This window comes from Myripristis murdjan, chromosome 10 (genome assembly GCF_902150065.1).
Source record: "Myripristis murdjan chromosome 10, fMyrMur1.1, whole genome shotgun sequence".
Taxonomy (NCBI): domain Eukaryota; kingdom Metazoa; phylum Chordata; class Actinopteri; order Holocentriformes; family Holocentridae; genus Myripristis; species Myripristis murdjan.
The window spans coordinates 20,727,768-20,799,652 of NC_043989.1; the positions used below are offsets into that span (position 1 = coordinate 20,727,768).

Below are 71,885 nucleotides of genomic sequence, written 5' to 3' on the forward strand. Positions count from 1 at the left end.
AAAAATATCCACCCTGGAGAGCACTGTCCAAAAGTTGTGTTGTCACTGACCAAAAAAGGCATTTTGGCGTGGACACGAGGCCAAAATGGAAAAAAAAACAAAACACTGCATAGATATGTAAGTTCTCGATTACAGTTTTAATGGTGTAACTAGTAACTGTGCTAAAATACTTTGAAAGCAGCTTCCCCAACCCTGACAACCACACATTCACCTCTGAGAGATGTGATCTTGCCTGAAAACGTCAGTAACAGTTCGCTAAAGGGACAAAGTGAAATATTGTGTCCACATTATCAACTCACAAAGTGATGAGGACAGCTTGTGCAAAAAAAAAAAAAAAAAAATCTGATGTTGTAACTGCATCCTCGATATGGCCTGTTGAACAGTTTTGCTGTTTCTTTCGCCAAATATCATGTTTCAAACACACTGGTAAGATTAGCTTTGTTGTTTATACACCATTATTCATAGCTGCGGTTAGAGTGCAGCCATGAAAGTCTGGTCTCCTAATCAGGAACCATATTGGAGAATGTGTGTATGTGAGTGTGTGTGTGTGTGAGTGTGTGTGTTTGTTTCTGTTCTCGTACTGAGGCAACCAAACACGTGGCACACACAAACCCGGAGCAGATGTACCAAACTCACAGCAGGCACACAGACTAATAGCATCCCGATGGTTGTGTCATGTGTCACACATAAACACTTGCAAACCACTTCAGCATCTCTTCAGACGCCGTGTTTTTATTTATTTATTTGTTTATTTGTTTATTTGTGAGATACAGGAGTTTGCGCCTCACTTGAGCAGCGTGTCACAGAATTAAGATTGTGTGTCACAGGATGAGACGGGCGGATGATAATGGTTCAGCGTGCGATCCAAGGAACTCTCATTTGCAAACATACCTGTCCTTTAATTCTCTGTTCCCTCACAGGTTGCCATGGAAACCGGAGAAAGCAGGGAGGTTGTGTGTGTGTGTGTGTGTGTGTGTGTGTGTGTGTGCCTGTGCGCACAAGGGAGCGAGAGCAACAGAGGGAGAGGAAAACAGAGAGAGTTTGCAGGTAAGAAAGTGCTTGCACCTTGCAGAACTCACTTTATTTTTCATACCTGGTTGTTCTCACTGAAATGTGAGCTCACATCGATCTGAGTAAAAAAAAAACACACACACAGGTGAGATGGCTGTATCCATAATGTCTATGTCTAATCTAAGTGGCTGCTTTTGGCTGGCTGCATGGGAAGTAAATCTGAGGCTGTGTCCTTGGCACCAAAGTCAAGGATCAAGCACATAAGCACTGGGCTCATTCTGAGGCAGCCCTCATCAGCCACAGCAATTCCGATGATGTATTTACAAGCGACAGACAGAGGTCCCGGTGAATTTTTAATGAAAGCTCTGTTTGAAATTTTGAACAAGCTCAAATTGATTCATGATTTTTTAATGGGGCCTGTGGAAGCTTCCAGAATCGCTGATTGTTTCTCCCACGATGAGCAAACATCCACAGCAGGGGAGAAGGGAAGAGGGCCATGACTCAGACGCATTGCTTCCATTTTTCTTTCTTTCTTTTTTTTTTTTTTTTTTTTGTATCAGCCCCCCTCTCAGCACAGTTTTTGAAGAAGCTAATATCCTGTCCAGTAAGCCTTGACGTTATTATATGGAACTTGATGACACCAAGAGCCAAATTCCTTTTGTGTGTGTGTGTGTGTGTGTGTGACTTTCCTGGTGAACTTCTCTGCACAGTTCTATAAAAGCATCTCGCCTGTAGCTTCAACGTGCCTCGACTTGGCTTTGACCTTGGCGAATCCCTCCGAGGAGCGAGAACATCCAAAGGGAGGTCAACTCAAACATGGAAAAACACGTCTTGATCACCGTGTCCTGATGCCTCCGTGTCCGTGTGCGACGGTGATGTCATCTTAGCAGGGCTCGCTTAAACCTCTCGAAGCTCTCTGAGAGCTTGCCGACACAGGGAGTCCGTTTATGGGAGGATATTAATGATGCTGTAAAAAATGCATTTACATAAAGCACATGCTTCACTGACAGCATGCTGCATCTGCATGTGGTAAGTGTGCGCGTGTGTGTGTATGTGTATGTGAGTGTGTATGAGGCCGGCATGTAAGCATATGCAAGCTTGGAAATTTCGCAAGCCGGCCCCTCTGGTATGTATTACATTATATTGAATTCCTACGGCGCCTCAAGTTCTCTGTTGACATTGCTGAAAAATTCTGATACAATCAATCTGGAATGAAAATCAACAACGGCTACCATGAAACATTAGGAGGCCTTAGCTAAGAGCCATTATCAGCAGCACTGTAGGCCTATAGCTGATACCAACAGAGGACAGTAAAAAAAAAAAAAAAAAAAAAAAAAGCGTGCAGAGGAAAAGGAAATCTAATAAGATCCTTAAAAATCCTCTTTCAGTGACCTCATCACCTCATTAAAATTTCTTTGCTTGTGTGTAAACAGTCAGTCTCGCGCAGTGGTGTATGATTATCTCCAGCGGTCTGAATGATGATCAGATGTGCGGCGGGGGCCGTCGGGGCCGGCGTGCACAGCTGTAGACTGTTTTGGTCAGGGATGTGGGGGGGAAGGGAAGGAGGGTCATTTGTTACTCCTACTTTGCCTTGTAAACCAACAATTTGCTTATTTGAAAATGTTCAAATCGTTCAAGAGGTCACCGGAAGGTTGCCGGCGGGATTTAAAACCCGTCCGCGCTCCGTCAAGCGGCGCTAAATCATGAGCCGGGACGGTCAGGTGGCAGCTATTAACCGCTGCCTCTTGGAGGGGGTTCAGGTGTCCGCTCCTCTCCCCTCCCCTGCACCACACTCAATTTATATTACAGGTGTAAAGCAGCCTCCGCTCAGCTAAAGGTCTCCTCCCCAACCCTCAGGGCCACAGCTCGCCCCAGCATGCAATAATTTATGAACAAAGTTGCCTGGCTTTACGAGACAGGAGTACCAAGTTTGCGATTCCTTTATCTATTCTGAACACAGACTCCAACAGGCCTAAAATATAGATCAAAGATCGTGGCCTGGGTGTAGATTGAGAGGATGCCGCGAAGCACAGATCCACTCGGGCTTGTTTGCAAAAACATAATGCAATTATGTATTTCAGTGATGTGCTTGTAGAGGTAGTCTATGTCTGTTTGTGTAATTTATAAGCACCGGTTAAGAGAGAGATATGGATGCAGAGGTACGGATAATTTGACATTTAGGAGATTTAAGCTCCTTCTGTGTTTGAACTTTAGGAAGACGTCAAACCTGTGGTGCAATTATTAGAGCAGGGAAGAGCCACGGCCCATCTATCTGCACTGCAATAAGACAAGCAGCCCGACAGAGCAGAGATTTCTCTCCTCTCTGCCTTTCAATGTCACGTTAACCCTCCTCTGTCCCTGTTGCCTCTTTTCTTTTCTTTCTCATCGCCTTCTCCCTTTCCCTCTTAAGATTCCCCGTGCTTTCTGCCCACCCTCTCCTCCGCAGTATATCTAAGGGACAGCCACATGAGAGAGCACCCAGCGCGCTGCATGACGGGAGCATAGGCCACACACATCATTCAGCGCTGGCAGATATTTGTTCTCTTACCATCGAGGAGGGCAACACCATTAGACGGCTTTGAGCCATCCATCATCCGCCGCTCGGAGTCCGCGCTCGCTCGCATCTCTCTTTCAACTTTTTTTGGAGGTCAGAATAACAGAGTGAGCCGTCTCAATGTTCCCTGGCATTTCTGCTCGGCGCTGCGGCGGGGGGGGCCGCGGGGTGGAGAGACGACAGCAAGCGGAGAGCCTGCCATTTCAGAGGGAACAGACGTGAGGTCAAACTAATAGACCGGTTTTCTGACAACAAACACTCAGGTGTCACCAGGCACGGGTTAAAGAGATGGCGGGGCGGCGAGTACAGGTGCCCTCGGTGGTTGTGTAACAGCATGAGACAGTTCAAAGGCTCCCACTGCTTACACAACAGACATTTACCACCTCCTCTCCTGCCTGTCGCTGTGTTACCTGGCTTGCTTGTACATCAGCGGAGCAGGAATGTGGCCCTTCTGAAGACTCGGCTCCTCAGCCCGCACTGTACGGGCCTAATTCAGGGGTGTGCTCTCGTCTGTACCACCTTCAAAGTGGTGACACTCACCTGAATGGTATGTTCTGGCTTGAGAAGTTCTCCAGGGAGGGATGGCGGTGGAAGAACGCGACGACAAGCTGCTGATTATTGGCTGAAGCAACATCTGACATGAGAGGCTGCAGTGGGAAGTTGAGAGGATTGGCATCGGTTCCCAAGGAAGTTAATACAGCCATAAAGTGTCCATCTGTGTGACTGCAGGCTCGGGTTTCAAAGGATTTCAAACACACACACACACACACACACACACACACGTCTGTGTTGCACTCGCAGTGGAGCAGATGCAAGTCACAGTGTGCTAGAGCAACACGGATGAACCGACAAGCTGATGGATGGACCAACAGGATGAGCCATCAACACAACACTGGACGATAAACAAGGAGGGGCTGAGTTTAAATCAGAATCACTCATCAAAGCTCCCGCAGCGAAAACAGCCCCTTCACCTGATCTCACGACGACGGAGCCGCCACGTGATCCCCGCCGCCGCAGGACACACAGGCGCTTTTCCCAGAATTCTCGGGGGCTCACACACCAGCTGCATCATTATCTCGTCTCTTCTCAGCCTTTTTTTCCGGCCCTTCCGTCTCTGTCACAACAACTCCCGTTCTCGGCGAATTATTTGTCAATCCCTCCTTGACAAAGTTGGCTTAACAAAATGACAATGCCCTCCGCTTCACCCGGGCGATGTCGAACACAGAGCAACAGCAGCGTTCAGTAAATCCTCGTCGCTCACCTGCTTTTCTGCCGGGGATCAGGAGTGGAGGAAGCCCAAACGTAGCCGGCAAACAGCCAACATAGATTTCATTAGTGTTGACAATCAGGCTGAATCACTCATCTCTGTGAAGCCGTGGTCCTCAAACTGAGGTTCATTTTTGGAGGTTGCAAGATTAATCATCTCATAAGCAGAGGGGAAAAAAATTAATTGTCATTATTTCTTCCTATAGTACTCTTCTTGCGTTTGTGAAATACTGAGTAGTTTTAAAATGTGATACCTCCTTTGATAACTAAGCAAATGAATCATCTTGAACAGGTGGTCAGTCTTTATGTGGACTGTTCACCATTCTGCATACAAAAAAAAAAAAAAAAGGATATTTCAGGTTACTAAAATCTGAAAAACGCATGAAAATTAGTTCCCAGCAAACTTTTAAGTTTCGAATACACATTTAAACTGATTTCTGGTTTAAAGGAACAGTTCACTCAAAGTGTAAAAGATAGTTTCCCACTCATTCCAAGTGCGATTTCTCTATCCAGGAGCGATTTGGTGAAGTTTTCACACTGTTTTCATTCTGTTTTACCCCAGTGCAATGAGGCCGGGTGGGTTTTGTTTTGTGGAGCTGAAACCGTCAAAAACTTACATGTGGAAAAAGTCAACAGCTGAGAATTTCATCGGCAACTATTTCCAGCTGAACAACACCGGAAAAACTATATCTGTCCACCCCCAGTGAGCATGAATTTTAATGCAGATAGATACAGTTTTCTGGTGTTCATCGGCAGAAAATAGCTCCCAACAAAATCCATCATCTCCCCTCCGGGGCCTGTGGATTATTATGTTGAGTATCCATGTCATTGTTTTTCTTGGTGAGTTTTTTCACATGTAAATTTTTAATGGCTCGAGCGCCACAAAAGAACACCCGCCAGCTCCACTGAACCGAAGGATGACAAAGTGGAAACCTCACCAAATCGCACAGCTAAATCGGGGACTGGATGTGAGGACGTAAAATCTCTGTTTTTGTTTTTCGGGGTGAACTGTTCCTTTAATAGAGGAGCTGCAGAGTCAGGTTTGGTCGTGCGTGAATTTACCAACATAGCATCAGGGTGATTGGCAGCGCCCAGGGGGGATGTAAGAACCTGACTTGGCAGCATCTATTGCTAGCATATCATACATGCCTCGTCAGTCATAACACTGGCATGGACTTCCAGGTTTGATGGCCAAGGCTTGTCAACTGGCATTAAGGCAGAAGCCGATGCCTTGCCAGAGACTGAGAGGCGTGTTACTTGAACGTGCATGACGGACAGAGTAAAGAGCAAAGCGGTGATGTAATGTGTTGATGTTCTGCTCTTGTTTTTGGGCGGAACCCAACGGGAGGGGCACGTAGTAGTAGTTTTATCTGAGGCGTATCAGCGGTGTGTTTATCATGTCGAACAGGGGAGTGGAGTTGTGAAAGCGTATTCCTACACACACTTGGAAGGCAGGCATTCACATGCACACCTAGAAAAATCGCCGGAGGACACAGCGAGCCAAGTAGGATGAGGAGCAATGAATGATAAAAGCAACAGAGACTGAATAATGAAATGTAGAAATGAAAGGAGCAGCTGGCCACGAGACGCAGCTGTCAGTACCCTCAGTTCTCAGACGATGCTTGGGTCAATAGCGGTCGATATTCCAAGACAAACGCCTCCTAACTAAACACACACACACACACATGCACACACAACACACTTACAGACACAGATATACACACACAAAAACTGAAGCTCCCTATCAAACCCACCCATCTGTCTCTTTACTGCAAACTCCCTGTCAAAACTGTCATCAGATCACAGTCCCCTAGGTTGCCAGCATTGAGACACACACACACACATACACACACACACATTCACTATTTTCCGAGCAGTCGTTTAGATAAACCCCGCTAAAGGTAGAACGGAAATATTCATTGTCTATAATGGCAGCAGATTTTTGTTTTTCCACGTAGACTTTGGCGCTCTTTAGCTTCACTCTCTCATTAAACCTTATCAAACAAAAATGAACCCAAAAAATTTCCATCGGGGTCGTGAGTTTCTTGACAATCTGACAAGATGAAGTGTGTATCCTCGCTCGCACCGGGCTGTTTTTCTCCCCTCAACCCCCACTGACCCATCCAGCGCACTCTCGACGCAGCACGCAGTGTTTTGATAACGTGTCAGCTCTTAGCTCCAAACTATGCCGATAACATCCGCGCTCCACATGTGTGTCGCTGGATCTGGGCTGCATTAGTGTTCAGGCCTCATTGAACGTGCTCGCCATGTTCCAGCTTGGAAGTAGATCAGGAATTGTGTTTACATGCAACTGCAGCCGTACACTATAGCAGACTGCATACAGTCGGCGTAAGTTGTGTGTAGCTACCCGTGGCCATGTGGTGCATCAGACCAGCAGCTCACCTGTTTGGTAAACCACCAACAGGTCAACGTAAATGCCGGGAATACTAAGAGTTTTATTAGGCTGATTGTGCCAGGCCTCCGCTCTCACCCAGACACACAGAAGCACAAAAACAGCATCTGAAAGTTCAACACCATGCAACATTAAAAGAATATGCCAACATTTTGGGCAACATACACCTTTTCTGACGTACCCAGACTGAGACAAGATGTTTGATACCATTTTCATTTCTGTATGTCCAGTTGTTTGGTTGCTATGGGTAACATTTCATTTTAGCTTAGCATAAAGACTTGAAGTCTATGGGAGTCATTAGCATAGCTCCAACAAAGTGAAACTGTCTTATTTACACAGTGTATTATGAGTGTTTGAGTTATTGGAGTTACTGGAGTATTCATTTAACAGCAGTGAAGACAGACAAAAACATTTTTGTGAACTGAAATAAAAATAAAAATGAGGCTTTTAACCAAAACAACAACAACAACTAAGTGAAACTGTGCTGTGAGTTTACAAAACTAATTAAAATAAACTAAAATTTTAGAGAAAATGATGTTTTCCTCTTTGTCAGCTGATTTCATACATAAGCCTAGTACTTTGGCTGGATATGAAATCTAGCTTCCAGTTTTTTAGCTGTGCCTGTTTTGTGCCAGCAGAAGGCTAATAGCCTTCTGTCAGCAAGACCTGACAAATACCCCATATTACAAAGAAAGACTAAAACTAACACTGAAACTAGTCAAAGCTGAACTAAAAGTAGACATTTAAAAAATAATAATAATAATAAACTGAAGGAGGAAACCCACTTTAAAAACAAATTAAAACTAATCTGAAACTGAAAACCAAAACTAATGAAAAACTATAAGAACCTTGGCGGAGACAGGGACCTTGTGATGAATGGAAGTTGCAGCGGTGCGTTTTGGGTGCCTTAGTGGTTGGCGGGAGGCACTCGGGGGCCATCGCCGACTGAACCAACAGGCTCTATGAACTTGTGAACCACAAGCCTGGATTAACAACTGACCTGGGAGCAGCAGTCTCAGGGAAACTATAATTAAGGTTGATTAAAGAACATTCCTGGGGTCTGCTTCTGCATGTTAAGTGTGCTGAGGGGGCTGGAGCAGACTTGGCCCTCTATCAAATGGGCGATTTTACAGCTGAGAGCGAAATATGTCCTGGTACGGGGAAAAATGCGGCGCGTCACCCCCCGAAAGCCGCGGCCACACATGCATATTTGCAGAATGCACACATGTCGACACAGATATACACATATACACACACAAGCAAAAATCCCCAGATTGTGTCATAGAGCAGAATAAGCCGAGAGTGGAAAACAGCTCAGGATGCTTTGGAAAGCCAACCAGTCATTACTGCAATCATCATATGGCTTCCACAGTATAATTAGCTGAGACCGAGGCAGCACTGTACCTATAAATACCAGAGACTAAACAACAGTAAACAAAGAGACAACCGCAGCCAGCAACCTCTCACATTAGATTCCAATTCTTTTCCACAAGCTCTGACAATGGCAACATCAACAATAAATATGGCGTCAGCAGCAGCGACTGTGCGTAATCTGGCAATCAGATGCTCGTGGTTTAACTTTACATCTTCAAGCTGTTCGTTATAGAAGTGATACTGCAGAGGGAGAGGTCACAAAGTCAGAGTCATTGTGCTTTTCTACATCCACCATCTCCTTCCTGTCCTTTCAATCCCATTCCAATTGGTTTGGCCATGGCGTGTGAAACACCCCTGTCGTTAAACCATCCCTATACTTCTGAGACCTCTGGTATGACCTCCGGGAACCGAGCCTAAAGGGGAAACTGGGTCACGGAGGAAGCAGAGGCGAGGAGACACTTTCTTTTTCCACGGCACGGCCGCATGGGACCTGCCAAGACTGCGGCTGACTCAAAACGCTCATAACATGAAACACACTTGTTTATTGAAAATAGAGCCAATGCGATAAATCAGCTCTGTTGGCACCGCGTTTCAAGAAAGTTTTATTTTGAAGGAAACTTTAGTGACATAAATAACAGCAGCCTGGTCGGAGGCTGTGAGGCTGTAATGTGCCTCGGTGGTCTGCAGAGGTCCCTGTTAGGACTCTCAGACAGGGTGAGACAAAACTGGACAGGTGAGACAGCATCAGAATCAGAATCACTTTATTCGCCATATGTACAATGTACACACAGGAATTGGACTTGGTGATGAAGTGCAGTGAATCAAGAAAACAGCAAAATAATACTTAGATTGAAGCTTTCTAACAAAGTTTCAGGAGCAGGACCGCACCTTAATCGGACCTCTTCCAGCATTCTCTCCTACTCTTTCACAGTCGTATTCTGCACCCTTCCCTTCTGCCCTATTTCCCTTTTCCCTTCTCCTCTCCTTCTTTCCCTCCTATGAAGGGTCCCAAGTGGGGTCCATCATGTCCAGGTGCTATGGTGGATTCCCTACCAAAGCCTCCCCACACAAAGTCAGCAATACGGAAGAACTACAAGCAAGTTCAAGGTTCAAACAACCATTGTCGTCTGTGAGCCGGGTGTGATCCTAATCGGCTGCTTTCTGGCTCTGGAAGCGTGCAGAATGCTCACAGGCACCTGGTCTCGGCCTGCAAGTCGCCTGGCTGTTCGCCTTCCAGTCTGTGTTTTGTGTGGCCAGAGGCTGTGGGGTAGCACACAGTGATGGAGGAAGGGAGGGAGGACGCTCTCGATGGTGGCTCTGTAGCTCTGTGCACCAACATCCAGAGCGGTCTGTGGAACAACATCCTCGGGTGAACTTGCTTGATGGCACTGGATGAGTGTTTCACCCATTTCAGGAAACTTAACAGACTCCATCACCTTTACGGCTGCGTTACTGGTGACGAGTGGGGGATGCGAGGGTGGGTGTCTCTGGATGTCCATGACCATCTCCACTGTTGTGTTGATGCTGAGCACAATCTGTACATCACACTGCCAGCTGTGACACAGTGTTCCTGGTGTCCTTCATATGGCCAAGAACAAGGCCTTGTCCTTTTCTTTCTTTTCAATCTCTGTCTCTCTTTCTTTCCCTCTACACCACCAAATACACACAACATCGCATATATGCCCTCCTGCACCCTGGCTCCAGACATCACCGTCTCCCCTCACACTCATTAAGCTGTGGGAAGTGGAAGGCCTGTCATCCTTGTCTCTCTCTCTCTCTCTCTCTCTCTCTCTCTCTCTCTTTCTCTCTTACAGACACACACACACACACACACACACACACAGACACACACACACAGACACTGTCATACTCTCATCCAGTCTTCCCTTGAGCCTGTGACCCAGAGATGCAGTGCACAGGCCTCAAGTGACGGACGACTGTTCCCCAGGCCCAGCAACAATTAGCACAGCTAGTGCTGCAGACAGACAGAGAGAGAGAGAGAGACAGAGAGAGGGAGAGAGAGAGAGAGAGAAAGAGAGAGAGAAAGAGACGGCTAGCGACAGCTCACTAGGAAGAGATGAGGGGCTGTGACCCTGCTCCACTGCCCCATGTTCATTCGCCAGATGCGCCACGCTGCCAGACTTATTATTGGGAGGGAGGCCGACGGAAATAGAGAGAGACAAAAAGAGAGCTAAGCCCGCTTTTCACCTCTAATTTCATGATATCTGTAGAGAGGGGTTGATTCCCTCCTCACCCCTGACAACAGGTAATCCCGTCAAGCCAGAGAGGCAGGCCGCTGTCTCGGACACGAGCCTCAGCCGCAGCCCTGCTGGAGCCACACAGACATGTCGCTGATAATTACTGATCAGCAGCCTCTCAACAGCATGACAGTCACTACTGCCCCCTCTTGATTTCCTTTCTTTTTTGCACCAAAAAAAAAAGTGCATTTGCATGGTCAGAACTTTGGTTGCAAAAGCAAATGCGAGCAAGAATTTGCCCCTAAGTAGTTGCATCTTTACCACAATCTATTAAAGCGCTGTCACCAAAGCAGAACATTTTGTGTTTGACCTCTTAACTTCGGCTCCAAATAAACTCAGGAAACACAGCACATTTACTCCTGTTTTGAGAAAAACTGAGGCATGCTGTGAAATCCTGGCACCACGAACAAACAAATAGCCTTGTTTTTTGGAGTCTCTGTCTTTATTGTTGATAATACACATATGGTGGGTGGAAAGTCTCAAAAACATCGCATCTGCTTGTGTGTGTGTACTTCTGTTTATGCTATATGTTTTGTTTTGTTCTTGGTTATGTGTGCTCATGTCTGTGTTTCAGGTTGTGTTAGTGTTTTGTTCATGCTTTTGGTTTTGTTCAGCTGTCATGTTGTCATGTTCAGCTCATTACCATTCACTGTTTTCTTTCATGAATGTTTCGTGTAGAGCGGTTTTGTTTCCATGCACGAGGATGAGATGAGACAAGAGGTAGAGTTAACCCTCCTGTTACATTCAGATTTACTATTTTTTTTTACCCATGGGCTCAATTTGACCCCAGCAATTTAAATCAAATTGTTACCCAGGTTTATATGTCTTGTTTACTACCTAAACATCCTAGCAAATACACAAATACAAATCATCACTGCACTATGACAGGCTGCAGGGCTCAAAAGCATTACATGTGTCTGTATTTCACATTTTATTCATGTCAGTGTCTGTGGTTTCACTTCTGTTACTTCCACATGTTCATAAACTTCTACATGCTGAAGCATTGCATCATACGTTATTAGCCAATGGGGAAGCTGGGTCTGACTACTGTCCACTGGTTGCATGTGCATGTGCAGAAACAGAGCGTACCGTCCCTGTACACAGCAGTCTGACTAACAAACCAGTAGGTGAACTCAGCTTCCCCATTGCCTACTAATGAATGGTGCAATGATTTTTTAGTTAGTAGATGCTTGCGAACGTGTAGACGCAGACGTGTGTCAGCATGTAGACGTTTATGAACATGTGGAAGTAGAAAAACTGAAACCACAGACATGAGCGCAAATAAAATGTGAGATGCAGACACACATAACCAAGAGCAAAACATATACCGCAGACATCAGCATGCACATAAACATATACAATGTTTCTGAGCCTTTCCACCCACCATAGTACAGTGATAACAAGTGTGGTGGGCTGTTTTATGTGAGTGTAGGTGCATTTGCTAGCAGGGGTGTGTGTTGACGACAACATTCTCCATGTCCGGCAGGTCTATTAGGGCTGGAAACAAGACCGCTCCACACAAGGCATTCATGAAAGAAAAACACCGGGCGTTAATGAACTTTCTGCTCACCTCTATCAGTTTTCCCACACAGACCATACAGCCGGCTTGTCAAGTGTTACGCAATTCAAGGTTGCATCACCTTCGGCTGCTCAGATGAGCCTATTCAGCTTACATTTCCCTCAAATGCTGTCAAATTCTCAATAAAGTAGTCGCCTTGGACTCGTCAGGTCTAAGCTTCGAGCGGAAGGAGACGAGTGGTGTTTGAGTCAACGTATTTAGCAGGAACGGTATGGTTTATAGTGGAGCTGATCGCTGTAAACTTTTAATTTCAGAAGCACTGTGTATCCGAGCAAAACTGCAGCCAGGACACTAAAGTTTACAGTGTCTGTCTGACTTGCGCAGACATTTTTATGGTCCGTGACATAAACAGCACATGACATCTCTTCACATGTGAACCCAACACTGTGCTGCAAGGACACAATGGTTAGGGAAAAGCTCAAGCTCCATATTGGGTGAGCCTCAGTCTGTTCTGGTTTGGTGTGTTGACATCACCCCACCCTGACCACAGGTGACTCCCGTTAATACATTCCACATCTGGCCTGGCTCGCTCTGCCACCTGACCACCCTGCTCTTACAGCAGAACCCGGAGCGCGCACACACACACACACACACACACACACACACACACACACACACGCATGCACACTACCTCATATGAGACTAAATGGCTCCTGCTGGCCGATAAGCATAACTCCCAAGTGTCACCTTAATAATAAAGAATAAGGCTGCACACCCTATTTTTAAAGGAATACTCCAATGTTTTGGGCAAAATACCCTTTCATAGACTTACCCAGACTGAGACAAGATATTTGATGCCATTTTCCAAAGCTGAGAAGCCGTCTTATTCACACATTGTATCATGTGTATTTGAAATACACATCTTGGAACTGAAAAAAAGTCTTTTTTACGAGAAGTTGATTTGTGCCAGATCTACCTACACCTTCAGCAGTGTGTGGATCACTGCAATAGATGGAAGGATAAATGTGTTCGGTCATTATATTTGTGTAAATAAGACAGCTTTGTAGTTGCTGTAAGGTTTATTTTTTTTACTTTAATAAAGCTAGGCTAACGACTCCCACAGACTTCAAGTCTTTATGCTAAGCTAATATGAAATGCTACCCATAGGTACTGAACCAGTAACACACATGCACACGTTCCCCTTACATAGCACTTTGTAGTCTCATGGTAAAAGCCCCTGCCAAGACATTATAATTTGGTAAAAAATTCGGTCAAACCTGTTCCACACTTCCCTGTTTGTGTCCAGGAATAGTGGGAACAGTTGTGAGGTCACGCCATGCTGACATGCTGACGATTTCTACACCGTGATTATAGGAAATACTTCAGATTTCAGGTCACGGTGCAGGGCCTGTCGTGCTGGCTTGGTGTCCAGTCTGGCAGGTCCACCCTCAGCTGGACACAGAGCCGCATTTTGGGTTCACTTCTGGATCTTTACAACTTCAATCCACACACAGCCGTGGAGCCCGGAGAAGTATTCTGAGAGTGTGTTAGTAGGAGTTGGCTGAACATCACACACAGGCAGCTGGCTTACTAGTCACGCACACACGCACAGACACAGACATTAGTGGGAATTTGAGAAAAAAAAAAAAAAAAAAAGGGTGAAGAAGTACGGTTGAGTGGGGGAGGAGGATACAGAGAAGGAAGAAAACAAGCGAGAACAAGAGAGAGTGAGTCTACATCTGCAAAGCACTTTACAGGCTTTGCGATCATGCTGCCACGTCAACACAAGACTGATAGTCTGCCAACATTGGGGTGAACCAGAGAAGATCCCCCCGCTCACTCCCCACCCTTCCCTCTCTCCCTCTCTCTCTCCCTCTCTCTCTCTTTCTGCTGCTAACACATACATGCACTCACACTGACAAACTCCCTTTTCCTCTCTTTCATGAACACACATACACATTTGCTCCAGCAACAATTTCAACGAATCCGAGAAGTAGCTCATGACCTCAAGAGGGAAACTCGCCTCTTGGACTCTCTTTGATATTTTCTCCCAGCTTCTTAACTCTTGTTTCCAACAAATTAACTCCACTGAATCAAGAAAACATGTTTAAAAAGGCCCTGGTTTCCATATGAAAGCAGCTGGGTGTTTATATGGGGGGGGGGGGGGGGGGGGGGGGGGGGGGGGGGGTATTTACTTTCGCAGTCCATTTGAGTATAATAATAGGAAGCCTTGTGGCTCTTTTTACCGTACGTGAGCTCGGCTGCAAATAATACATTTTATTCAATAAACCTTGAGTTGTTTCAGTGCGATTTAACTGGGGTGAACTCTGTGTGTTTATGCGCGGTGTGCAAACAGACGATTATGTCTTTTTGTCTCATTATGCCCTCCAGATATTCACACCATTTTTTTCCTTGGGGGCATTTGTTCAATTTGGGTTACAAAGAAAGAGTTTTGCGTGCGTTTGTGCATGAGCATCAATCTCTCCGGTCTTTTCCGCGACCACCTGTTCATGAGAACTAGCAGACAGAGCTCAAGTGAGGCAGGGCTGGTTGTTTTTCCACGGTGGAGGTGGTGCAGCTCTCGTCCTTTCAGGTCTGTTCACTGGTGCACCACACTGTGGAAAGTCCACCATGTTCCATGAAACTTCCCTTCCCATTAGTTTTTGCCAACCAGCAGAGGTGGAAAGTAACCAAACTTACTCTCAGTCACTGCACTTAAGTAGGTTTGGGGTACTGGCATGTTACTTGACTTGACTTTATCCTTTTAGTCCGCTACATTTCAGAAGGAAATGCTGTACTTTTCACTGCACTAGGTTTATCTTCCAGCTGTAGTTGCTGGTTACTTGGCAGAGAAAGATCTTACATGCAAAACATAAAATAAACTCAGAAAATATGGTGCACTGTGAGTTTAAACTGCGTAGCTACAGTAGGTATGGAGCAGTTAAACCAGCAACAAAAATACTTCTTCCAGGTCAATGCATCAATAATTTAATACCTGAAAGGGTATTACAAACTCGGCTGAGAAGGAGAAAGGTTCAGATTTACATCGAACTAATGATATTGGCATTATGTGATTGTTATTGTAATATTTAAAGGTCTAATCTGTCTCATTCATACTTTTACTTTGTTGTCACTGACCTCTGGAATGTGCTGTATTGATTATGGCCATGCCAGTAAAGCCTCATCTAATTGAACTGACTGATTCATACTGCCTCTCTATGATCTATGACGTCAATCTCTTGTGATGACAGCTGATGAATACTTTTGATATTTTATGATCATGTAATTTATTTCCTACTTTTTTTTTTTTTTTTTTTTTTTTAAACTTATTATATGTTCTTGTATGTAATCCTAGTATCTGTGCTACTGCCCATCTTGGCCAGGACAGTCTTGCAAAAGTGATTTTTAAGCTAAAATTTTTTTTAAAAAATAAATAAATAAATAAACAATAACAACAACAACAACAACAATATGATGAAATAATAATAATAATATAATAATAATAATAATAATAATAATAACATTCTTCTGCTAATATATACAAACTTTTACTGAAGTAAAATTTTGAATGGAGGGCCTCTACATTTAATAAAACAGCATTATGGTATTTTATTTACTTAGTTAAAGGACTTGAGTACATTTTTGAACTATGTCTAATCAAACAAAGGCCCAACAAGTTTGATGACCATGTTCGTCACTTTGCCTGCAGTCACCACAGCCAACAGATCTACCTGACTACACTGAACACACCTGAAGGTCAGACGTGCAAAACGCAGTGTGCTGTAATGTGGCAGGACGAGGATGATGAACAGTCAAAATGAACCTACTGCTGAAAAGTCAATGTGAGCAAACACACAGTTTCTGAATCTCCTCAAACTGCTCTTGAACTCACGATATCTCAGACCACACCAGAGTCAACAGCTATAATAAGCATACACTGTAATGACATGTGGTGAAAGCACGCAGGCGATACACAGTGTGCATCTGCGGTGTTTTAACTGAACTTTTCTTCAACTTAATGCTTGTTTTTCTCCTGCTGCCTTTGAATGCACTCCAATATAAGCTGTAGGTGACTTGTTGAACCTTGGACTCAAATGCTCACTCTCTGAAAATGGACAGGATCGCTGCTTGGTGCTCGTTAGGTGTTCCTTTGTCTCCCTCATGTGTTGGACAAGGGCAATACACACAGCTTGACCAGCCAATGCTATTCAAAGTCTTCACGTTAAACTTTTCTGGCTCCTGTAGGGATTTTTTTTTCTCCCAATTTGACCCCCCAGTCGCCATCAAGACTGAAAGAGAGGAAACACGCCTTCTCCCTTTTCAAATGTCAGCTGGGATTTCCATGTTGCCTTGTGAGCCAGTGATGTGCTTGTAAGGCATGTTTGTTCCATTTGAAAAGGCTGATAAGGTCACTGGTGTGGAGCTTTAGTGAACCAAGGAAAGGGTCAGATGAATGAACACACCAAAAAATGCCATCTCTGGTCACTTTGTAGTGTGTCAATCCTAAACAGTCTAAAAAAAAGGGACTGGAAATGAAAAGAAAGAAATAGGAGGAACAAGAAAAGCAAAGGAGGCTTCGACAAGGAGAACAGATATAGAATTTATTTTCAATATCCATTGCAAAGAATAAGAGGTGACACAGCTTGAAACAGATAATATAGAATTTATTTCAACCAGAAGTAGGAAAATACATAGGTAGGTGTAAAGGAAACAAGCAGAACCTGTAGTCAACAGAAGAATAAAACAAAACGAAACAAAATCTAGTCCAAAGAGAATCGAGAGGACGGCTAAGGGGTACAACAGAAAGAGCATTGTTTACCATTCAGTTTCTTTTTAAACAGTATGTGTTGATTTGAAAACAGCTGCCTTGATTTCTCATCTGGGTAAATGGACATTCTACAACATTGTGCAAGTGTTTTTTTTTTCATTATTCTTTTTTTTTTTTTGCTGGTATTTCATGAATGGTAAACAATAGTTGGTCCAGTGCATTAACACAGTGACACAGATCAATATATGTACTCAGCTGACTACAGACAGACAATCCTGATCATTGTACAACTACCACTAGATCGGCAGAGAAGAGGGGATGAGTAAATATACAAGATGGGTGAGAAAAGAACCAAAAAAAAGATGGGAAGAAACAAGATGGTCTGTGATGTCAGAACAAACATGGGAAGTAAAAAGAAAAATAATTTGTAGTCTGAAAGATGAAACAGTGAGATAGCTACAGTTTCCCGATAAAATGAAATAAAAAAAAAAAAAAAAAAAAAAAAAACTGAATGTGTCTGAATGTTTCTGGATATTATTGCCAAGTTTCTGGAAAAGGATGCATCTGAAATGAACTGAAAGATTGAGCCAAACGGTGACAAGGATGAATATGGATGCAAGGTGTACATGTAATACAAGGAAAAGGCAAAAGCACTTTGCTTTCCTTACAGCCCTACATTTCATGAAGACTGTGACTGGATCGTGTGTGGTCGGTGGGGGAGCTCGCGCAATGTGTCAACAGAGAACTGAACTACAAGCAGCTTTGGTGTGCACCATTAAAAAAAAAAAAAAAAAAAAAAAAAAAGATGCAGCCTGGGAAGATCACCCTATGCCTAAAAAGCCAACTATGAAACACAATGCAATAGTGAAAAAGTACAAAGCCAACGTCATGTGATCACTCACTGAAGCTCACAGGGTGACATTTCTCTGCTCTGTGATTCGCCAATTTTCAGTCAATCAAGAGTCAGTCTGTGGATTCACAGAGTTAGGGGTGGTGGAAGGGGCAAACAACCAAAAAGAGACAAGAATCAAATCAGTGACTATAAATAGTAGCTAGATAGTGTAACAGGTTTAATCACTGTGATGCACAAGAACACGGAGTGAGATGGACTAATAGGACTCAAATCATCACAGGACCAGTCTAGCTACCAGCGGCACATCTTTATCGTAGTCTGACAAACACGTTTTACACCAGTCAGAACGGGGCTCTCTAGTACTGAACTGCAGCCACAAGACAGCTCTGCTGCCCTATCCTACGGGCACTAGCACACCCCAGCTAGTGCCAAGCAACATCCCAAATAAAGCTGAAAGTAGAAAAAAAAAAAAAGGCTGAATATCCCTGTCCTCAGTTTTACCGATACCAATGACACTCAATCCGTACTCAGTCCTTCATTCTAAGAGACGTCATCAGAAACATTCAGCTTCGCTAATCATCCTATTAAGACAATGTCTCGCCATGATTTGAACAGAGGATTTGGTTTGTGATGGGATAAAAGTATGGAAAAATACTGAGTAAAAGTAAAAACAATGTAGCAATCAAAACACCATCATAGAATTCATGATTTACACATCAACAACACAATTCAATATCTTTTTAGAAAGGAAACATGAGATACATCTTTTATTCACACTTTACAAAAAAAGCTAGTCTTTAAATCTACTACAATACTAATGCAATTCAGGAAAATCAAACTGGACACATTGGTTTCCACTGAAAAAAAGTTAAAAATAAAAAAAAACATGTGGGGGGGGCAACAAATGGGACAATAAACCTTGATTTTGCAGACTAAATTTATACTTTCCTATTTACTTGCTTCCCTCTCTTTGAAATTTCATTTCAACATTTACATTAAAATGTGATGAGATCTTTCTTCACTAATAACATGTTGGGGGGAGAGGGAGTGGGGGGAGCTGCATCTGAATCTAAGTGCTCATTATTCCGTCGTATCAGTGTAAAAACATGGCTGTGGAAGTTGAAGAGTCTCACCACTGACGGATTTCACTTGTTGGTCCGTGACGTAACAAAACAGATTAGTAGCAACATGTTAATGTGGCCTGTCTGAGAGAAACAGGTGAGCTCGCTGCCCCTTCATCCCTTGTTCATCCAATAGCAGAATAGAGTGGGCCTTCTGCCGTCCAGTAAGGAGGCAGGAGGACCACAGATGGCACTACAGCTGCAGTGACAAGGGTTGAGAACTATAGAAAGTGGTTGAGAAAAGAGATTTAAAAGACACAGCTTGAGTAATATAGTGGGCAGGTTAAGTCTGGGTGGGTGAGAGGGCGTTAGGGTGACGGTCAGGCTTGGTGAGACTCAAAATCTGTATCTCAGGGGCAGATGGCCAGGGAGGGAGCGAGGGGTTAGGGGATGGTGGGTGGCGGGAGCCGGGGAACGGAGCTGTGCTAAGGTATAAGGAGGGTGCAAAACATTCCAACAGAGTGGAGTTATAAAGGTAAGACATCCTAGTCATGTTCCGTAAGGAGAGGAGAGAGGGTTGGTGGATATAGCATACCTGATTACTAGAGAGCTCAATGAATAGGAAGGATATACACATCATCATAACATTGTCACAGCTCATAAAAAAGGAAATCAACATTAACAAAAAAACAAAAAAGGACATAAAATCTTCACAAATGTCTCAACAGTATTTAAAAATAAAAGGAGAAAAGGTTGTTCGGGCGTTCGCCGATTGTAAATAGTGCAAGACAACGACAACTGCTACAGTGAGGCACAATGTTCTGTTTGTACATGTGGGAATTATATGGGTTGCTGGGGTTGTGTCAGTCACTGCATCACACGTCACTTCTGTGTGAGTGTGTGTGTTTGTGTATGGAGGAGCAGATGTGAAGTCACTGGTGGGCTGTGACTCATGCTTACATGTCGTTTTGTCTGGACTGATGGCAGCAGTGTGGATCAATGGCTTTGTTAATGGGCAAGAAGCAACAGGCAGGGTTTACTCAGTGTCTATTTACAATCGCGGCAATATGCTCGCAAATCGAAACAACGGCAGAGAGAACAAAAAGAAAAACAATACTGATACATTAATTACAGTTATTCTACGGGGAGTGCAAAGTAGTGACAGCGAACGCCTCGAACAACCTCTTCTTACGTCTTTTGTACAAGCTGGTAATATCAATTCATCTTAACATTAACTGGATAAAAATTTAGCCATAGTTTACAATACAATCTTTCTTTTTTCAAATCTGATCATAATTTACTCTTAGTACAAAAAACGCCAGAAAACAGGTCTTTTGTGGTTCATATACAATCATGTAAAGACTGAATCTAGATTTCTATTCTGTACAAACACTTGTGAAAAAAACCACTGCTTTTGTGTATGGAATTTATGGCTGGGGAAAGTCACTACTGGCCTCGGAGACAGTGCTACAGATCTGCCTGCAAATTTGTGTGTGCGTGTGCATGTGTGTGTTTGTGTGTGTGTATGTGTGAGCGTGCATGTGTGGAGTTGGATGGCAACTCCAGACAGTGAGAGGAATGCTGGTTTTACTCCTGTATATCAGCCATTACTCACTCTCTGCCTAAAAGCAACCAGCTCTTAAGAAAGGTTTGTGAATGTCCCCCATCGCTTTGCCCATCAGCCTAAATCCCCTGCCCCTTGGCCAAAAGGTGGTACATGGGCCATATGAGCTCAAAAGTATAAGACTAATCTAACAACTATACAAGCTGAGTGAAAACAGTCTGCAAACAGGATGGTAGCTGTTCTCAGTTTCTCACAACATCCCTCCTCTGCAAACTAACTATGTACTGCCCATTTGAAATCAGGCGAATGCAGTTCTCGGACGTCTGGTTCTTGAGGCATCTGTGGGTTTGGTTGCTATTGCACCAGGGCCGGGGTCAGAGGTGTAGACTAACTTGTAGCACCACGGGAGGCCGTGATCACACGAAAGGCCTCAGCACCACAGAATGACAGCAGGAAATCTCACCTCATATTCAAGCTGCACTACTCCCACCTCGAGGGACGCCAAACTACCAGCTCAAAGCTGCTCTAAAACTCAACCACATCCGAGTCAACAAACACCTCCTGCATCACAGAAAGACTGACTTAGTACACTGGCTGCCCAGAGGAGAGGGGAAAACAAGCACAAGCCAATGATGGAGGTCTGAGACTGACAAGTCCGCCGTCTTTGCTGGTTTGAGTTTTGTACAGGACAGACAGACAGGCAGACCATCAGCTTTGGAGATTTTAAGGTGTATGCTCTCCCCTCAGCCACTGTTAAGTTTCCTTTTGTCTTAATCTTAATATTACCTTATGTGACAAATCTGAGTGAGCTACCATCCCCTCCAGTTAGAAAGACATAAATGGGTGGGTGGGTGTTTGAGGAAGAAAGGGAGTCCAAAAGCACAAAATAATATACACAAACAGGATTGACTCGAGCAGTTAAAAAAATGAAAAAAAGGAGAAAGAAAAAAGAAAAATATAGAATATCTATAACATCATACGAAATCCCTGTCGGCCAGACCTCACTGTACGATTATTTTACAGGTTGTGTTTTTGTCTTCCTCCTCCAGTGCAGGGGGAGGGAAGAGCTGGTAGGTGGGAGGGAGGAAGGTTGGGAGGGAGAGGCTGTGGTTGCAGCTCCCCCTGGTGGTGTAGGGCACTCACTACCTGCGTGCAGGCAGGTGGAGCCCATTGACCTGGGCGGGCAGGTTGGGCAGGAGCAGCTCCAGCTGGGCGAAGAGGGAGAAGTGGTCGGAGGGGATGTGGGGGTGCGGGCAGCCGCTGACATTGTTCTCTAGGAGCCAGTGGGGGTCCAGAGGGCCCAGGATACCCAGTACGTTCAGGTGAGGCTTGGAGTAGAAAATGTAGTCGATGACACCCTGCAGGAAGAAGACGACAGGGGTCACTTCTGAAGAATTTTACATGAAAGTGACAGTTCCATGATATCTTACAAAACTGTAAATTTGCCTCAATACAAACACAGTTACAATGTTAAGTATGATATGATAATGTATGGTAAGTACAAGCATGATTGCAGCATTAACAAGTGAAAGTATATTCCACAGAGAGCCTGGCTTGACCTTTGATTGGCCCAAAAACCACAAACAAAAATATTGTGTTTATTTGCAATAGGGCACAAAGCACGGATGATGTCAGAAGTTGCAACATTTGCTCCTTTATCTCCTTTTTCTTTGTACACATGCACACACAACATCATTGGATACATTCATAATTAAAAAAAAAAAAAAAAAAAAAAAAAGTTAATGTATCACCTTGAAGTCAAAGGTGTAGTTGGTGTAAGGCATCAGGCCATTCTCGTAGGCGCTCTTCAGCTTGAAGCCGTGGGTGATCCTGCCGTTAGACGTGCTGTTCTTGCCATTGCAGTTGAAGTTGGTCAGGCTGTCGCTGTAACGCAGCTCCTTGAAGTCCTTGTGGGTGCAGTCCACTCCGCCTGTACTCAGGTACTCCACCACGCCTGGAGAGAGGTAGACAGGACAGGTCATATTCACCAGAGTCTTTAAGGGATGAAGTGGTGGTGGTGTGGAACTTCTTCGGAGTAAATGAGACAGATAAAACAATGCAATGGGAGCATCTGCAACAAGTTTCAACACGTCAATGACGTCATTGATTGGATCGGTGAATTAAGACATTACAGCCGATCACACAAGTTGCATAAAATGCAAAATATCGGCCAATCCAATATATAGCCGATCAGATCGGTGGAAAGCCTATTTGCTAGTAGGAGAGACAAACTTTATAAATCCAACATCACCTTTAACCTACATTTTGACATCAAGTATTAAATTATATGGATAAATCCACAAACCTACTCACATACCTGACTTAAGCACTTGGGCGTTTAACAGTCTATGGAAAAATCTGACAGAACTGAGCCTTTTTTTATTGATGTATGTTTACGTTTGACATTAAGTGAAACTAAGTGAGCAAGTTTAAATTGTGCATACAAATGTGTAATACTTAAGGTTAATTAGTCAAATGAAGAATAATGGAAATAATTCAATCAGATTGTGGCTCAACATATCTCAAATAGTATCTTAACCGAATTGTACCATGAGGTCCTGGCAACAACCATTTTGACAGCAATACCAAAATTGGGGACATTCAGGAAAATAAAGTCAGATCAGCAGAATAAGACTGACACTATCACCCCATGGTATCATTATCCTGGATAATTCCTCTGGTTGGATACAGGTGAACTCTGTTAGGGCTGCGTCACTCACCGGAGTCAGGCAGGGAGTTGAGGTCAGCGCACAGCACCAGAGGAATGGCGTTTGTCTCACCAGAGACAGACGACAGTTTGAGGCTGCGTGTGGCCTTGTCCACAATGTTCTTCACCTCTGACAGGAACATCATGGTCTGGACAAGCTTAACGTCCGAGTACTCTGGGTCCCAGTGCATGTGGGCGTTGGCTACCAGTAGGAGCTGCTTCTCCATGCCATGGAGCGACTTGCCCGCTGGAAGGAGGAAAAGTACCATGTACATATGTAACAGCTCTTATAATACATTAAATATTTCAGGTTCCAGTCTCATTAAGAGAATTTCTTGTGGATTCTTGTGCTGCTCAATTTATGAGTGAATCACACACATCCCATAAGACTGATTCAAAAAACAAAATTACTGGAGCAAGTAAATCTATTAAGACTTGAGCAAAAAGTCTAGAAGATCAGTGTAGGGTTCCTACTCACAAGAGAGCTCCATCATCTCCTTGCGAACCTCAAGCAGGACGGCCACCCCAATGTTGTCCTTGGTCATCACCCTATTCAGCATAGCCTCAGAGCCCTCGGAGTTAGCCATGGCCAGCTGGTTAAACTCCACCGTGTGTTTCTGCACCACGCTGAACCTGGAGGGAAACAGAAGACAAGGGAAGAGAAAGTAGAGAACAAAGATTTAGATGTATGGTGTGGAAAAGGAGAAACGGTCACATCAAGAATAACTGAACTGGTCCCAAAACACTACAAATGTGTCCCCCAGATCTGGTTCAGCTTTGTAAAGATCCTATTTTCCACAAAGTGATCATAAACTGTGGCAGTTATTGACTTCTTTATCACTAGAGGATGAAAAACACTGCTGTAAATACATTTAAAATGTATTTTTTAACAACAAATTCCCTGAGTATAAACTGGTCCCTGCTGAAATGTTTTCATAGATAAGCCCTTATGACAGGAGATAGACGTATGGTTGTAAACGAAACTGTAACCAGCAAGGACTTGGCAAACAAAATGAAAAACAAACAAAAAAACCCCCAGAAGGCTAATTCATGTGGCTGGTAAGACGATGTTCAGCTGCAAACACATGCAGCGATCTGTCTTACTCACATACAGGGCTAATGTTGCGGACACACAGAATGTGACAGTGTGGTAGTTGTTGGTACCTTTATGAATAACAGCTTCATCTACCTAAAGCCAAAAGTTGTGTGAATTTCAAGTATTTTTTTTCTAGGCACCAGCCCTGTTCAACATTTTACTGGACTGGCCATCATCCAGTCCTTGCAGCTGAAACCTGTAATGCTTAACTAGGCTAGGCGCAACCCTTATGACATTTATGATTTTATCATTAGGCTATAAAGTAAACAGTACATATTTAGATGTGACCTTTATCATTCCATTTTGATGTAGAGCACACTGACTTTGATCTCTCCCTTGACCCACTCACTGAAATCGGTTATCGGTCATGCTGACAGTGAAAAGTAATCATTGCAGCATGGGAGGCATTACAAATGAAGAGGGTGCAAGGAACTGAAACCACGCACATTTTTGCTGTTCTGTCTGAAAGGAGTTTGACTCAAGTGAGTTAAGTGGCCACCATTATTGTAGATATAATTCAGCAATGATACGAGCTGATAAAATTCTATCAATACCATTAAAAAATTATATCTTCAAGAAGAAAACAACTGAAAATTATAGGTGCATACTTTTCTGTCTTGTAGAAAATTGCACATCCGTCCACATGTTTGCGGTCAGACTCCGACATAGTCCGAGCCCGAGACTTTGGACTGAAGAATCCCTCGTAACCCTGCTCCTTCAGCTCAGGCAAGAAGAAGTTGTAGTACTGCTCTGTCTCAACTTCCTGTAAGCAACAAACAGCATGTATCAGGATGGACAATAAGAAAAGCCTGGGGTTCCAATGTACCAGTCAGGTAACTGTAGTGCACATCTCATTCCCAGGAATTAACTGATATTAGCAAGAACATTTTCAAATGAGAGTGAAGAGAGTGAGATAAGAAAGATGTCTTTTCAAGCACTTCAGTGCATCCATATTGTCAAATGATACCCCTCTCACCTGCAAGCTGATGATGTCTGCATTGCAGCCCAGGATCTCCTGCATGATGGATTTCTTCCTGTACTCCCAGTTAAGAGCCCATGAGGGGCAGTAGCCATATAGCTGTCGTGTAGCATACTTATCACACAGCACGTTGTAGCACATCACAGAAAACAGCGCTGGGGAGATAAAAAGGACAAGGACTTACTCTTAGAACTATTAAGGCATTCAGTGGTGATGCTCTCATGGACTGCCAATCAATTCATATGGATCCCATTTTTATTGGAAATTATTAGGTGCTTGGAAGAAGAACAAGGCTGTGTTTGTTCATGTATGTGTTGTGTGTGTTCACCCTTTCTTTAATGAGCGCTGCTTAGGGAGATTATGGCATGCAGTGTTTAGACCACGCAGAGCCCCAACAACAATACATAAGGAGATACAGTGTGCGTTCGCTTACCAGGCAACATAACAGAGGTCAAACAGGTATCAGCAAGTCAAGGCTACAATGTATTTCAGATACTACAAGTAGTGAGGGAATTTTCAATCTGTTCTGAGCCCATTCAAGCATGAATTAAATATTCTATTCAGTGATTCTCTGCCATCATAGTGATGTGGTGCTAACAGGTGGACTTTCCAAAGTTAAAGGGTTATCACTCACTCCAACTATGGATACCTCCAAATCCTCCAACTAAGCACCTATTAAGCTCAAGTACACTTGTTTGATTGCAAGCTTGGAATTTATTTTTCCTACATAAAATGAGTTCCACGAGTGCACTGTGACTTTGTAGCTGGGATAATATTTATACCCTGTGAAATTCTGGGTAGTAGCACTGTTGCACTGTGCATTATAACATGAGATCCCTTTTCGCAATTTTTTTTTACACTGGTTAATGCTGCTCAGGTTTCATCACAGGAATTATGCACATTTTGCAGTCAAAATGTGAGGATGATTGACGTAAGGTTAACGGTGTAGTAGATACAGATACTTCAAATTTGGCAAAACCATGGTTCAAGCAGCTTAAGAGAGAATTATGGTGTATATATGTAACAATTAAGATGCATAGTGTAAAGTAACAGCTGCTTGATGACGGGATTTAATGCTACAAGTGACTTAATATTCAGAGCGCAGGCAAGTGAAATGCTCTCGAAAAGCTGTGTTTGTAAAACAAGAACAGATTGCAGCACATGTGCATGCTAGCCTGTTTCATAGGCTTAAGGCAAAATTATTACATCTTTTGCACCTAATAAAGCATAGCATACAGTTGAGCTTTCCATCTTATACAAACAGCCTAAAAACACAATTGGCATACAAAGGCGGGTGGGGTGTGGGGGGGGGGGCAACTTTTTTACCCACCACAGAGATCATACAAAGCATAAAATTTCTATTTCATTACAGAACGATTAAGTCAGACTTTATTAACCAAATTCCCTCACCTAACAAGCACACCTAAAATGTGACACTCATTCCTACGCTCCAGTTATATTCTTTAAACTGGGCATTAGCACTCATTTCCTGTATAAAAATATTTTTCAAAGGTTTTGAATCACCACAACCACAAGAGGTCATTGATCATACAGTCGTAACTGTGCAAAAAAAGAGGTTGATAGGCTTCATAATATGCGAGATTAGCTGCAGACAGATACACACACACACACACACACACACACACACACACACACACACACACACACACACACACACACACAAAAATATAAAACAGTGTCGTTCCTGCCATTACAATTTGCTCAGTGCCCAAGTTGATTGTTTCGGAAACATGGGATTGAAAACAAAGTTTTTAATATGCAGCGCTCAAGCTTACAAAAAGACAAAAAAAAAAAAAAAAAAAAAAAAAGACAAAAAACAAACAAACAAACAAACAAAAAAACCTAATAAAAATATTTTGCCTGCCAGTTTGCAGTTCCTTCTCAGGGCACCCTTACATGAATATGTCCAAGTCAAATATGAACTTGCCCTTTCCAAAAAGAAATGGTAGCTCTGCTTCGCTAAAGTTCTGGAAAACACAATGAGATTAGATCTGGCTCCCTGACACAGGGAGTGGTGGTAGCTGGAATAAACTTTTTTTCAAAGGTTTTTAAACATCACAAGCACAAGTAGTCCTTGCTCATACGGTCATAACGGTGCACAAAAAAATGAGTCTGATAGGCACGGAGGCATGATCTCCTCCATGCTGCTGTGGTAATTATTACAGAATGTTTCCCTGCTGTGTATCACCAGATTGCTGCAGAGATTGGTAATCTGCAGATTCTGCTCACAAGCACCCCCGGCCCACACAACAACCCAAAAAAAAAAAAAAAAGAAAAGAAACCTACATTTGAGGATACCTAATATTCTGCTGAACTACACACTGATGGAAACAGTATTTTTGGCTCCAGACAATAAGCGTCTCTTTGTTTAAGTTAAGGTGTGGAAAAGTGTCTCAAAGTGATAGTATGAGTTTTTAACCATATAGTGGAATTTGCTATGTCACAAGTGTAACAAATCCTCCAGGTCTGACTGGTCAACTCCTTCCCTGTCACCACAATGAGCGCTTCATCCATAGAGTCCTACTCCAAAATGAATAATGAGGGTCTAACCCAGGAAACAACAGGATATTACACAGTGAGCCAAAGCCTAAGCTTTGAAGGATGCGCAGCAACAAAGGTGTTTTTCAACTTCATTATCAACGCTCTTTTCCAGTCCTCATGTTTGTTTGTTTCTGTATGAGTACTCAACATCTACCCTCATTGCCATGTTTTCTTACACAACCGAAAGATGAAGCTGTTGGGTTGTGATACGGAAAGAAAATAGTTCCACCGGTTACCAAGCAAGAAGACTGTAAAAGAGCTTTGATAATGCATCCCCAACTACCATTCTGTTGCTGTGCATCATTCAAAACATTTTTTCAACTTTGGGTCATAGATCAAAATTGCGCCGTTTTGGTGGGCCAGGAGCACTTCAATCATTTTGGAGAATAACACTCTCGATGAAGTGTGACAGGGAAGGAGAAAGGGAAAATCTTTACACTTGCAAATACCAGTATATGGTAAAAACCCAAACTATCATTTTATAAATTATCAATTCTCAAGTAAACAACTCTGTATTTGTGGTAAAGGAGACAGGCAGTGTGTGTGGATGTGTTCTAGGTCACTTTACATATTAATGGCTTGGTCCTTACCTGAGGGCCGTGTTCGGTCTGGTTCCTGAAGAGAGATCCATGACCGGGCTGGGGGCTGCTCTGTGGGTACTGAACAGAGGGAGAACACTGCTCAGAATGGGTGTCATTATGAACACATTACAGATATAAGATCTAACTTGTGCGTAAATGAGATAATAATAACAATGACAATAAAAAAAATCATCATCATTATCGCAAATTTTGCTTGGACAGCTAACAGAGGACAGACTTCAACAAAGTGAGACAATTTAACCGGGGTTCATTAAAACTGGGTAAGAGTGTTAGTGATTCACTGTTCCTGTTTATACAAACTGATAAAACTGTCTTCTGGGGACTGGCAGTACGCACTTCCTTTTCAATTCAAATTACAGTCTCAACAACACCAGAGAGGGTGGACTCACTGCGCTTGATAGCTCCTGCCAGATTGTCCAACAGGTAATTGAGCAGTCGCCGTGTGCCATCAGGTTCTTGGTAGAGGCTCATAATTTCTTGTGCAAGTGGGTTTCCTGTTGAAAGAAAAGCACACAAGGATTTATTATCACTAACAGAAAAAAATGAGATTTTAAGTTTATAATGGTAATAAAAACATGGAGAGGCCACTCACCTTTCAACCCCAGTGTTTGTAACTGAAACAGTTTCCCCAATTCAAATGGCAGAACCCGCAACTGGTTGTTATTTAAAAGCAGTTCCCTGTTGAGGACATGGGGGAAAGTGAGGATACGAAACTTGCCCTCCTGAGGAACGAGCTCCTCAGTCACCTTTGACAAACACTTCCTGCCAACTAGCTGCCATCATAAGAATGTCAATGGATCTATGGTATACTCTGGCAAACACTCAACTCCCCTCTCATTACGGATGCCAACAGAGAATATCAAATGGCATGTCAAATTTAGAGTTGGGCCCAATCCAATCCAATATCAACGCCAATACTAACGTAATGCACTCACTGGATATATTTATGAATTTTAAATATATAATAATGCAATTTTACGCCCATAGCAAAAATGTTATGGCACTTATTTAGTAATTAAAACAATTCCACAAAGATATCCAGTAGTCCCCATATTTTCCTGTATCCCAAAATTCTATGTGTTATATGTACAGGCAGAGAAGGCACTGTATCATTTAGGGCTTTTTAGACAGGCAACGAAAATTACATGCGGCTCCTCACTCCCACTTGGCTGTACTCACTGTGTCCTGTGTGAAGGGTTAAATTACATTGGGCTGACATGTGCATTGTAACTATAATGACCACCAGAATCACCAGAAAAGCAACACAAACAGTATGCACCTTAAAAATGTCTAACCTGTGCTAAAACCTTAAAAATTTGCCCACTAGCAAAGATAATATAGTAGCCAGTCGTGGGTTGAGGGCACACGACATATGTAACAGGAGTGGGAGATCATTCGTTTAGTTTTGTTATGGGAGCAGGAGCAGTGGGAGGGGAGGGTACATCCTGTGCCAGCTTCCAGATCTGAGTTTGGTGAATTGCATCATTTGATAGTAGACCTAGATGTAAAATAATGTACCTAGTGTTTGGTGAATGTACCTAGTGTTTGGTGAATGGACAACTGGTTGAGCAGTTTAAAAGTTCAGGTTGAGTCAAATCTGTTTGAGGAAGCAGGCAGGCAGGCACTTGCATACAAGCATGGGCATGCTCGGCCATGTCCCACAAAGTGGCACATGGACGAGCCCATGTTATGCTATGCCCACCCGCATCGTTCACCCCATGCTACTGCTCCACTCACCTCTCACTGAAAATGAAGGCCAGGCAATTTTCGTCGCCCATGTAAAAGCCCTTTAGTCTGCAACTGATTGAGCTAGCAACAGTTGGTTAAGTAGTGCTGTGTGGTTTAATACAGCATCATGTAACTTTAAACCATTACACCAAAAAATAATGATAATAAAAAATAATAATAATCAAGAAAAGGGGCTTTGGTGTCCTAATCACAATATCCACATTCAGGTATCTGAATCAGATCAGGACTGGAAAAAAAAGTAGACACATGCATGACTATACAAATTAGAAATCTTTGTCAACCCTATAAAAGCCACTCCTGTCCATTCTTTTCACTGAACAAAACATAAAAACTAGTACAACTACAGCTCCAGGTAACTTACCTGAGAGACACCATGTTGCCGAGCTCTGCCGGCAGGCTCCTGATCTTATTGGATGAGAGATCCAGGTACACAAGGTTGTGTAGTTTGGCAATGTCTGGCGGGATGCGTGACAATGAGTTGTCACTGAGGTGTAGGGCAGTGAGGTGGGTGAGAGACCACAGGGCTGTGCTGAGACTCCTTACTCGACCTGCAGAGGTAGTGGGTAAAGAAATATGCACAGGAGAATGACACCCCTGCATGCTACTATAACATGCAATTCAGGAGTACTTGGAAAACAATGTCTGAATTTATTTAACTCTGCACCCCCATTAAATCCACTAAGTGAAGGCTGAACATTTTTTGTAATCAACATTATCATAGGAACCTCCCAGGAGAAATATCATGGCCAGGAAAACAAAGATAAAACACCCTCTCCATAGTACTAAACCAAAGTTTGGATCTCTTCTCCACGTCCATGAATTCCCTGACAATACTCACCGCTGATTTCCAGCTCAGCCCAGTATGACTTCTTCCCGTTGGCTGCCTCCTCGCTGGACATAATTGTGTACATCCGCCTAGGGTCTGGCGGGTCATATTTTTCCTTGGGCATTCCTATAACACTTTGCGAACAAGTTCAATTTTAAAGTGAGCTGAATTTTCTTTACAAAAAAGTCATTTACAAAGCAGTGTACAACTTCTCTAGATGTGGCATCCAATGTTGTGAATCCATAGATAATTTCCACCCTGAAGCCTAAGCTGCAATGGTCTAAATGAGGATCACCTGGTGCCGTTTATGATCTGAAATCAGATAGTGTTCATGTGCATACTAAATTTTGATCACAAGCTTCTATAAAAGCACATGGTACACAAAGCACTCAAACCACATTAACCCAAAACACAAGTTATTGCACAGATTAGGATGGAATGATAAGGTTTCGTTTCATTATATTTCAGCCCAATTAACATTTAAAAAGCTTCCTATCGATGTATGAGTCCATTACACAGTTACATAATAGTCTACACTAAATACCGATAACTGAATCTTTTTTCATGCAAAACTTAACAAACTGGGCTAATGACAATTATGTATGGTGACTCAAAGAGCTGAACACAATATAACATTTTTAAATCACGTAACGTACGCTAGCGTTAGGCGATTTTTCTTCTCATTGTCGCTAGCTCGTTAGCGTAGCCTAACCTAAATAGCTAGCTAACAAAAACTGAATATAACAAACGCTAAATAGCTAGATAGCTTGCTAACTAACTAGCAATAACAGTTCCACCAAACGTACCCTCAAATGTAGTGAAATTGAATAATTGGAAGGCGTTAGTGTCATGCCCAAGCGGGCGAGCAGGAAACGCAAAGAGTGATATAAGAAGAAAATGCTAAATTGTTGTTTACATAATGGCAAAACACTGACTTGCGCATTAACGTTAGGCCACAAAACAGCGCATTAGCTAGCTAGCCGCTGCTGCTAGCTTACAACAGCGAGCATCGCTGCCATAGAGTTAAAACAGCGAGCGGCTAGCTTCCCACATAGCTACACAATGCTGGGTTAGCAAAGCAAAGACAGGCTATTTAGCTTAGCTCCTATTAGCCTGCTAAAAGCTAACAGATCCAAAATTTTCGAAGCTGTGCCACTTCCTATTCAAAGAAGTCTTATTTCGGCGACTGACCACGGCGCTTTCAACATTTGTTTGAGAATAAGGTGCATTAAGTGAAAACAAGTCGTGGCTAAACAGTGGGATGCCGTTTTACCTGCAAGAGCATACCAAATCGCGAGGACGAGTGCGTGTTCTCTTTTGTTTTCTAGCTACTTCACCCGTTTCCGCTGCTGTATCATGGCGACTGTCAGGATTTTTTTTCAGCCGATGATAACAGCGCCTGATCCTATTGGTCAGCGTGAGCACGGCTCAACCAGCTGTTGTTGAAGCGGAGTAAATCCTGAGTGATGACTGACGGAACCGCGGCTGGACGGGACACCACAGGTGCACTAAAAGATGTCGCTTGAGTTTAGCTTATTAAAGAACATAAGCACAGTCAGGGCTAAGACAAAGGTCAGACACTTTGCCTACATTTCAATCCTGCTCAGTTAAGAGTTCGTTTTTAACATCATATATATATATATATGTATGTATGTATATAGACAAAATCATGAAATCATGAATGTTTTAAATGTTTCAAAGGTCACTCCAGGGTAATTCATTATAATCTCGAAAGAACCAGAAGGTGAGGATTTACACTTTATTTTCAATTATAAAAAAAAGCCACAAGCAAAAAAAAAAAAATAATAAAATAAAAAAAAATAAAAAAATAAATATATCAATAATTAAAACAAAACTTAAAAAACAACAACAGTTTATTCAAAACTGCATAATGAGAGAATGGTTGAACAACAAAATAGTGCGTGTTCAGAACTGGCAGACATCTAGCAGATGATCCTGCAGGTAGGTGAGGGACTCTTCAACATGAAGGGGTAAGGCTTGACCGAGGTCGGCGTGCGATCTGGACAAGAAGGACTCCACAGCCTCCCGGACAGTGGACCTGCACAACATGTCGTGGGGCTTGTTGACCGAGGCGTTGGCGTTGGCTGGGCGTTCAGTGACCGGGCTGCACAGGTGGCCTGGGGGTCAGATGTGGCCAGAGATTAGGACTAAATCAGAGAAGGTTCAAGAGAGTTCAATAAACTGCTTTCATTTAACCTTTTTATTTTCTCGCCAGCTTTGTGTGCCAACATATCAAGGATCAAAAAGGTGAAGGAAAATGTATGAACACATTAAATCTGAGGGATCACCAAAAGCTGATTCTTTTACCCAAGTTCAGTCAAGTTCATGAAAATGCAAAGTCATACTTTTAGTTTAATTTTGGTTCACAAGATGAACGGTGGGAAAAAAAAAAAAAAAAAAAAAAAAAACAGACAAACAACGGGAATGAGCAGAAAAGGTCAAAATGTCTGCAACACTGTCATGAGTTGTTTAATTTATATTTGGCATACAGTGTCAAGAAAATCAAGTAGCCAAAAACAGTAACAAATATTGCCAGAGAAATTAAATGTAGAGGTTCACTAGATGAGCAGCAGTTGAAAGGAGTAACAAGACAGATGGAGAAAGAGCAATGGTGAATAGGAGAGGGGGAGAGGCAGTAAAAGAAAGGGAAAGACTTGAAAATTGACCAGGTGAACAGAGAGGATGAGTTATTTTTTCATTTAATCCCAGCGAATAACTTTGCTTATTTTTGTATTTATATAATAGTAATTTACATCTGCACCCCATTAAAAAACATTACAGCAAGTAAATTCAGGTCTCAGGTTTCCCACAAGCTCCCAGCACTGTCAGCTTCCTGGCAAGCTGGCCACGTGTTCAGCTGGTAAAGATGATGGCTCCACTTCCAGTTAGATCAGCTGACTCGCCACATTATTTCCAACTCATTAGCTGGTTGAATAACAAGCAGGCGGATAAGGCTGTATATGACAACCGTTTATGTCATCACTGAGAAAGAGACCGTCTCCTCGTCCCTGGAAGGAGTTAATTTTTGGATCCCTGGCTGGTGCTGCGACGAGGTTTACTGGTGTCTCACCTTTCATCACTCTGATGTAGCTCAGCATCAACATCCAGAGGAGCTGGATGAGCTCTTCCCATCTCCGCCACCTTTCAGCACCGTCCTGTAGAAGACAGTCATCGACCAGTTACACAGGATCGTCTCCTGCCCTAGCTAAGACACAAACCAAAGTGATGGATCTCCCAAACTGATTTTACAGCGCCCCGATCGATTAAACAGAATCAGTGTAGCACTAATACTAATATAACTTTAGTTTGATTTCAACTTAAAACTCATAACAAAGGCCTATTCTAGCATGAGTTGAGTCTTCTTTTTTTATTCTTTTTTTTTAATTTATGGTCTCTCTCACTCCCGTTAAACGGTAAAAAGAACAACTCTACAGACTTTTATTTTGGTCTGTAAAGGTAAACTGTAAACAAGAGGCTGCGGATCATGTTTTGAACAGTTCCATACCAAGAGTAACACCAGGCTATAAACTTTGATATTTTGTTTGTAGTAGTTGCTGGTTCCAACTGTGCATTTGGAAACACTGAGAGTCAAGAGCCAAAGCGAGACAGGATGGTGCATTTCTGCTTCCTTCTTCTGTGATTTCCACTGTTTCCTCTCTTAAAAACATCCAGCCAGCTTTCACTGCAGTTGCGTTTCTGTCAGTCACCAGACGCACCCAAAGCACTAATCACACTGGGCAAAATGTACACCAGATGAAATGTTTTGTTGTACTCAAATGAAAGGAAAAGTATCCCTCGCATTTGATTCTCAAAGGGTAACAGTGAGAATTAGGTTGAGGGGTTTGGGACTGCTTAAATGCACTTGTCAAAAAATGTTATCATAAAACTCTCTAAACCCAAACAGAATTCTGATACACACATCCTAACTCATTGCATATAAATGTTTGTCCACTTAAAGCTCTCATGTAAATGTAATTATCTTAAAATTTAAAAGACATCACAATATGTCTTTGTGTCAGTGCAGTATTAGTGAACCACAGCTAATACCACTGTGAAATGACAAGAAAGACTAATAAGGTAAAGATGAAGAGAAGACGGCCCTCTACTATCAAGTCTTTACGCCAAGTCTTCCTTGATATTCACCATATGGTCTGGTTTAAGAGTGCAATTCTTCAGAAAGTGCAGCAGCAGACTGAGGGACATGGGCAGTGGAGTTTTCTGTGGGCAGGCGTAATCCAGCAGATGTTCCAACAGCTTACACCTCAGCAGCTTGCTCTGCAGGCTCTCCAGCAGCAGCATCCTAGGTCTCAGGAAGAGATTAGTGGGAAAAGAGGGATAGAGGGATATGGGAGGAAAAGCAGGGAAAGATAAGATTCTCATCTAAAAAAACAGAACTTCTCCGCCTTTCACTTTTACTTTATGTTTATCGTGAATCGTAAACATTCCCAACTTGATTTCTCCACTTGACCCGACACTCCTCCTCACCTGTGTGTTCGTAACGGTGCAGTGTGGACGAGCATGTGGAACAGCTCCTGGGACAGCTTGTCAGCGTTGAGACCTGGAGAGCGATCCACCTCCAGAGCCAGAGCCAGCATCCTCTGGAAGGCAGACACCATCCTGCGTGGGAGACAGGGCCAGGAGAGGACACAAGTAGAACCATAAAAACTGAATGAGCAGGACCGCCTTGGGCTTTTGGTTCACAGCAAATCAGAGTACGGTTCACCTTGCCATGGCAACAGATGTCACCACATTGGCAGATGAATTTATTTACGTCAGTAGAACTGATGCACAGCCAATGGAAACATATTCTGTTTTCACTAGAAAAAGAAAAAAAAATTGTGAAAATAACTAGGTGGCTCTTGATGTTGATTCAAATTTTAAAAAATGCTGGTTTTGAGCAGCGTCTTACCTGGTAGGTTGTTGGTGGCCCTGCCTGAACAGTATTCAGTAACTTTTTTAACAGTGCAGCTAATTAGGATTAATTTAGCTCACATCTAATTAGCTAATATTAACATTAATCTGAGATAGGCTGTGAATCAGCTTCCAATCATTTTTTAATAACTTTAGCAGCATGCTGATTATTTTTAATTAATTTCGTGCGAGCTGTGCACATTGTGACAGAGAGATCCCCTGAACAGCCGGGTATCTGCTCTTGGAAATTTCAATGAAGTTATTCAAACAAACTTTTCCGCCGACGCCGTGACATCAGTGAACGCCACAGTTGTTGCCTTGGGAAAGAGAACCATGGAAATACTTTGGAAATACTCGATTTGCCGTGAACCAAAGGCTAACACCAGTTCTACCCATTGAATTTCTATGTAGAACATTCTTCCTGTCCGATGATATGCAATACACATTACAAGGTAGTGTAATGTTCATGAACAGAGCCACTTTAACTAAAATTATACCTGAAAATGTTTTCTCTGATTACGAAACTGAGCTTTATGTTGTGCAGTGGCATTTTCATTGCCTCTCTCCTCTATTACTGCAATTATTCCCTTCTGCCCAGTATAGCAGAAACTCACAGTAATAATAATAATAATAATAATAATAATGACGATTCAAAGGCAGGATTTCACCTGATATGTTCATGCCTCTCTTTGGCGACTTCCTCGCTGTGTTCACATTCTGCTGATTTCATAATAGCAGCAAACAGCCACTTAATGACATCTCTGGAAAAGAAAAATATATTAAATCCTGTCTATTGCTTTAACAGGTGAAAATAAGAGTATGCAATGTTATCCATCGACTGCAATATCTTATTAGGAAGATGCAATATTTGACTGTTAGCCAAGTGTCGCACGCTGGACACAAAACTCACTTGACTTGAGTGAAATGTAGATCGCACGACAAGGTTGCCTTAGCGATTGACCGGCGGAGGGCAGAGGCCGAGACTTTGGCCTGGAAGTCGTCCTCCAGAGTCTGCACGACATACTCCAGGAACATGCGCACAACTTCACAGCGGTGCCTCTTGTCATGGTCCTGTTGAGGTGCCACAGACAGAGATCAGGATATGTCATCTGGTTGTCGTCCCAAAAATACAGTCCACTATGTCAACATTCCTCTGTGTGGTTATATTTTTCTGAGAAGTACCTGATTGGCCATGACCGAGGTCAACAACTCCCAGTCCCATGGAATTGTGGTTTTATCAGCCATGTGGTGTCTGCAATCAGGAAACAAATTCAGTCACTGACTTCAACAACGGGAAGAGGAGGAAGGAAAGCAGGAGGGATGAAAGGACAGAGAAAGGATGTAAATTGCAGACTACAGGTAAAGTATTGTTTCTAACCAAAATTCATGATATGACTGTCTGCTGTTTGGGACTGTCCCACCTTTGCGTCCTCATCAGCAGATTAAAAGCCTGCACACAGAGGTGCTGGGGACACTGGAGATCGAGCAAGACGCCCCGCAGCAGATGGGAGGTGATGTCCTTTGGGGGGTAGTAGCCAGGCTGCAGCAGGTCAGAGAGGAGCTGTAGAGTGCCCTCTGTGTAGCTTTCTTCAATGGTGCTGTAAACCAGGCTCAGGCTTTGTCGGCACAGCACCTCTGGAGCACCAAAGCTGTCTTCCTCCTCCTCATTATTATTCTAGGTAAAAGAAACAGGGTGATGGTTTAGCAAAGGGCTTTCTATTAGCATGTATTGTGTTAAAGGAAATGTTTAACTTGTGGAAGCACATATCAGCCAATGTGATGGAAAAAAAAAAGATCCGGTAAGTCCTTATAATGACAGACGTTCTCAACATAATGAAGTGGTATCTCAAAATAATTAAACTTTCTCAGAATAATGACTTAATACTGAGATACTAAGTCATTCTGAAACGGTCTCATTACTGTGAGATATTAGTTCATTATTTTGAGAAAGTTTCTCATTATTTTGAGACACTATCTCATTATTTTGAGATAAAAAGTCATTAGTCATTATACATTTTCTCTATTTTGAGATACTAAGTCATTATTTTGAGAAAGTTTTGACTTACAGGATCTTTTTTTCATCACACTGGTGGAAGTGGGCTTCCGTAACGAGATATTGAAAACATGAAATATAAGAGATAGAATTTTTTAAAAAAATAAATGGGAAAATGTCTCTAACCAGGCCTTGAACTCCTCTAGATATTATTTTACTGAGAGCAGCAGGGCACACGTAACGTCTGTCCTCCCGACTGGCACTCCTGAAATTCACATCAAACTTGCTCTCGTGATTCGCCTCTTCTCCTTCACTCCAGTCAACGTGCACTGGACTTTCAACTCCCAGGTCACCTCTGAAGGATCCCCCATCCAGGTCCTCAGTTCTGGTCACTGATGGGGGAGGATCATCGTTACCCAGGCAGGCAGGGCCGTCCACGCCCAGATGGGCCTCAGCCTCCTCTGCTTGCCATATGGCGGTCTTCCCAGCCAGCGTATCTTCAGCAGTGGGGCCTGGATCCGCTTGGCCTTCACAGGTATTATAATGAGATGGTGAACTTGTGCAGGGGTGGTGGCTGAGGTCAACATGCTGGGGAATGTGAGGGTCTGGTCCAGTGGAGGGGACGCAGGGAGAGGTGCGAACAGAGAGGAGGTTTTGTCCAGATTCTGACTGGTTCAATTCAAGATGCTGAGCTCCTGAGTCAAAGGAAGGCAGGGAATGTTTGGAAGAGGAGAGATTTGTTTGGTAGGACCCCTGTACGTCTTGAGATAAAGGTGAGGACGTCACAGAGGGGACGAGCGGGGATGAACAAAAGTCTGTCCTCTTTGACTCGCAGGTGTGGCAATCTTTTGAGTTTCTTTCATCTAAGTAATGAGAGTTGTCCAGGCTTTGTAGGGGGAGAGAGAGTATGTCTTCAAGTGATGACAGCCTGCTTCCCTGGTCTTTCTGGTTTTCTACTTCAAACACCTCTGGAGACTCATCCACCAGGGGGCTTAGCTGTGGAGCCTTTGTGAGGGTAGTGGTCCTTAAGTTAATGCATTCTGGTGCTATACTGTGACTAACTACTTTTTCAGGGCATGATGACAACTGGTCACAATCTTCAGGCAAACGAGCGGAGTACCTCGATGTTTTCAGCTCCCTGATACGAGCTTCAGGTAAAGGCAACCTTCTTAATATTACAACAGGTGTGTTTACAAGGACAGTAGAGTGGTTTGCTTCATTTGTCTGCTTTTGCTGTGGTGTTTCGGCGACATATTCTAAAAAATGTCCCTGCCTTGCCTTTGGGACATCACAGTCCTGCAACGGATAAAAAGAGGAGCTGTTTGAGGGCGTTTCCTGTGAGTTTGAGCCTCCTCTGTGTGATCGTAGAATTTTAGCTCCATTTCCATATTTTCTTCCGTAGTCCTCTGGTGGCAAAGTCTGCTCGGTCCTGTTCGTTCCATCACCGTGAGTCACGTTGAGCACTTTGATCGAATCACTGGAATGTTGCCTTTTGCGCCTCCTCGGTCCCGGAAGTACCAATGTGGGATCTGTGAGGTCGATAAAAAGCTAGGGAGAGGGGAGAAACACACAGAAATACTTATAGTACCTGCTGTGTTTGCTTACATAATTAGAAAATACGGAGATGACAATGATTTTTGATTTGCATCTTCTAATTCAAAAGTCATGGGGAAATTTAAGGTGAAATTTAGAGAGATTTAGCAATAGCACTTTTCAGGTAAATTACTGCTATACAATATATCAATAAGGAAGTCACAATAATCTTTTCTGTACTTTCCAATGCTATTTGTACTTTACTGAAAAGATATGAAACTACAATACATGAACAGCAACAACAAGCACATGGCAGAAGTTTACCTTCAGGGCTTTCTGCCAGATACATTGTCTCACCTAACCCTAACAGAGAGGACACTGAGAGGCTTTCTGGCAGACAGCCTCGAAGGCAAAACTTCTCGCACAACTTCCCCATCTAGCAACACCTGTCACCTGTAGAGTAGTTCCTACCTCTATAGTGAGTGAGTGAAACTGTCCCAGTGATCAAAGTCAATTAGTGCCACAAAAGAAACGCATTCAGTGTTTACTATAATTATGTAAATGGTTAAGGAGAACAGAGAGTGAATACACTCACATTAGAAAGGGGATTTTGGAATGGAGCTAAAATCTTTATCTGTTGTGAAGTCTTTGAATACTGTTCCCATACACCTAATATTATCAAGGGTTCTGCAGAAGCCACAATTCCAGGTCTTAAGGTGTCTGAATTGTAAAAAAAAAAAAAAAAAAAAAAAAAGTCTAGAACTTAACAGTCATATTGCCCCGCAACTATCAGATAAATAATGTTGACCTTAATCCTGAACAACAGCCTACCTTCAAGTCCCAGTCTAGACATTAACGTCAAGAAAATGTCTGCAATTTGGAAATAGAAAAAGTGCAGGAGCTCTGAAGCTGGCTTCAGCAAAGCTGTGTGCAGACACACTGGTATAACAAATAAATATATTTTTGCGCTCAGTCTCATGAGTCATTTAAAATTTTATTTTGTTGTTTGATCAACAATACATAGAACTGTCAAAGTGTAATAGTTTTCAAAAACGAGATTTGAGGTGCACACTATTTCTCATCTGTGCTTCAGAGAACTCCTGTTTAGTTCATTAGAAATGCTTTTTTGTGATACAGGAGGACAGAAAATGGATCTCGCTGATAAAACAATATGTGACGATATGTGCTCCTTCTCACACAGATGGGGCGATATTCAGCAAGATGGCATGAAGTGCCACAACAGAGGACCACTAGTTTGAAATGAAGCAGAAACCCATGGCCAGGGCAAGAGGGGGTGAGGATCTGGGCATGGCATGACAGGTCTGACTGATCACTAAAACGAGCAAACTACGCCTTTAATTACTGACAGTGCTGTCGTTGCCACAGAGAATCTGTGATTCAAGATAATACCTGTTGGTGCCCTGCTTGTATTTATTATTATCATTATTGTTATTTTGTTCTGGCTCATTCTATCATTCCTATCTGCCAAAGCATTCTGTGATGATTTTAAAGGTGTTTTCAGACTGGTCAGTGAATGCCATCCTGCCTCCCAGTGCAGCTTCATTTGGCAGCAGTTTTGCAGGTTTGGACATCCCCTCTAATTGCCAAGTGAGGCAGGTGTATCCTGGACCAAAGTGCCAGAGTGTGAGCTGGACAGCCCATGAATCACCCTGACCAGTCTCCCCTGCTGTGGCGCGGAGCAACAAAATCAAAATCCAATTTTCCAAGTAGAGTCTGACCCACACACTTCATCTCACAGCCAGTTCAGTTTTAGCAGCGACTGCCGTCTGACCAAGACACTGAGCAGATATTGCAGCAAAAAGCCTGACAGATCTAAACATATATATTAATACTTGAGCGTCCCTGTCACCCTTAAAACCTTACATTCTTGTTCATACTTGTTTCTTGGGTTGTTTATGGATTTAGCAGTGCATGATAGGGTTTCATTTAGTTGCTATGGTGACTGTTACTCAGATTCCACCTAGTGACAGAGAGTGTGTACTCGGGCTGGGCGGATCAATACTTCACTACTCACCCGCTGCTCGTTTGTTACTGATTCCTTTAAAAAAATATATATATTGATAGTAAAATTATATAAATACAAAACGTGGATGGCTGCATAACTTCCAAATGTTTTCAGTCTTTTCAGTCTTAGCATGTCAGTGCTAATGTTTGTGCCAAACAACAGCACTGACATGTTTAGCTGGCCCATGTCACATGACCGTGGAAACCTATGTGACAGTAGAACTGAGGTGTACAACCATGCAGCACACACTGGACTGCTTTTTACACTTTATAGCACAAACATTTTAATTCTTTTTATTTATTTATTTTTTCCTAAAAAAAGTACCATTATTTTGAAAAATTACATGCCCATTTAAGAAATGGTCAGTATGACTATGGTTAATATTATGACAAGAAGTATTGGTATCCCATGTATCCAGTGTATTTGTAATAAACTTGATAATAATAGCTGGTATGGGTCATGTGACTTGTCTTTACCTGTATTTTTTCCTGAAAAGAACCATTATTTTGAACAATCTCGTACCTATTTTGGTGATAAATGATCAGTATCGGTATCGATCACACTGTAACAATCAGTATATCCAATTTAAAAAAAAAAGTTTGGTATCGCCCATTTACAGCGCGCGCACCAGTGCGGGCGGAAGGCAGCGCGTGCGCAGCTTGCCCTCACTTAGCTGTGGCCTCCGAGCCTGGCACACACATATGTACACAGACATGATCAGAGCCGCTTCCAGAGGCTGCTCCTAGCCGCACGGTAGCCCGCAGGGTAAAGATCTCCTCCAAAGTTTTGCATAATTCGCGTTTCACCTCGAGAAGCACGCAAATGCAAATAAATGAGCAGTGACGCACTGACGTAGTTTGGATAAAGTCCATTCGGTTCACGGAAAACTTACCGGTGTGCCGCCCGAGGTAGAAACGTCCACCAAATCCCCCTTAACAAATGGCTTGGAGTCAGCTTTACTCTCGGTGTACGCACCGATAATTTCGACATCAGAGTCGCCACTGTCACTCCCGGAGCTGAGTGTAATGGCATCATCCATCCCCGTCACACACTCAGCCTCCACGAGTCAGACATGGAGCTAGCAGCGGCTAGCAGCCATCCTGCCGTCTGGCCCGACAAACCATCAGCTGCGCTCCGAGCAGTCACAGTACAACAGCATAACAGCTTATATTCCTAATGGTCTGAGAAAAGTCTATGTAGTTTTAAAGAATAGAACATGGTCGGACGTTCGACTTCCTACTTTGGAGCAAGACTGACAGCAAGAACAAAAACAAAACCATTTCCGGTCTTAAGTTTCAAAATAAGGGCTGTAGTAACGGGCACCCTCCGGAGTAATTTATGCGGGCTACAGAGTGCCAACGGAATATAAAGACGAGTCTGTGGGAAATAGTATAAAAATAGTTACACCTCCCAACATATGTTCATTATCACATAAAACTAAGATATGTGTGTGGGGCTTCCACAACAAACAATGCATAGAAGGACACTCTCTCTTTCTCTCTCTCTCTCTCTCTTTCTCTCTCTCTCTCTCTCTCCCTATCTCTATCTAACAATCTATATCTATATGCATTATTCATATTATAATTAGTATCATTGTTGTTGTTTATTGATGTGCTGATTTATTGATTGATTGATTGATTGATTTAAATTGTGAAATACCCTTCTTGTGGTAGCCAGTACAAGCTGCTGGAAAGCTCTGGGCTTGTCATGTGTAAACAATGGCTCAAACACAACTCTACCCACCGGCAATCAGGTCTTGAGATGGTGTAATTCTACGTAAGACCACTAGAGCACACTCATGCCATGTAAAACGGTTTTGAGGTGTGTTGCTGTAGATGTGGACAGGCCATGGCCTGTAACTATCAAATTTGTCTTCAAGTTTTCGAAGGAACACCCCTAGACGTGCTAAAAAAATAGTCAGAGCTCAGAGTAAAACCTGACCCAAGACCCAGCCTTGTCTGACTGTGACGTTTCAGCTCCTCAGCGAGAGCACTTGAAGTAGACTCTGTACATTTATGTGTGTAAGCCTATTGTATTCCTTTTGCTTTTACTTGTAATTGCATGGAGCCGCGTCTGGTGTGCCTGTGTGATGAGGCGTCTCATTCAAGCAAGCGTTGCAGCCTTGACCCTCTCCCCCTCTCCATCTCATTCCTCTGAATGCTCCTCTGACAATTGAAGGACCCTCTGGACATGAAGAAAAGGACCAGTTATCAGTATTATACTAATCCCTGGGTTATTCTGGCATAGACACACTGAGGCAGAGATAGGAAAGAGGCAGGAAACAGCTGTAATTGCTTTCATGTAGCTGTAAGCCATTTGCTGATGACTTGTTGAACCCTGTGCAAGACGATATTTCACAGTAGCCTGCTTTCCTGTTGTATCGAAGCATGGATGACAGAATGTTACTGTGGTGAATGCCATCGCCAACAGCTGCTTCCTATAGATGGGAGCTACAACGCATAGACTGGTGGCGTCATGTCGATAACAATATGTCCGATAAGGAGGTTACTGTCACTGTTCTGTGTGAAATGTGGTCAGTCAACACCCTTGTTTCCAGAGACACATGAAATTGCAAGAATGTCTGTCACGCAAAAAAACAAAAACAAAACAAAACAAAAAAAACAGAAATTCCAGTAGAGTTTCATATTTCTACGCTTTCATTACAGTGTGCACCGCAGATGCTCCAGGAAACGGCAACTTGTTTTTGTATAATTTCTACTTGTTTTTTCAAAGAAATTCAAATTTGCCTGCTGTATTTCTTGTGACTGGATGAAAGGCGCTATTAACCTCGAATGTGATTTACCATTATACCTCATGAGGAATCTCATGGAGGATGAGTCATCGTACTCAGAGGTACATAACCCCTTGACACCTATTCAGCAGTGTGAGGACTTTATTATCGGATGAATATGAAGAGAAAGAAAAATGCCTCTGAATAAAAATGGTAATGAGTCTGTGGATGTGTATGCGTAAGTGCAAGTTTGTGTGTGTGTGTGTGTGTGTGTGTGTGTGTCTGTGTGCAATAATTAGGGTCTATGCCCTAAGGTGCTGTGAGTCAGAGTTTTTGAGAGAAATGAGACTAATTTGATTCCACAAACAAAGCTTATTTACCTTGGAAAGCATCCTCGCCTTTTGTCCTCCGCCTTTTGTCTGGCTTGAATGACAAGAAAACTGGAAGATTTCTTCAACTTGATAACACTCAAGGCTATGCATTTTTGTAAACCTTGCATGTCATTATACTAATGTTTACGTTAAACGATTATGGGTAATAATGACAAATGCAAAGTGTTCAGCGCCTAGTCATTATTGACAATAAAGTCCATGTAAATGTTCAATTCATTAGAGTTTGGAACACAAATATGACCATAACATCAAGTCTAATATGAGTTAGCAGCCGTAATTCAACTGGTAAAGGTGGTCCAAGTTCAATTAGACAGGGAGCAAGAGATCCGTGGCGCACTCCCCCAAAACACTCCTCCAGTCTCTCCAGCCCATACATGGGAATGAATTAAGGGTCAAGTGTTTTATCAGTAACAATTTTTTTGAGCGTGGAATTTCCTGCTTTGAAGGTGAACAAAAGACATTATTCAAAGGATGTCTGTGCTTGTTGGTCATGGGCTGCACTTGGAAACCTGTTGAGATGGCTGATACGTGGCCAGCTGAATTTAGAAAGAAATGTACAGTATGAGGTGATTTGCAAGAAGCATCTGACCGATAACAAGCTGCCGAAATTATTCATTTCAAGTCAGGCTGTGAAAGCAAACCATATCATAATTCTTTCAGCCATAAATTTTTTATTGTGAGAGCTTTATTGTCGATGGAAAACCTTGACGCATTATAACTCCATTAGCATTACAAATGGAAACCTGCCTTTTATGAACAAACCATGAACACGGTGAACCTGTGATTATATGATGATGATGATGATGATGATGATTGTAGATAATTATATATTTATGTATTACTATTATTATTATATGTATTATATGTATATTCCTCTATATTGCCATTATATTCAAAAATGTGGCACAACATAACTAGGCTCTTCTTTTGTGAAAGACTTGCAACACTTCTATGCATCATACTGTTGGAATGAAAATTTCATGCCTCCACGGAGTCTGTTTTCAGGAAATAAGAAAATAAACTTTGCTTCAAATTGATACACAGGGATTTTTTTTTTTTTAAATATAACAGATTCAGAGCAGGAATAGGTTTCATGGATTCTTGAGGCATAAGACTTACTTAGCACAAAGAAGACCATCTATTCTTTCATCTTACCTGAGAAAATGGAAAATGTGAAAAGCAATTGGAGTTACAAGAGTTTCTTGGGACGGCGGGGTTAGAAGATGTAATGCAATTTATTGCTGTTCAACCACACAGCTTGGGCAGACGGGGGAGGTAAAGGTAATGAAACGCTCAGTCAACAATATAAAGACAAATCAAACCAATCAAGTACTTGCAGTTTCAGTTAGGAGATGAAGCAAGCAGTGAAAAGAACCTTACAAGACAGCCGTGGTAGTATACTGAGGAACTGACTCCAAGTTTAGAGATAAGTTTGTTTACCCCTCGTTATCCTGCTTGTTGCTGCCCAGCCAGAGAGTCTAGGCTGTTGTCTCACTCTCCACCGTGACACTGATAGAGGAGTTAGCCAACACTGTGTGCAGCAGCAGGTCAAGGATCACCTCTGTTATCATATCACTCAGCAGAGAGTGAATACTATCTAAATAAAGAAAAGGAAAACAATGTCTGATAGAAAAAAAAACTAAGTCTTAAACAAATTGCCAAATATTGCTGTAGTCTGCATTGCCTTTAATAACTTGCAACACTTTATCCATCTAGAAAAATCTCGTGTTTCCACAGGTCTTCAAAGAGCTTCAAATATCAAATATCTCGGCACACAGCGAGCGTCTTTTCATTGCACAAAACCTCACAGCAGCGACATGTAATACTATTGATCTCGGTGAAGTGCAAAGCTGCTGGATGTTGTGGCGTTTTTGAATGAATACGGTTGAAGCGTGACACATGTGGCTACGCCTACAGAGCCTGCCCAGTAAAAAGCCGCATAGCTTGTATCCTATTATGTCGGCCGCTTCGAAAGCCATGGTTGCATACTGAAGTTTGGGGATTTTGTTGCTCAACTTGGACTGAAACCGAATAACAGCTTTTAGTCAGATTATTATTTTCCAGCTTGGCACCTGCTGTCATCCGCTGAGGCTCGAGCTCTCCCGGAGAAAGACGTGGTCATTCCTTTGGCACTAATCAATAACCACCAAACCAGTCAAAAATCAAAATCCTCACATTGGGTGATAATGGTCAGGGAATCTTTGATAAGAACTGTCAGCAAAAGGTTACAGTAGCTTAGGACATGGAGGCTGCTGGGTGGGGTGTTCCTACGGTCCCGTGTGTTGAGAAATGTGACCACTAGAGCTGTAAGGTCACTACCGCAGAGCAGTTAATAGCCAGGGGGACCGAGCATCTGTAAAAGCCACGCCAGATGGCTGGGGACGAGAGCACTGGCAGAGCCCCCATCCCATGAACATGTATACACACGGTGACACCCGGGGGGGGGGGAGACTGGGGAGCAGAGAAAAAAAGATGGGTGAGGTGAAATAAAACGAATAGATTTCAAGAGTCAGCATGAAAACAAGATATAGACAGAGAGAGAGAGAGAGGCCTGATATAGCTGGATACAAAGAAGACAATGTCTGAAAAATATCCGACAGACAACTGTTGACTCTGCTATTTGCTGTCCACCTCTGTGTCACACTCCCTTGCTATTTAGACAATGTCTGCCACTGATCCTGCCACACTTTGCCATCGGGTCCGGGCCTGTGTCAGTCACCTTCTCCTCCATGGCTCGGCAGCAGCATGGCACCCTAAATAAGGCTCATTTGAGTGGCAGAGCATGCCAGGTTGAGAGACAGAGGAAGCCGGTGGGCGGTGGACCACAGCCCAGTGACTCACTGTGCAATCTGGGACCCCAGAAGCTGAAGGGTGCCACAAGAAGGGACTCCTAGCTATTAACAGTTGCATGAATCCTTCAAAGGATCAAAGGACAATAGCAGAATTTTGGCATTTACCAATTTGGGCAGATTCGTTGCCGTGGCAGACTTCAAAATGATTATGAAACTCTTACAAAATCCACAAAATCTGTGATGTCCTTCTCCCCATTTTTCTTTCTTTTTTCAAGCTTCTGATTCTGCCATAGCACAGCTTCCTCTTTTCCCCTTATACCTGCTCTGTTTAAGTGCAGTTGATTAGGCCTCTACTCAGGACTGTCTGGGTGTGTATGACTGTGCTTGAGTAGCTGTGTTCACATGGACCTTGATATTCCACTAATAATCAGAATAATACCACAATCAGAATAAAAATGCAACTTCCATCGGAAGAGGCTCGCCTGATCTGACCTGATTAGAAGGAATTTTCAATCAGGATGAAAGGAGTAAGGTGTAAACCTTTGATAATGTGTTCAACAGGGAAACATAAGCACCTATTAACGATGTAAATGCTTAGTCACTTCTCTCTGATTGGAATAAATATTTTCTTTCTGTGCATGTTTGCCTCACCTTGGGGGTAATATTAGGTGATGTGACAAGATTCAAGCAGGGACAGAAATATGGTGGCAGCAAAACTCGACAGCTCCACAAGTTGTTCAGACAAGTGTTGTTCGGACAAAGCTGAAATGCACCTATTCAATGACCTAATCAGAAACTGCTGGAAGAAATTGAAGGCGCCTGTTACAGGGCTAAAAGTCAAGACGGCAAAAGTGGTCCTGACCCAGCTAGGTTTCAATTAGCAGTCTTATGAATGACCTGATGGGAGAGCGATCGCTGGAGAACATGACTTAGCCTATGTTATATTTATATTTCCTTCAGATTAGACACTCTCCAGCAGGCAGAGCAACTTTATGCATTAGCTAGGATGGCAAATGTCACTGTCTCAGGAAAAAAATTGGCCTGCTGGCATCAACCTGTCCAACAGAAAAGAGGACAGCACTGCGTCACTCTTCATCTCATCCTCTTCTTCAGTGTTCACCAGCGGGTGAAAGCCAACCCCAGAGTCTCGTTGTGGAACGAGCTTTGTCCACTTGGCAGTACACCTCACTATATTTCCTTCTTCTATTTTTGTAGCTTCCTATTGTCGTCCTATCGATCTGGCACTGTGCGCTGTGATTGGCTGGGAGCTACACAACCACTGCCCAAAGGCCAATTCCCAGAAGAGTCCTGAGCTCAGCAAAACAAAATAATCCAGGCAGAGGGCATGGTCTCTGCAGACACACACACCAACACACACTTCTAGTGGCTCGTGAGTGACAATTGAGAGGGATTATTTATGTATGAGCCTCTACATTGTTATTTAGGAAAATCCTACTTATTCTGCTTTTAAATGCTTTTAAACGCATATCTTATCAGATCACTTTGTTTAACTGTTTATCTATGTAAGCAGATAAGCTGAATGATTTCAATCACTTTGAAGAAATATTGTCCAAGTTATGTTTCTGTGGCTCTCCTTTGACAGTTCTGTTATAGCTGTAGCTGCACCCAACATCAACCTGTGTGCAGGTCTAATCAGCCATTATAACTGAAAATACTTGTGTGAGTGCCTTCAGCTTGAAACTTTGGTTAAACTAGAAACATATGCTGGAGATGAATCATGAGCAAAAATATACATCATCAGTTTTTAAGACAAAATTTACATTAAACCTACATATCAAAAACACTGAAACTGTTCAGTTGAATTTTGGGGAAAAAGACAGGCATGCCCTTTTATGTGCTAGAATTCTGTGTAAAATAGCTAAAATATTTTTTTCTTGTTGCTTCAGTAACGTATAGCTTGTAAAATTTGTAGCATAACGCATTATTAGCAGAAAAAGGTGAATTAATCATGTTGAAAAGTAAATTTAAAACTACCAGAAATGGCTCTCTCTCCCCTTCTCTCATTTTTTCTTCTTGTAAATAATGGGGAGTATCAGTGAGCCAATGTAAACGCATGCAGTTAATGAAAAGAGATGTTTTCTGTGATAATAAAAAAGGCACATTGGCGCTCTGCAGGCTGACGCAAAAATAACAGGGAAAGAGGCCAATGTCAAATGCAAAATGAATGCTCTAATGAGCACTTGGCCCAGCAGCGAGATGCAGAGGGTTACCTCGAATACTAACAGTTCTCTGTCAAGAGCCCCTTAAACGCTGGGCTGTGTACCCGAGTGTGTCAGGAAAGTGACAAATTGTAGAGATTGAGCTTTAGGAGTTGCTCAAGGTAAATGAATGCAGACGAGGACCAAAGATGACCATAGCCTCCTAATGCTGTTATTGTGCAACCTAATATGGCCGGGCTGCAGATTGCTCTAACTTTACAGAAATGAACTGTTTAACATTTTATTTCAGACAGTCTCTCTGCTCTCTCTCCCTGATCACTACCAAAATTGCTGCAAGGAAATCTGAGCGTCTGAAATGTATGGGCAGCAGTTGGCATGGGCAAGATGTGGCCCAAAAGTCCAAAGTTGATTTTGTAGTCTTATATAACAGGACGGAATGGTCAAACAGAAATCTATAGAAATATACAATGTTTGCCACCCACATTTTAAAAGCAACAGAAAATATCATTAGTGTCCATCTGATGAGCTACACAGTGACCAAATAAAATTAAGTGAGTCCTCATTTGTAGTCTCCAATTGTACCAACATGATTGCTGAACATAAGCAGGTTAGGAAGTTTCGAAGGAAAACTGCGTTATGCAGGGACCTCAGGGTTTGGCGATGTGGGAGCCGCCTTTGAAAAGTCACACGACGATTAGCAACTTCATTTTGTTCGATGGTGAATTGTCGCCACTTCTCCTTATATCCATTCTTCTGTTCTGAGGCCTGGGCAGCCAAGTAAGGCCACAAATCCACCACAAATAAAAGGCAGTTGGCCAGATCACACCAAACACACTGAATATGAGCTGTTATTAAGTGGACAAAGAATTTAGCTCATCCCTGTTTGCTTTCATTAAAATCAGATGGAGCACATAATTCATTTGTTTGCAAGAAGCCTATTCTCCAGGGCCTTGGAAATCAGTTTTATAAGTGCTGTCCTCAGCTGACCGTCAACACAGCTCCTGCAGATCTATATAAGGGTTCAGGACCTTTGCACCACTGTGAGAGCATCTCATTGGTTTCTAGTCTCAGCATTCGCAGCTGCTTTAGTAGATTATAGCCACTCAAAGATTGATGACGCTACGGCATCTCATGTATTTAAATGATGAATCAGCAGCAGTAATCATTTGGATTTCCCATTTATAAACATCTGCGCTGTCCTGTGAGGAGGCATTACAGATTGTTTGCTGATGTTTACAGACCGTCAATTGTTTTACTTAATTAGTGTAATTAGATTACCTTTCCCAGTGATGAGGTAATGTCAGGGATTACGTTTTAATTTTAATCACAACACAATTACAGCTCTAATAAAAAAAGAAGTAACGTGGTTTACTTAAGCACGGGGCTTCAACGGAGTTACGGCAAATTTAGCACTTCAAAAATCCAGTCAATAAGTGATTAAATTGCTTGCTCCCGCTTGTGCTGATCTTGTCTGCAGCAAGTTGGATCAATGCACTCCTGAGGAAAATGCGGTTACAGAGGTGAGCAGATTGTCAAGGAGATCATTCACAAACTGTCAAAATCCGCCGACGCCTACTGATCATGCTGTTTTTGGAAGATATGGATTCATTTTAGGGAGAATATATTGTGTCAGCTGTCTGCTGATGGTTTGTCCCAACCAATCTGCCTCCTGTCTTCTTGTCTGGGATCAGATTTTATTTATTTATTATTTACTTAGGCTGAACCTAGTACTCATGCAGTCCTCTGTATTCTCCTTCTGATAATAAGTTTTAAAAAGTAAAGTGATGGTAATGTAATTAGGATTCCAATTACTTTTCAGAGAGTAAAGTAATAACTTAAGTAAAGAGTATATAAGTAAAGAGTAACTTTACTTGATTACTTTCCCCAACTCTAGTGTGCTTTAACAACATGCCTTTTATCAGATAAGAAACTATCATGAACCTCTGCTGAGATTTCGAAGTGATCTATCAGAGGATTAGCTGACACGTTTGACCTTCAAAGCTTCTTTGGCGAGCTCATGCTTTCGCGTTCCAGTGTGGATTTGTCCAAAGGTGCTGAAAACTTTTGAGAGAAATTTTGTTTGTTTGGGACAAAACAAAGGTCAGCAGTCATGTATGTATCCGGACCGGCCAGGCACACAGACAGCAACAGCTAAAGAAGTAGGGGAAGTTGAATGGTGCACTTCTCCCTCCATAACAAACAAACAAACAAATAGAAACCACACACACGTGCTGACACAAACACAGATATCTCCTGCATCTCACATACACACACAGACACGCAAATAAACACACACACACTTAATCACAAAGCCAGCTAAATACCTTGCAGGAACAGCATTATTGCAAATCACCTGCAACCTGGGATGAGGTTTTCACACAGCACCTTGAGTCACGTATTCCTGGAACATTACATAATGCAGCAGTGGGCTCTGCTCACATTCAGCCTAAACAGGCTCCTCAGAGGCAGGCACGACGGGGAGAGCACTGAGGCGGTCCGTGAAATAGAGCAGCCTCTGCATGTGGCTGCCTTCTGAGGTACACAAAGTCTTGTTTTGTTAATACAGATACTAAGCTTCAACATACAGTATGGAGGCTGGGCAGCTTATGTTAGTCCATTCCTACATGAAAAAATAATAGAGGAGGGAAAACCTCCTAGATGGCTCTCAGCAACTTGTGTGTGATGCAGTCTTGGAGCCCATTGTATCAGGAGGCAACAGCCAGTTTTGGGGGGGTTTCCAGTGTAGCTGCTGGCTGCTGGCTTCTGTTTCCGTTGTGCATTTCCATTTCTTTTATTACACAAGTCGAACATTTCTTCACACAATAAAGAAATATCAATATTTCCATGTGTGTTTTAGGTTCAAACTATATTTCTGCCAATGTGTTCCGCCTCTTTCACTCCCCACAGGGACCAGACCAAATTCTTGTCTCTTGCACATATATCTATATAGACACACACACACACACACACACACACACACACACACACACACACAGACACAGATACATATATATGTAATCTGTTTATAGAGATTAGGTGTGATATAGCTCATCCACAGTTTATAGCATATGGATTTCTCACTACGCCTCCTCCCATGGAGACTAATCAGTCTGGGCTGAGCCTTATTCCTGGACCCACACCAAACTGCTTTTTAGGTGCAGCAGCTAAAAGAAAGAAAAAAAAATCCACGGGTATCTCTTATGTGTCAGCAGTCATCACCTTATCTGCAAGAGAAAGTGAGAGAACGTGAGGTGGGAGAGAGGAGTTGGAAACAGCGGAGAGAATTTGGCAGGGGGAGTGCTGTTTCAGTAAGGGTATTAATAATCACTGCTGGGTTAATGAATCATTTCTGGAGGCAGTAATTGTCACTTAAGTCACATCACTCAAATCACTACCTGCTGGAGTCAGGACGAGACATGGAACCATGCAGCATGCCTGATGATGGACGACTTGATTAGATTCCAGACATTAGGGCGGCTTTGTGAATGTGCCGCTCCACTGAGTCCTACAACTTGAGTACGCCGCTACTATTTTGAAATGTGGCAGGGAACATAATCTGCCATCCACATCACGGAGCGCGAATGTGTTGAGGTGAGAATCACAAATATGTCAACATGTTGCGTTCGCTTAGCACATTAACTTTTCATTGATAGCTTTTCCTTGCCTCTCAGTTGGAAACTGAATTTGGAATGAAAAAAGTTACAAGGTGGGAAAGAAAAAAAAACTGGTAAGTATATTCGATTTGTGCCATTTTGAAGTGTATGTGTGGGTGGATTTATGGGAAAACCTTTAGCCACATCGCAGCCGGGATCTCTGGACAGGGATGCATTGTACAACCAGCCCTCATTAGGTGTGCTGATTGCATCACACATAACAGGAAGCTGAATGTAAGCTGACAGGATGCTGAGTATTGTTATGGAACTTGGAATAGAAAGCAAGAGGTGAAGAGGAAGGTGTGTATGTGTGTGTATGTGTGTGTGTGGGGGTGTGTGTGTGTTTGTGTGCGTGCATGTGTGTGCATGCGTGTGTGGGCACGACTTCATAACAAAGCAAACTAAAAAGTTTTCAGTCTGACTTTCAGCTTTGAGATATATTCAAAAGTTGTTATGCAACCCTAAATTCTGTAGTTATCAAATACTGGATTAGAGGAGACAAGGGCATTGTTGAAAGAAGTTTTTTCTTCCTCTGTTGAACAATTCTCTGCACTGCTCAAAAGAGCTGACATAATATATTAGAAAAAATTGCAATGGGACTTTGATAAGTGGAGTTCTTCTTTATTTCCTTATCTGGGCTGTGTTGATTGTGTCAACACCTTTTTCCTGCTGGCAGGAAAATTCAGAGCTATTGTATGATTTTGGTTTGGATAGGGTAAAAGTTAAAGGTGCAGTGCAGGTGCAGATTTTTACTGTTCCATAGCACAAAATGACCACAATATATCTGCAAGGTTTTGATGGGGTCACTGATCAATACTAATGACTCAACAATTACTTAATCAGGTGTAAGGTTTTGGAAATTTACTTTACAGAGTGTTTTGTTCAAATTCTCCTTTAATGTTAGGATAAAATCATGAAACTGCATAACAAGACTTACTGCCATTCTAATAATTATCACAGTAAGTAACTTTCCTTACTCCCCATGGGGAAATTTTCAGATGGAATCAGAGGTCAGGGTCAGCTCCAGAAATGTGTCCCTGGAGCTGGATGTGGCTGAGTGCCTTGCTCAGGGACACTTCAGCAGGGTACATTCTTGTGTATAGTGGGGCTTGAATTCAGGAAAGAAAGGATGGAGTCTCACCAATTGTGCTTTTGTCCTGCCATTATCTATAAGAGGCCTTCTGCATAGATATGCCTTTTGAAATAATGTTCATATATATATAATCACATATGCACATATAAAATCAACAATCATGTTGTCTTGCTAGTACAGAGCATGTAAGCCTTTTTGAAAGCTGCATACTGAGGTCAGTGTTTTTCTCTTTTTCATGCAGCAAGTTGAGCCTAAGAGTGTGCCTACAGACCACTGATGCACTGTGACAGTCACTCTTTAGATAAGCTGTTTTCAGTATATTTTTTTCTCCTTTGTGTGCTCATTGTGGGGAGCGAGATCAGAGAGAAAGCGAGCGAGGGAGACATGAGAATCCACCGCTGCCGACTGGCCGAATCCACCTCCTCCTCCAACTCACACTCCCTCACTGTCTTGTCTCGGCTCAGCCACTAAAAGATGTTTTGAGCCTCCAGACAACTCACTTTCAAGGTTGAGCATGGACACACACACACACACACACACACACACGCTCTTACTCACACATTCATGTTGGCAACCATCTAAAAGCTTTAGATAGACTGTAAATCTCACTCTGACAACCTCCGAGCAGATGATATTTACGTTATAAATGGAGCCTTCATGATTTTCTTTGACATTCAAAATTAGTGGAGTGTATCTGACGTCCATGCTGCAATCAGCTCAGCAGCACTTTCACAATGACCTCTGTGCAGCCATGTTAGTGTGTGTGTGTGTGTGTGTGTGTGTGTGTGTGTGTGTGTGTGTGTGTGTGTGTGTGTGTGTGTGTGTACGTGTGTGTAGGTGTGTGTATGTATGTGTGTGAGTGTGTGTGGTTCCTCAGTGGTAAATATCCCCTGGCATGGGCTGGCTGCCTCACTGCTGAACACAGCATATATGTTACATAACTAAACCTCTAGCACAAATCAGCTGCAAGCTCCTCAGCAACAGGTATTTCCCCCCACATCTTTACCCTGTCATAAAATGAAAATATCAAAAAAGTGGAAAAGTGCCATACAAACAGCACACATAGTCTCATCAGAAACTTTTAAAGAGATGAACTGTCTCTTTATGCAAAGCAATCCCTGTACAGCTGACTAATAATGCAGCTGCATTCAACTCCTGGAGCTGAGCTGTGATGGAGAAGCTCTATAGTTCAAACAGAGAACAAGAACAGATGAGTTCATCACAATTACATGAACGCCTTTTAATTTTGAAAACTGTAGACTCCTAATTGGGCCCCACAGTGCGGATAATATTCAGAGAATCATCGTGCTGTGCTGTTCTTTCATCTCCACAAACACCCCTGACTCCTGATGGCTAAGGCAGCCCAAACCCGCTGGTGTCATAAAAACTAATGACATAATTTGTGATTAATTTTTGTTCTCTGATATACAAATACACAAAACTGCCCATCCTTTCTGAACGTGTTTCCAATGGATCCTGAAACCTGAAAATAAGAGCGAAACCCCAGGTATGTGAAAGTACACAGTCAGACACACAAACAGCCCAAGGGCTCGCCTGGAGGGACACAGGTCCAGTTTCAAAGAAATCTCAAATCTCTGTGTCTCAACAATGCTGTGTGAAACATGAAGCTCTCTCTCTCTCTCTCTCTCTCTCTCTCTGTCTTTCTCTCTCTCTCTCTCTCTCTCTCTCTCTCTCTCTCTCCTCTCTCTCTCTCTCTGTCTCCCTCTCTCTCTCCTTCCCCTCCCCTCTCTCTCTCTCTCTCTCTCTCTCTCTCTCTCTCCCTCTCTCTCCCTCTCTCTCTCTCTCCTTTAAGTTTAGAGATAGGCTGGTCCTCAGAGTGATGTCACTCACTTCACTTCTGCACGGGCATACACTGAACAGTGTGCATCTTACGCGCTTCTCCAAAGCATGCTTTACACCAAAGCGCAAAAACAGCATTACGCACGGCGATGAGATAGAAGTGGAACAGCGTCACGGACATTTGGACTGTGAGCTATTTTATTCCCCAATTTTCTGGATATATTTGGAAGTCAGTGAGCTGGGGGCCATTTGGAGGATTCGCGATAAAGGGATTAGTCTCCGGGGACACACTTGTGCAGGTACTGCATCTTATGTCGGCTTCTCTATCTGTTAAGACCGCAAGCTTTTGCTGCGCAACTTATCTCCAAGCACTGACAACTACTGAGAGGCAACTCTGCGCGCTCTGAGCTAACTGTTTTGAAAAGTAAAGGGGTGCAAAATAACAAACATGACACGCGAGGACAAATCAAGATCAGAATGGATTTAACCCAGTTAAACCCGTCGACGGAAAACGTCTCCAAGGATGAGAACAGCACGGGCGCACCGATTGCCTTTCCTCACACAGAGGCGGCCGCTGCGCTCATCATCGTGGTAGTTACTGTGATCATCTCGGTGACCATTGTCGGCAACGTGCTGGTCATTGTGGCGGTGCTGACCAGCCGGGCTCTCCGTGCGCCTCAGAACCTGTTCCTGGTGTCACTGGCGTCTGCCGACATCCTGGTGGCCACGCTGGTCATCCCCTTCTCTCTTGCCAATGAGGTAATGGGCTACTGGTACTTTGGCACCACTTGGTGCGCATTCTACCTGTCACTGGACGTGCTGTTCTGCACCTCATCCATCGTCCACCTGTGCGCCATCAGCCTGGACCGCTACTGGTCGGTTACCAAGGCGGTCAGCTACAACCTGAAGCGGACACCCAAACGCATCAAGTCCATGATCGCTGTGGTGTGGATAATCTCGGCCGTCATCTCCTTTCCTCCTCTCCTCATGACCAAACACGACGAGCGGGAGTGCTTGCTGAACGATGAGACCTGGTACATCCTCTCCTCCTGCTTGGTTTCCTTCTTCGCCCCGGGCCTCATCATGATCCTGGTTTACTGTAAGATCTACAAGGTGGCCAAGCAGCGCTCCTCCACCGTGTTCGTGGCCAAGAATGGCCTGGAGAGGCAGCCCTCCCAGTCGGAGACCTGCTTCGTCAGGAAGGACCGGTTCGAGATGGAGAGCCCGAGTAGCCAGAGCTCCGGCAGCCACCAGCAGAGACAAGGGGAGCTGGACGACATCGACCTGGAGGAGAGCTGTTGTCCGTCGGACGTTAAACCCCGGAATCACCGCTTCACCAAGCGCAGGAAAGTGGAGGGCTCGGACTGCTGCCCGCGGCAGAGCTGCCGTCTCTCCTGGGCCTCAGCCCGGGCCCCGCAGCTCTTCCCGGAGCAGAAGAGCGCAGCAGGGCGCCAGCAGCTGGCCGCGGCCAACAAGACCAAAGTTGCCCAAATGCGAGAAAAGCGCTTCACCTTCGTGCTGGCGGTGGTGATGGGGGTGTTCGTGCTTTGCTGGTTCCCCTTCTTCTTCACTTACAGTCTGCATGCCATCTGCAGGGACAGCTGCTACATCCCCAACGCCCTATTCAACCTCTTCTTTTGGATAGGCTACTGCAACAGCTCAGTGAACCCCATCATATACACTATTTTCAACAGGGATTTCAGAAAAGCGTTCAAGAAAATCATATGCAGAACTTCCAAACGCACATAAACGCACCGGCAGAGGGAGAGGGGGGTATAAGGACAAGTCTGCTCTTCCTCTCTCTCGTTCAAAAACGGAAAGAATTAGTAGACTAATTCTTCCTCCATGCTGATCTGTTGTCCTTAAACAAACCTTTCATTGTAATTAATATCATAAAAAAAATATCCAGTGTTGTGTACAGATGTTTAAATGTTCATGAATAAAATGTAAAGAGTAGCAGTATTAAAACAACATCAAAACATATTCTTACTTGTCTGTCAAATGCAATGCTACAGAAACTGATTAAAGCATGGTTTGATTATTAGGTAGGTATATAATTTATGCCACATAAGAGATGTTAGGTTTAAACATATAGGCTACTGTGTAAGTCCAACAAGCCTGCACCTTTGAATAAGATGGCCCCCTCTGCATTTGAATAAATCTTTAATGCTGCAGCAAGTAGGGGGAAAGAGCTAGTTCAGAGAAAAACTGAAGTCATGAAGCCAGATTCCTATACTGGTTCACAGTGGGAGGTTTTGTGGTCAAATAGATATAAGATTAATCTCCATCATCTATAAGACATGAGCAAGAGGATCAGCAGCCAAGCAAGTAAAGCCTAGACTGAGTGTGTATATATGTGTGTGTGTGTGTGTGTGTGTGTGTGTGTGTGTGTGTGTGTGTGTGTGCACGCACAAGACTGTCAAAATGTCTCATCCTTTAACACAGTTTATCAGCAAGAGTAGTATTTTACATGGTGTAAATCCTTGGCATCAGTGCATGTAATTCAGTTTCATGTCCATATATGTCGCTTTGCTGCCTACAAAAAGCTGACCCAAATGCATGCAGTTGCAGCGAGACCAGCTGGGCACGCTGCCACGTCTTATCAGTGAACCCCAAAACTTACATAAGGCTCTAATCTCCCACTGCACCACCACACACACCACAAGAATGACCAAGTTAAGGCCTTTTCCGTGCAAAAATCTATTGGATACATGAGATCATAATTCTGCAGTACAATGTGATTTAACTGTTAACAAGGACAAGACATTAGATCCTCTGAGCAAAGATTGTGGGTTAGGTTGCCTGTTATCTAACAACATTTCAGTTCATTTAGATTCTCGGCCAAACCAAAAGGATACAGGCAATTTGAATAAATCAAGTCTGATAGATTAGACTGACTCAGTGACAAGCTCAAGACTGCAAGAGGGAGAGGACAGTCAAATGTGTGACACACGTAAAATAAAATAAATAAATAAATAAATCAAAATAACAGGCCTGCCACTAGTAAAAAAAAAAAAGCTTTGATGATAACGTCAGTGGACACAGTAATTGCAGGTAAAGCTAGACTTCCATCTGACAGCAAATCTGATTCAGTAACAGCTCGGTATCTATAAGCCAAGCCTCAGGCTATAATCCTCTGTTTCATAATACAGTATTATCATAGGACAAATCATATGGATTATGTCTTTAACTGCCAAGCTTTTGATATCTCTATAACAACATATTTATATATATGATACACTGGTAAAATGCATTAATGCTCTCACCAGATAAGGAGTTTGCAAAAGTTGCACTGATGTTATGTAGAACTGGCTGGAAAATATAAAATGTTAGTGGCTGGTAGTTTGACTAAATTGGAGGCTTTATGTGAACTATATATATATATATATATATATATATATATAGTTATATATATATTGAATGTGGAATTTAGGGAAAGAAATGTGTGAAATGGCCTTTTTTTAATCCTCTGGTAAAGTCAGAGTACGGTGAGCAAAAGGAAAACTGACCAGCCGCATATCAGGCTATTGTCTGCGCGGTGGGTGCTGGGCGTAAATACACTATTTATATCCACTTAGGAATGTCTTCAAAGCTCCCCCACCACTCACTGGCGCCTTGCCAGGGATGGTCACCCAGTGTGAGGGGTCTTGTGCCTTTTAAAAGAGAAGTTGTTTGGCTCCCCCGGTTTTTCTGAAGCCTACCAAGACTCGTGTTAAAATGTGATGAAGGGGAACAGAGTGAAGGTGCTTGCATCTTTTCCTTTTCTCTCAGAGGGACGTTATAGAGAGCACCGCCACATTATTCATGAACAGAATTAGACATTCTGACAGAAGTGCTGCTGGTCTGAGGAAGGTAGCTTTATCTCAAAGGGATCCACGTCTATTATAACAAATGAAATGTCTGCCCTGAGTCACACTCTCCAGGAGAGGTAAAATTAGATCTGTGTCTTCATCTTCAAGAATTATTTCTGATTAGCAAGATCACAGTGATGTTAATATGTGGTAGACATGCGAGTTGATTTCTCAGGAGAGCTTGGCCATCGCATCAGCCATATTGTCTTCTACATTTTACATGTAGGAAATGCTCACGTGACCCCGTCTTAAACAAACAAGCAAACAAAAGAACATTGAATGCTCACATGTCATTTGTGGCTTAATGGTATGTGCTGGTTTTGATTAACATCTGACGAGACATGAGCTCCCTTGTCAAATCTTACTACCCAATTCAATTATCTTTGTAATCAGCTGCTCCACTGCAGAAAGAATGGAGCACAAAGCTTTTAATTAGCTGCACTGTTTCTCGTTACTTTGAGTCATGTGTAACCTCTCTGGGCATGTCGACACACACACTCTCCCTAAGAACTCAGTGTTTACAAGCAGGAGGTTGACGGCATCACGGCCCCTTTTCCACTGCAAGAAACGAGAACTAGTCCGAACAGGAAGAGGAACTAGATTCAGGTCCAGTTATCATTTGGATTCCACCTGACTTCAGCGACACTTGCAGTGACAAAGGAAAAAAAAGTGTTTACATGTTTATTTATTTACATAAGTTTATAAAATGCATGCAACTTTATTTTTACTCTGCATTTGGTCAGAGTCACAGTGGTGGTCAAATACAGCAATATTTCCTTCTCATTTCTTTCCATTCCCTGAAGCCCATGTTGAACCTTGTCCCCTGACCAAATGATGATGAGTGCTCTCACCCCGTGGCTTCTCCAAATGCTCGACAGCTAACAAGAAAATGCTTTTACTTCAATATGGATTTAATGAATTCTACTTTATTTCACCTGTAGTTGCTTCAGTGACGCATAAGTGTGTAAACAATCAGTGATGAACAGTGAAGTAGTCCTGTCCCCGGGGTCCTGTTGGTTTCTGTGAATCCAACATTTCAAGAAACCCCCCATCCCACCCCACCTGAAAAATCAAAACTCAACTGAAACTGGAAATGGACCTAAAAGTGTTTTTTTTTTTTTTTTAGGTCCAATGAAGTGCCAAAAGTTTTGGTATTGTTGCAATGGAAAAATGCTACACAATGCTCCACTCCTCTCAAGCGAAATGTTCTTCTGATTGCATTTGGATTCTAGACAAAGGAAGTGTTTTCAGCAGTCCCTTGATTTGCGAGCCTCTCTCGCCTTCGCTTCCATCTATTCATCTATTAATTTGTCTCCGATCGTAAACAAAGTTGGAGACTAGTTCAGGAAGAGGAGTGGAGCCGCGGTGACCCTCGGCCTCTCCCAGTCCCCTCCTATAAAGGCTTAATGAGAGCGCGAAACCAACGGGACAGCGCTGTGGCGTTCCCTGGTCGGGGATGCTATCGGAAAAAGCATCACCCAGGCCGTTTAAGACAGAGGAAGAGGAACGGAGCAGCAGTGGGTCAGAGCTCACCGCCAGCTGCCAGGCCTGTTTAGGGTCGGCAGGATGGGCAAGGCTATTTGCAGTCACAACAGGCAGATGAGATGTGGTTATAAATGTTTCAAGATGGGGGCAGAGCAGAAGAGAGGAGCCTCTTAGTAGGAGAGAGAGAGAGAGAGAGAGACCAGTTGCTTGTTGTTATCAGCCTGCATTACCTTGTTTGTCAGACACAATGCGGCATCCGTAGGTAATTGCTTTTTTTCAATTGTCTCTAACAAGATAAGGGGTGGGGACGTACAAGGCCAAAACGCGCGTCAGTCCCAGGAAGCTGTGCATCTGAAGATCAAGAGCCAATTTGTCATTAGTGTAAATCAGTCGGTGTCAGGTCTGAGCGAGGGTACAATGAAACTCCTCACCTGCAAACCTGTCTAATATATCACCCCGTGTAGCACCCACAGCCAATATATGACCCACAGCCATTATGTTGCTTTGTGTAAGGTGGACAGATACAGCTCTGGTCTGTTTGAAGGAGCCGAAGAGCGTATCAGGAAATAATCATCTGCATCCCCCATACCTCTTTACAGATCAAAGAGGAGGAGGCAGCATATGGTGACACAAAACAAACTATTTTCTGCAGTCTGCGGGAAGGCAGAGAAGATACCGGTTTATTCAAAATGAATGGCGGCAACATTTTTCAAGACAATGCACATTTTTTTTTAAGTTCACACTTTGATGAAATGGCACACATGCAAAATGTTTTGCACGGGAGGCATTTGCACGTAATGCCACGCTCTGTCTGTCAGTGTGAGTCTGTATATTAATGGTGGTGATCCACAGTTTTATGTCTGGAAGGTTCCACAAAGCTTAAGCAAGCAAAGTCCGCGATGACACATTAACAGTGAGGCAGCACTCAGTTCTGTTCCAACTTTTCTAAGATGAGGCGTCTGTGTAAAATATAGATAAAAAAAGAAGTCTGCTGCGCCGGTGGCAAAACCAGGAGGTACTTCAGTTGGTTTTATTCAAAGCCCACGTTAGCTCGTCTCCTTCTGGATGTGTCAGCTTGTGCTGAAAAAAGGAGCTGTTTACTTCTAAAGGAAATAGCTAGACCCTCAACAAAAGCAGTTTTGGGACATTTAACTTTAAGTGTCAGTGTGTATTTGTGTGTGTGTGTGTGTGTGTGTGTGTGTGTGTGTGTGTGAGTGTGTGTGTGTATCTCCAGGATTGATGAGTAATGCCAACAAAACATAACCAGAGACAGCAGCTCACCCCACCTAATAAATGGAAGCGATGCCATCAGTGCTGACTGTTTTCTCACTGGCAGCAATAGGCCTATAAGAAGAGAGAAAGGAGGAGAGAGAGAGAGAGAGAGAGAGAGAGAGAGAGAGAGTGCTCAAACAGTTGAGGGCGATACAGACGAGGCCCACATGGAGCAGCACAGCAGGGCAGAGCAGAGCGGAGAAACTGGCTCAGGAAAGTTTCACTCTGTCAAGGTGCGACTGGGATGCTTCAGTATCAATCTGCTTTTCTGTCTGTTTGTTTTTTCAGTGTTTTTTTTTCTTTCTTTTCTTTCATCATTTCCATTTGCATGCCTTAGCTACAGAAAAGGAGACATGAAAGCACTGGATAGTTTTCCAAATAGCTCTCTGTATAAACAGGGTCACACTCGCTTCTCTCTCTCTCTCTCTCTCTCTCTCTCTCTCTCTCTCTGAGCTCAGTTGCCAGGCATTTCATATTTCTGCAAATCACAAAAAGGGATATGTTGAAATGCAACATTTTCAAGTTTCACGATGTCTCATAAAGCGTGTGAAAAGCATTGCTTTAGAGGGGGAGACGGGATGACGGATGGCGCAACCCACCGCAGGTTGATTCTCCACCAAAACAAGAGCCATGTTTGTGACATGAGCTGAGGTTTCGTAACGTTAACCACGACCTTTTCCTAACCTTGGTGCTTAACGAAGCTAACGAAAGCAGGTAAACTGCACATGCGCACGCGATGTTGATGCAGGCTCCACCACATTGGCTGCAGGTCTAAATGTTAATATGCAGTTTATTTTTGCTTTGGAGATGTTGACATTTAAACGTATTTGTTGCTTCACAGAAATATAAAGGGACAGCGTTTTTTTAGTCAACTGGGTTGTCTCGCTTACTGTCTCTCCCTCCCTTCCTGTCTCACTGAATGTTTTTCATGATTATGCAGTGAAATTTGTCTTTAAGAGCTGACAGACACCTATAGTTAGTATCGTATCATCAGTCCAGATGGCTAATTACATTTATATTCCACTTCACATTAAAATCTCCTCTGTTTTCTAATTTTTCTCCCTTTCATTCCAGCCTGATTCTCTGGATGTCTCTGAGATGTTTCCTTCTTGGAAAAATTCAGCAGAATCAGGACTGGACACTGAAAGATCCACGGCCCGTTTTGCCTGTTTACCTCGATGAATGCCTCATTCACAACAACCTGAGAGGATGCACGCAGGACAGACACAGCCGGGAGAGCTAATGAGGCTTGTGTAATTCCCCGACATTGTATTTATCCCCACTCAAGTGAACATGCTCCCTCAGCAGTCTGCGGGAGATTAAATTTACTTTTGTCTCAAGCCCCCTTCACAGGCATTATTAAACCTAACAAAACACTTTCCCCGCTGCAACTCATTCATTTTTCGGGGAAATTCGCTACAAGCGTGTGCACCTCATTGTCTGTGGATGAGCGCGATTTGTTTTTGATGCTTCCTTGGTTTCTGGTTTTGAGGCAGATCGCTCAAATGATACTGCGCTCCGATGTTCTGATGGATTATAGATCCCGAGTGCATCGTCTCCTCGTCCCCTTTGTTTCATACCACACACACACACACACACACACACACACAAACACACAGAGAGAGAGAGCTCCTGTTTTCTCTGTGATGTGTTTATCCATTTCACATATTGTGCTATATAACTACACCATTATACGGGACACCTATGACCTGTGATATGTCGTCTGTCCGTTTAGCAGCAATTTAATGTTACGGAGGTTGCAGAGGTGCTCGGAAAAAAACACACAAACAGCCAGACTCAGCCACCACTCATGCTGCTCACCGTGTTATGAGAGAGAAGTGCAGAGCTTCATCTCACCTGAGCCCTGAGAGCTAGTCAAAGTAAAGGTCGTGGGGCACAGTAAGGGACTGTAACCACTCTGCTGGCGGTCGATGTTTCGCCGAGGTAAACCTGGGCCCGTGTTTATCAAGCATCGCAGAAGCCCTCCAAGGAATCACACTGACATTTTGACTTGGACTAAAAATAGTCCCAGCTCAGAGGTGGACATGAGAAGTAGTTAGGAGGCTTCCTACACACACTTCCAGCGAGGGGGCCGTCTCCTCTGAGGATGTACAGCAACACAGTTTAACAGCACAATGAGCTCCATACTGAAATAATAATCATCTCTTGTATTTCTTCAAGGAATCAGCACACTGGAAGATTAATTCTATAATTTGGTGCTGAGCAACAAAATAAAATAGCACCTTTCTTCATAATCAGTAACAAACTAAATACTTACTCTATGGCCCAAACTGATGAATAAGTCTCAAAAGGAAAAAAATGATTTTAAGAGGTATATATTCAAACAAGTTCCACCATCTAACCTCTCCTAAAATGACTCTCACTGGTTAAAAAAAAAAAAAAAAAAAAAAAAAAAAAACCTTCCAAGACTCAATACACAATACACTGTGTAAACAAGACAGCTTCGAAGTTTCTCGTAAGGTTTAATTTTTCCACTTTAGGCTAGGCTAATGACTCCCATAGACTTCCAGTCTTTATGCTAAGCTAAAACTAAATGCTACCCATAGGAACTGAACCGCTGGACGTACAGAGGTGAAAATGGTAGCTTGTATCTTGCGTCGGTCTGGGTTAGTTGATAAAAGGGTATTTTGGCCAAAACGCTGGCGTATTCTTTAAACCAGTGTTTTGTTTGCTGTTGCAGCAATTAATGAGCCCCGTGTCCACGAGGCAGTGTAAAGGCAAACAACGTTTGGTCTATGACTAAGCAGATGGTTGGCTGAGATTAACACAAATAATTGCTGTTACATTGTTGAATTTTCTTTGTTTTGCCAAAAAGTGTGACACTGTCAGTCTCGAGTGTGCGGACAGAGCATCAGACTCTTTCTGCGGATGAAGAGACTGCATCCCAGAGGAGATCAGTCACAAAATGTACTCCATCTTTAACAGTCTTTGAAGAAGCTTGCCTCCATCAAGCGACCCCAACACACCCTCCTCTCTGAAGAATCCACCTCTCAACACGTCAAGCTCTCCTAAATAATTAAGGAGGAAATACTTGTTTCCTTGTTAAGGAGCTTGATAACATGTTTTTACTGCCATGCCTGTGAGTAGGCCCGTGCACACTTGCGTCATTCTCAGAATTTGGGGGTAGTTAGAGCAGAGCCTCTCCTACTGTGCGACATATAAATAGATGTCTTTGCTGTCCAGTGGAAACCTTGTATCTTCAATTATCTTTGATCTGCACAGTTCCAGAACGTTCTACAAGCCTTGGGGTTATGAAATCTTAACAGAACTAATTATATGAACTGAAAAATGTACAGTCGACAACCTGGAGACAAGGCTGTTTTCCTTAGTTTCTGAAAAGTTGATATTATGGAGATACAAGGCTTTGGTTGGACAGCAGCAATGTGAGAATGCAAAGGAAAGGTATGTGAACATTTTTGACAATTACATGCATACATTTAACGAAATGTGTGTAAACAATTTAATTTCAATTCCTTTTCTTGATTGCCTTTCTAATTTTATTTATGCAATTATTCCTTCATTCATTCATTCGTTTTTTAAATTTGTCTGAGTTCTTTTCTTAGCCTACGTAAGTATCTTAGCTTGGAAGAAACTTAAAAATGCCAACTGGTAATTATGGGCACATCAAGTGTCTACCTAGACAGATGATCGATTTGATAGGTATTGATTTTCCAAATTCCACATTCAAGCTTGTGCCCTGTCTGTGAAGGAAGTTCAGAGATAAGGCAAAGCAAAGCCTAGAGATGAGCCGCGCACCTTGTTAGTTAGATGAAATGCATGAGAAGAAAAAGATAAGTTACAACTTAATTCGAAAATGAGGACAGGCCAGAAGGGAAGGCTTTTGGAGCAGGAAGAGGAGGGGGATGTGGGATAAATGGAGGGGGTTTCTCCAGCCTGACCCCAGTCTCGATGACCCTGAGCAGACCACAACCCTGCTGAGGAGAGCCACGGGGGAACGGAGGGATTTTCTCACTCCGGGAAACGACAGCCATGCAAGGACTAGCCGCTTGTGTGACTGCGCCTTTACACTCGTTTATCATCATCTGTGACAAGTTGTGATACAGAGTTTAGGTGCCATTATAACAATGCCAGTCCAGATGCAAGATAGCGAGGCAGTGGATCAAATAGAGCAGATCCAAACGCACCGTCTCCACACACCGCCCCCCTGAGGGACAGGAGCAGATTCAAGCAAATGGCAGAAGTCACTTGGGTCACTCAGACAACAATCGCCCTGAGACGACGAGTTCTCACAGGCCCACAACCTGCCCAAAACCAACAAAGCTTAGGGAGGTAATTTTATTTTCCAGTCAGACATTCATTTTATCTACTTCCCTGACTCCTAACAATTTAAGACCCTGCGGCTAGGCCTCACGGTCAACGCTCCCCAGCAACAGAGCCGGAGCTTCATATCGTAATGAACAGACAGTGTAGCAAAATTCAGCAAACCCAAGGACAACAGGAAATAATAAATCAAAGTGAGGGCTGATTGAAAGAGATTTCTGAGGAGAGAGCAGCTGTGTGAGATAGCAGCTTCTCACACGTAATGGAGATTGCCACAATTCCACTGTGGCATCAAAATAAAGCCAAAGGAAAAATACAGGAGAAATGAAACATAACAGACGACACCCTAAGGAAATAGGCGAGGGTCCCTCAGAGAGGACAGCACAAAGTAGTCCAACCGAGGGGAATGTTTATTTTCATGACCTTAGACCCCTTTCTCCCGCATCTATTTGCCTCCATTTTCCATCTTTATCACTCTGTTTAACTATCATCTTCAAGATATAAAGTTCCTGCTCAGCATATGTGCATCCCAGGGCCATTTTTTTCCGTGCATCTTTTCAGTGTCAAGTCGGAAATTCATGGTAAGTGTATTTTTCACCGTTTTGGAACGCGCAATGAAAGGTGAAAGTGATGAGATCAGAGCGAAATATAGGTAATTCTTTCTTCGCCTTTGTCTTGTTGAAATGTTAATCTTTTAGGCTTTGTCCCAACATCAGTAATTCAAGGATTAGTGTCCAAAGTAGAGGGCCATATTCAGCTTCTTTAGTAAAATGAGCAAAGATATACTAGATCACATTGACATTTAAGTCACGTCAAGTATGAGTCTGTATCATGTTATATGTGGAAACAATACAGAGTTGTAATCTGACCTCAAGTGAAGACTATGCATGTGAACCATAGAGGAGTTATCCATCAGGTCGGCTCTCTGGAAGAGGAAATTCATCTTCAGCTGAAATAACCACCGCCCCGGCTCAACTAATACACTGAATAAACGTACAGAATAGATGGTGGTGTTTTTGGATCCCTGCGGTCTATCCAGCAGTTCATTAATAAACCTCAGACAAATTGCTTTTGAATTCACTTGGAGGCTACAGGAAGTCACAGAGTAAATATCCGCTGGTGCTGATTCCCATGTATCCCATCCATCCTATCCCTTTTCAGGGTCACGGGAGGCTGAAGTCTATCCCGACATGCACCAGGCGCAAGGCTGGAAAACACCCTTGCGAGGCCGCCAGTCCATGAAGCTCCATGAATCCCCTGAATTGTGTAACTTTATGGCTATCTCTCTTTGGAGGTGAGCTGACAGCACATCAATCTGCCTGATCCGGAGGAGATGCGGGGCACCTGGTGGAGGGGCTGCAGTGTGGCGAAGACTGATCATTGTGCCTCTCTGCCTGAGCTCGGCATGAATGCAAAACAAATTGATTTTCAATCAAAGGACAAAGGTACACCTCACAGCACTCCTAATATGGTGAGCTCTGAAACATATATATATATATATATATATATATATATATATATATATATATATATATATATATATATATATGTATACTGAGGTGACTGAGTTATCTGTATATTCAGGTTACTTTGTCAAGCGTGGCTGTCGAAGGGCTGTCAAAGTTAACACATTTATGCATGCAATTAATTTGAGGACCTTAATGTGTTATAACAAAATTAATGCAAAAGCTGCTCAATCCTTTTGTGAATTTGCCCCTGACTTACCTAGTTGGATGTCCATCAGAAGCTGATCGCCCCCAAATATGGGCTGAACCAAAATATGCAGTTTAATTATTACCATAAAGCAGCAGGAAAACAAGCAGAGAGGAGTAAGACACATAAAGTGGACAAACACAGATAAGGAGGTTTGGGATTAAGGAAAAAATTCCAGACAGAGGGTGTCTAATCCGTCTTCAATTCAGTAAGATTAGGTAAAATGCAAACAGCAGAGAACTAAGAGTTGGTCATGAACACAAAATAACAACCAGTATACCAGGAAATGGAGATTATACAGGAAATTGTTTTAACTTTTGTACGGTTCTGAAATCTATATAAAACCCATATTGTATTGTAAACTTATGCTATTAAATGTTATGGGGTCTTTCTGCCCACTAAAAAATGCTGATTTCATTTGAGGTGATCTAGTCCTGTGTGTGAAAACTGCCTTGATAACTGTTATATTAAATCTTAATTCAACTAGTTTCCCACTGAAATGGACGTCACCTCACTGTGAACAGTAAATCTTGAAGAACCGAACCCAGATTAACCCACCAGAATTATAAAGCTTGATCTCTTTATTTGGACCTCATAAACACCCCGGTTTCTATTTTTTTTGTATGTTTTGGATACTTTGCACCATGTGAGTGCAGGCTTTGTTGAGCTCTAAAAATAGATTTTGCTAAATTACAGCACAGCCAGTTGGCATGTCAAGGCTTTGATGCTCAGTATCTCAGTAACTGCACTCTTTCCAGGTAGAGCCTTATAAATTCCCTGCTCACGATGTCCCGACTCAATTTTTCAATCATCTTTGTTCTGAAATTGAAAAAAAAAAAAAAAAAAATACATTGCAGGCAAAGTTTTCATGTTGTGCAGGGCGTCCCAAACCGAACAAAGGCCTAGAGGAGTGTACAGTATGCCGCAGAGGTAGCTTGAGTAGGTAATGAGCCATAAAGGATGTATTATGTGTTCCAAATGGACCATATATGATACATTGCTAATGAGAAATTATGTGGGAGGCTTATGTCAGAGGGCAGCGCTGTAGAACACCCCACGGGCCAATTAGGCTCTAAAAAGACCATTATTGGTGAAAGAGCAAGTGGGTGTGTGTCTTCCGCCCACTCCACCACCGACACAGCTTCAATGTGACAAATGTGGCACGTCTTTTTATGTCTAGGGGTCCACAGCTTGTGTGTGCATGTATGTGTATGCTCACACATGCATGCTCATATATGTCACATGTACTTATATAGGACAGAGTGAGAGCTTTAACCCAGGGGACCAATTAACCCCCCTCCCCATTTCTTTCACTGGTCCCTGTGCAAATTTAAGTTTGCCCTGCCCATCTCTGTCCTGAGAACTCAGGGAGAAAATAATGCAGGACAGTGACACATCATTGCTACGTGTAAGAATTAGAGAGACGGCGAAAATGCATTCCCATGAGTCACATGCGTATATGGGTCATTAAGTGTGTGTATGTGTGTTTGTATGTGTGCGCACGGATGTACAAGCTTGTGTTGTGCATGGATGGATGTGTGTATGTGGTGTGTGCATATTTGCAAGTGTGGGTGTGCACAAGCATTTGTGATGTCGGTGTATGTAACTTTTATTACCCTGTGGGCTGGTGTTCGTATTAAAATGAATGCCTCCCACGGGAACATGAGCAGTCCTTCTTAGCTAATTAAGACAAACCGAATGCACCGTAAACATGGCCTCAAGATTTTGATGAAACCATACATCACTGTTGTGAGCCTGCTCATAATACAGACACACACACACAAACAGAGGGGACACATGGTTAGGTGCGATGCAGGCCAGTGGCCATCTCTGATCTCCTTATGTGTAACCTCTTCAGCGTGGAAAGCCCACGGAGATCTGCTTTGATGAGATGTGCTTTATGGCATCCTGAGATGCTTCTGAAAGACGCTGCACTGGTAACGGTGTCAGAGGACCTCTAAAGACGACGCCTCTGCTTTGAACTTGCCTCCAACTCCTTTAAGTCACACTTTGACTGAAAAGTGTTGTGTGGTGAAATGGTATTAATAAGACGAGGGGTGGAGACAAAGTGATGGGTTATGCCGACTTTCAAGTTGTATCTCCAGTCGTGCTTTGGGAGGCATTCCTGTGCCGGCTGCAGATGTGGGTGACAATAACGTTGTTATCTTGTTGCAAAATGGATGTACATCCCACTGTACATGCTGACTGGTAGCTAAATGAGTAGGCAGTGGCACTGGTGCTGGGAGTCAAGATGCATGAAGGGGGAGCAGGTGTGGGGAGGGGACAGCCTGCTTGCTCCGATTAGCAGGCAGATGGTGGGATACAGTTCATCGTGGAGAAGAAAGAGAATGGTGGAGAAGAGAGGAGGGACAGAAATAGAAAGCAATACCGAGTTGCCAACACACTCTGCCACCCAGACAGGTAAACATGTAAAGGAGTAACAGAAGAGGGAAAGAACAGGTGGAGGAGGCTTTCAGTGGCGGGTGAAAGGACACCGAGCAATGTGGTGATGGATTCTGACATGAAAACAAGAGAGTAAACAGTAGTAATCAGTACTGTGTCATCAACAGTTCATACTGATTCACACACTAACAAGACAACAGTAAACATGGCACACATTATGCGGTCATTTTTGTGGGGCTAATCATTTAAAATTGTGATTTGGGGTTCATGATCCATCTTGGTGCTTTATCTTTGTGTATTCATGTGTCGTACCTCAGACCAGAGCATGTGAGCGGTGCAGAGTGAGGAGTGGGGTAGGTTTAGCCCCGAGCGAGGAGCAGCAAGGAGTAGAGTTTAGCCAAAAGAGAGGAGAAGCAGGGGCAAAATATATTTATTTAGTCTGGTCTGGCACTAAGAGCATCTTTTTTATAAGGTCAGAGTGTTTTCTCTAGCTGTAAAATCGCTCCATTCTGCTCCATCCTTAATGGCCCATAATGCAGCTCTATGTAGCCATTGCTTCCAGCTAACTGCGA

General features: G+C 43.0%; 3 protein-coding genes across 5 annotated transcripts; 1 reads left to right on the plus strand and 2 right to left on the minus strand.

Moving 5' to 3' along the window:
- Window positions 1-17,038: 17,038 nt before the first annotated feature.
- Window positions 17,039-32,521, minus strand: cnot6a (CCR4-NOT transcription complex, subunit 6a). Of its 2 annotated transcripts, none has more exons than XM_030061588.1 (12): window positions 32,436-32,521; window positions 31,175-31,296; window positions 30,698-30,884; window positions 29,180-29,265; window positions 28,977-29,081; window positions 28,576-28,644; window positions 25,421-25,578; window positions 25,053-25,207; window positions 23,827-23,981; window positions 23,362-23,595; window positions 22,393-22,595; window positions 17,039-21,999 (listed from the first exon to the last, which is right to left on the minus strand). In XM_030061588.1, the coding sequence occupies exons 2-12, from the start codon at window positions 31,284-31,286 to the stop codon at window positions 21,784-21,786; spliced, it is 1,680 nt and encodes a 559-aa protein (XP_029917448.1). In that variant the 5' UTR covers window positions 31,287-31,296; window positions 32,436-32,521; the 3' UTR covers window positions 17,039-21,783. The 2 variants fall into 2 exon arrangements, with proteins under 2 accessions (XP_029917448.1, XP_029917447.1); XM_030061587.1 differs by having other exon boundaries at window positions 31,175-31,288; window positions 32,436-32,500.
- Window positions 32,522-32,975: 454 nt separating this feature from the next.
- On the minus strand, window positions 32,976-42,917 carry simc1 (SUMO interacting motifs containing 1). Of its 2 annotated transcripts, none has more exons than XM_030062558.1 (10): window positions 42,539-42,917; window positions 38,274-39,635; window positions 37,516-37,769; window positions 37,277-37,346; window positions 37,005-37,165; window positions 36,763-36,855; window positions 35,669-35,800; window positions 35,327-35,483; window positions 34,254-34,338; window positions 32,976-33,300 (listed from the first exon to the last, which is right to left on the minus strand). In XM_030062558.1, the coding sequence occupies exons 1-10, from the start codon at window positions 42,683-42,685 to the stop codon at window positions 33,089-33,091; spliced, it is 2,673 nt and encodes an 890-aa protein (XP_029918418.1). In that variant the 5' UTR covers window positions 42,686-42,917; the 3' UTR covers window positions 32,976-33,088. The 2 variants fall into 2 exon arrangements, with proteins under 2 accessions (XP_029918418.1, XP_029918417.1); XM_030062557.1 differs by having other exon boundaries at window positions 35,327-35,489.
- A 13,439-nt stretch (window positions 42,918-56,356) lies between these two features.
- adra2db (adrenergic, alpha-2D-, receptor b) lies at window positions 56,357-58,235 on the plus strand. Its single transcript, XM_030062013.1, has one exon. The coding sequence runs from the start codon at window positions 56,765-56,767 to the stop codon at window positions 58,034-58,036; it is 1,272 nt and encodes a 423-aa protein (XP_029917873.1). The 5' UTR covers window positions 56,357-56,764; the 3' UTR covers window positions 58,037-58,235.
- The last annotated feature ends 13,650 nt before the right edge of the window (window positions 58,236-71,885 follow it).

Excerpts from the sequence above, each read along its gene's own strand:
- adra2db (XM_030062013.1), top strand. The coding sequence starts at position 56,765 with ATGGATTTAACCCAGTTAAACCCGTCGACGGAAAACGTCTCCAAGGAT.
- simc1 (XM_030062557.1), bottom strand. The coding sequence starts at position 42,685 with ATGGATGATGCCATTACACTCAGCTCCGGGAGTGACAGTGGCGACTCT. Across the intron at positions 37,347-37,515 it reads CTGCTGATGAGGACGCAAAG|ACACCACATGGCTGATAAAA; the intron begins GTGGGACAGTCC and ends TCCTGATTGCAG. Across the intron at positions 36,856-37,004 it reads CTACATTTCACTCAAGTCAA|AGATGTCATTAAGTGGCTGT; the intron begins GTGAGTTTTGTG and ends TTTCTTTTCCAG.
- cnot6a (XM_030061588.1), bottom strand. The coding sequence starts at position 31,286 with ATGCCCAAGGAAAAATATGACCCGCCAGACCCTAGGCGGATGTACACA. Across the intron at positions 29,266-30,697 it reads GGCAACATGGTGTCTCTCAG|GGAACTGCTTTTAAATAACA; the intron begins GTAAGTTACCTG and ends TGTCCTCAACAG. Across the intron at positions 25,579-28,575 it reads AGACCGAACACGGCCCTCAG|CGCTGTTTTCTGTGATGTGC; the intron begins GTAAGGACCAAG and ends TTATCTCCCCAG.